This window comes from Ranitomeya variabilis, chromosome 8, assembly GCF_051348905.1.
Source record: "Ranitomeya variabilis isolate aRanVar5 chromosome 8, aRanVar5.hap1, whole genome shotgun sequence".
Taxonomy (NCBI): domain Eukaryota; kingdom Metazoa; phylum Chordata; class Amphibia; order Anura; family Dendrobatidae; genus Ranitomeya; species Ranitomeya variabilis.
In genome coordinates, this window is record NC_135239.1 from 158,531,760 (window position 1) to 158,603,848 (window position 72,089).

Consider the following 72,089-nt stretch of genomic DNA (forward strand, 5'->3'; position numbering starts at 1 on the left):
GTAGTCGTTTTCGCCTGTCAATCAGGCTGGTCTGGTCAAAAGGGCGTGGTGTCTTCCCCCAGATCTTGCTTAGTTTTCCGTTGGTGGCGTAGTGGTGTGCGCATGCCCAAGGACCCAAATCCACGTCACAGGGGAGTGAAAAGAGCGCGATGTGCTGTATTTCATTGGTGATCGGTGGGCGCGGCCATCTTCCATTGGCCGCGCGTGCGCAGAAGCGGCGCTCTGCTGGCCGCGGCTTCAGGAAAATGGCCGCGGGATGCCGCGCGTGCGCAGATGGAGATCGCGGTGGCCATTTTCCTGAAGCCCCGGGCAGCAGAGCTCCATCTGCGAACGCGCGGCCTCAGGAAGATGGCCGCGCCCACCGATATCAACAGGATTCACCCGGCTCTGCTGCATTACCGGGCTGCTGCAGCTGCATCACCTCACCGGGACTTTGGACTCTGTATACTCCATCCTTTTGCTTCCCAGGATGGGTGCAGCAAGGTTCAGGAAGGATCTCTTGGGCACATGGACTGGAGATGATGGAGGTAGTGGTGTACATTGTGAAGCGAGTATTCCACAGGCGCTCAGATGTCTGAGTCCTTGCCACTTCCCGGCGCTCCTCAGCACCGCATGGCACGGCCGGCTCTCCGCCTCCAGCAGGGCTCGCAGCAGTACAGAGGCGCTTTTCCCGCAGTGTCCGGTCATGGCCGCTGTGTCTCGGTAGCGGAGCTCCTCACTTATTACCGGCTTCTGAAATAATTATTGCGCTGAGGAGCGCCGGGAAGCGGCAAGGACTCAGACATATGAGCTCCTGTGGAATACTCGCTTCACAATGTACACCACTACCTCCATCATCTCCAGTCCATGTGCCCACGAGATCCTTCCATCACCTCACCGGGGAAAGGGACCCTGCCCACGCCATACCTCTCACTGTGCCTCCTCATCCCAGCTCCTGTCGGTAACCACTGCTGCCACCCTCCCATGGACACCAGGCCGTGGCGTCGCCCACCTAAGCAGGAAGGGACCCTGCTCAGGTGCACGCCGTACCGCATCACCCCACCTCTGCCGCCACCATGCCTCCTGTGACCCTGCTCTGCCACCACCAGCCCTCAGGTAAGATACTGTAAATTCGGACAATAAGACGGACCCCCATCTTATAAAAAATCTTTTTTTCTGCAATTTTCACCCCAAATTTGGGGTGCGCCTTATGGTCCGGTGCGTCTTATAGTCCGCGAAATACGGTAAATACTATATTAATAGACCCCAGAGAGTAAAAGCTTTAATATGTTGGGGATGTAAATTTTATATTGGCTGCAAGGTAGATGTACCCAATGTGTAAGTGTGCGTCCTTGTGCTTTACTTTGTTGGGCGTTCTGGTGGACTGTGTCACATAGCCCTTTAGGTTTTGTTATTATATAAGATGTGATATGTGTTAGTATTAGTTCTGCTTTATGCGAGGTGTTATAAACGTTTACAAAATTTGTTCAAATTTATTTCTTAAAATTGTAACACTTATACATTTTATATCACCGTTGTGCTTTACTTTTCCATACAGTACTAACTACATAACCACAGGTTCCTCTATTTTAGATGTTGACTTGACTTCAAATGCTTAAACATCCCAAAATATAGAAACTCAATTAATTCCAAAACCTGTAAAATGACCCCAAACACAGACACAGGTTTCGTATTTATCCTGTGGTGAATAACACAAGCTGGTGCTGATTTTATACACAGATTTTGGGAGAGCTGTGAGATCCTGCAGCGGTGAAACTGTTGGGTGTAAAAGGTGTAGTAAATGTGAATGCTGGTAAATGTTTCAGTGACCCAAGCGCTCTTCGCAGCTTTCAAATGGACTCTTTGTTGCTCCACCAAAAACGTCAACCTGACGATCATCCCACTGGACTAGGTTACCAGACAAAGGCATCGTGCAGTTGGCAATTCCCTCTATTTCACTCATGGTCAGGACACGATCCCACATGTTGAACTGCGCCACCTCTCCCACGAACGCCTGGGTTGCATCAAAGCGTCCACCTACAGCATCCTGTGGAAAGAGCAGTTCTCATTCAGAACAGGGTACAGTCTATAACTGGAGATCGCTACGAAACATGGAGAGGAGGCAAAAGGCAAATCTGGACACCATAAAACATATTTGCACAAAAGCGAAGCAAAAATGAGTGACCCCAAGGTAAGTAAATTACCAACAAAAACCTACCTGTTCCTGACCAAAGATGATGACACCATTGGGCTTGATTGGGTGCCAGGCCGATAGGTTATCCTTTGATCCTTTCTTTTTTCCATCCTGGAAGGCTGTCCACATTCCATCCCTTGTGGTCCAGGCCACACATATGTGGTGCCACATCCCATCTTTAAGACTGACTGGCAGTTGCGTAACCTGCCAAGACAACATTCACTTTACTGGAGGTGTTATGCACACAATATAAGTGGATACATAGTTATTTGCCTAATGCCGGTTAAAGGGAATCTGTCAGCAGGCTTTTGCTATGTAATCTGGGGACAGCATGAGGTAGGGTTTAAAATACTGAAATTAGGAATGTCTCACTTATCGGGCTGTGTGCTGTTGTTTACTTACAATGAAGGTTTTATCACTAGGACATTATCATTGCCCTTACTAGCACTCTTATGTTAAGTTGTCCAACCACGCCCCCTCCTGTGATAAGCAGCTCATTGTCAATATGCAATGTACATAAGAGCCTAGTGTGGGCGGGGGGAAGCTTTCTCAGCTCTGCTGTATTCTACATCTAAAAACTCTATCACAACTGGTGCATCCAGCAAACTAAATGATACATCACTGGTATCAGGGTCCCTTTTTTCCTACATCATGTTACTGTCAGATAAGGTAGCAAAAACCAGCTGACAGATGCCCTTTAACCAGACACTGAGCATAGATTCTTTTGTAAGAAAAAAAAGGATGCATCCCATATTGGGAGCCTGCGCAGCCAATAGTTTTTTTTCTATAAAATGACATTAAAAATAGAAATAATAAAACTGGGCTAGGGTTAGGGGTGGGGCTAAGGTTAGAGCTAGGGTTAGGGTTGGGCTATGGTTAGGGTTTCCACTGTTTAGGTACATCAGGGGATCTCCAAACGCAACTTGGCCCCCGCCGTTGATTTCGTTTTGTGCTCAAAAAGTCAAACGGTGCTCCCTCCCTTCTGAGCCCTGCCATGTGCCTAAACAGTGGCTTTCCCCCACATATGGAGTATTGGCATACTCTGGAGAAATTGAGCAACAAAGTTTGTGGTCCATTTTCTCCTGGTACCCTTGTGAAAATAAAAAAGTTTGGGTCTAAAGTAAATTTTTTGTGAAAAAAGTAAAATGTTCATTTTTTCCTTCCACAGTGCTTCAGTTCTAGTGAAGCACCTGAAGGGTTAATAAACTTCTTGAATGTGCTTTTGAGTACCTTGAGCGGTGCAGTTTTTAGAATGGTGTCACTTTTGGGGATTTTCTCTTATTTTCACCCCCCAAACTCACTTCAAATGTGAGGTGGTCCCTAAAAAAATGGTTCTGTAAATTTTGTTGGAAAAATGAGAAATCGCTGGTCAACTTTTAACCCTTACAACAGGAAAAAATTATGTTTCCAAAATTGTGTTGATGTAAAGTAGACATGTGGGAAATGCTATTGATTAACTATTTTGTGTGACATACAGTACAGACCAAAAGTTTGGACACACCTTCTCATTTAAAGATTTTTCTGTATTTTCATGATTATGAAAATTGTACATTCACACTGAAGGCATCAAAACTATGAATTAACACATGTGGAATTATATACTTAACAAAAAAGTGTGAAACAACTGAAATTATGTCTTATATTCTAGGTTCTTCAAAGTAGCCACCTTTTGCTTTGATGACTGTATTACACACTCTTGGCATTCTCTTGATGAGCTTCAAGAGGTAGTCACCGGGAATGGTTTTCACTTCACAGGTGTGCCCTGTCAGGTTTAATAAGTGGGATTTCTTGCCTAAATGGGTTTGGGACCATCAGTTGTGTTGTGCAGAAGTCTGGTGGATACATAGCTGATAGTCCTACTGAATAGACTGTTAGAATTTGTATTGTGGCAAGGAAAAAAAGCAGCTAAGTAAAGAAAAACTAGTGGCCATCATTACTTTAAGAAATGAAGGTGAGTCAGTCCGAAAAATTGGGCAAACTTTGAAAGTGTCCCCAAGTGCAGTGGCAAAAACCATCAAGTGCTACAAAGAAACTGGCTAACATGAGGACCGCCCCAAGAAAGGAAGACCAAGAGTCACCTCTGCTTCTGAGGATAAGTTTATCTGAGTCACCGGCCTCAGAAATCGCAGGTTAACAGCAGCTCAGATTAGAGACCAGGTCAATGCCACACAGAGTTCCAGCAGCAGACACATCTCTACATCAACTGTTAAGACAAGACTTTGTGCAGCAGGCCTTCATGGTAAAATAGCTGCTAGGAAACCACTGCTAAGGACAGGCAACAAGCAGAAGAGACTTGTTTGGGCTAAAGAACACAAGGAATGGACATTAGACCAGTGGAAATCTGTGCTTTGGTCTGATGAGTCCAAATTTGATAACTTTGGTTCCAACCACCGTGTCTTTGTGCGATGTAGAAAAGGTGAATGGATGGACTCTACATGCCTGGTTCCCACTGTGAAGCATGGAGGAGGAGGTGTGATGGTGTGGGGGTGCTTTGCTGGTGACACTGTTGGGGATTTATTCAAAATTGAAGGCATACTGAACCAGCATGGCTACCACAGCATCTTGCAGCGGCATGCTATTCCATCTGGTTTGCGTTTAGTTGGACCATCATTTATTTTTCAACAGGACAATAACCCCAAACACACCTCCAGGCTGTGTAAGGGCTATTTGACCAGGAAGGTGAGTGATGACCTGGCCTCCACAGTCACCAGACCTGAACCCAATCGAGATGTTTGGGGTGAGCTGGACCGCAGAGTGAAGGCAAAAGGGCCAACAAGTGCTAAGCATCTCTGGGAACTCCTTCAAGATTGTCGAAAGACCATTCCCGGTGACTACCTCTTGAAGCTCATCAAGAGAATGCCAAGAGTGTGCAAAGCAGTCATCAAAGCAAAAGGTGGCTACTTTGAAGAACCTAGAATATAAGACATAATTTCAGTTGTTTCACCCTTTTTTGTTAAGTATATAATTCCACATGTGCTAATTCATAGTTTTGATGCCTTCAGTGTGAATGTACAATTTTCATAGTCATGAGAATACAGAAAAGTAAGGCCACATGCACATTATCAGTATTTGGTCTGTATTTTACAGCAGTATTTGTAAACCAAAACCAGGTGTTGGTGAAAAATGCAGATCAAATGCACGTAAAAATACTGATCAAATACTTGATGTATGAACTAGGTGGATTGGAAAGTTTAAATAAACTAAAGATGAAATAAGCTAAGATTTATGTCTTGAGTGGTAAGGACTAGTTACTGGTTCTCCTTCATTACAAGTATTTCTGACTGAGAAGAATTATTTTCTTGGTCCTCACCTTATCATTAATGAGAAGTTCCATTGGATTATGACCCCATTCAATAAGGACAATCTCATTGGGTTGGCCATGAACAGAATAAGAGAATGGAGTCCCAGATCCTGAAACTGTTTTAGATTTCAGCCACAAACACATGGTGAATGCGTAGAGTTCTGGTAGAGTCTTCTTCATCCGTCCATACATGTAGTTAGTACGTACTGAAAAACTAAGCTTGAAGTTCTCAGGGTGGTATTCAGGGTGACCTGAAAAAAACATTTATTTTAACATTAATTTCTTAGCAAAAAGACAATATCAGTAGGATTACACAATTTTGTATGTGTGATACCCAGCAATTTAAAAATTTTAAAATGTTCAGTAATAAATTAAAATCTTGATATTGATTTCGCTGATATTTCCATAGACTGAAAAAATCCATATAAATAATATAAGGTAGCTTGATGGGAATCATTATTAAAGCTAGGGTTACCTTGGAAAAGTTGATTCACCCCTTAAAGACCAGGGAATGTTTTGCTTTTGTTTTTTTCTCCTCTTGATCCAAGAGTCATAACTTTTTATCTCCCTGCCGATCTAGTTGTATGAGGGCTTGTTTTTCTGTGAGACACTTTGAAGTTTTAAAAGACACAGTTCATTTTAACACACAATTATAGTGCAAAACAGAAAAAAAATCCAAGTATGGAATTCCAAGTATGGAAATAATCTGCCAGTATGATCATGGTGATACCAAACCTATACAGTTTTCTTATCATTTTAAATTAAGAAAATTGTATTCCCTTTTTTTGAGACATGTTGTTTTTTGCAACTTGAGCTAACCTTTTTATTGATACTATTTTGGAGTACATATATTTTATTGCATTGTTTTAGGTAGGTTGCGACAAACAAAAATGGAAATTTTGAATTTCCTATGTTTAATTTTTTTCCCCGAGTTTAACGTATTATTATTATTATTATTATTATTATTATTATTATTATTAATAGTAGTTTTATATTTTGATAGATCAGATTTTTTAGGACATGGTGATAACAAGTATTTTTATCTATTCATTTTCTTTTCACTTCTTTCTTATTATTGGAGGAAAAGTGAGTGATTTAAACCATTACACATTTTTAAAATATACCATATATACTAAGTGTGTGTATATGCAGTATATATATATATATATATATATATATATATATATATATATATATATATATATATATATATATACTCTACGGTTCCAAAGTTTAGGGTCACCCAGACAATTTTGTGTTTTCCATAAAAACTCATACTTTTATTAATCAAATGAGTTGCCAAATGAATTGAAAATCAAGTCCAGACATTGACAAGGTTCGAAAAATAGATTTTTATTTGAAATAATAATTTTCTCCTTCAAACTTTGCTTTCATCAAAAGAATGCTCCCTTTGCAGCAATTACAGCATTGCAGACCTTTGGCATTCTAGCAGTTAATTTGCTGAGGTAATCTGGAGAAATTTCACCCCATGCTTCCAGAAGCCCCTCCCACAAGTTGGTTTGGCTTGATGCGCACTTTTTGCACCATACGGCCAAGCTGCTCCCACAACAACTCAATGGGGTTGAGATCTGGTGACTGCGCTGGCCACTCGATTACAGATAGAATACCAGCTGCCTGCTTCTTCCCTAAATAGTTCTTGCATAATTTGGAGGTGTGCTTTGGGCCTTTGTCCTATTGTAGGATGAAATTGTCTCCAATCAAGTGCTGTCCACAGAGTATGGCATAGCATTGCAAAATGGAGTCATAGCCTTCCTTATTCAAAATCCCTTTTACCTTGTACAAATCTCCCACTTTACCAGCATCAAAGCAACCCCAGGCCATCACATTACCTACACCATACTTGACAGATGGCGTCAGGCACTCTTCCAGCATACTTTTCAGTTGTTCTGCGTCTCACAAATGGTCTTCGTGTGGTCCAAACACCTCAAACTTGGATTCGTCTGTCCATAACACTTTTTTCCAATCTTCCTCTGTCCAATGTGTGTGTTCTTTTGCCCATATTAATCTTTTCCTTTTATTAGCCAGTCTCAGATATGGCTTTTTCTTTGCCACTGTGCCATGAAGGCCAGCATCCCGGAGTTGCCTCTTCACTGTAGTCGTTGGCACTGCCGTTTTGTGTGTACTATTTAATGAAGCTGCCAGTTGAGGACCTGTGAGGTGTCGATTTCTCAAACTACAGACTCTAATGTACTTGTCTTGCTGCTCAGTTGTGCAGTGGGGCCTCCAACTTCTCTTTCTACTCTGGTTAGAGCCTGTTTGTAGTACACACAGTTGTAGGAAATCTTCAGTTTCTAGACAATTTCTCGCATGGAATAGCCTTCATTTCTAAGAACAAGAATAGCCTGTCGAGTTTCACATGAAATTTCTTTTTTTCTGACCACTTGCCGCGCTTCTACGGGCCGTCGTCTCTTGGAACCACTGTTCTCCCTGTTATGCCCTGCTATTGACTTGATGTCATAATAAAGACTGGACATTTGTATGGATGGTGAGTGCTCTTCTTCTTTACAGTTTTTACACATGTCTTTTTGCTAAGATTTGTAGCAAAAACTCTGAGGTTTTGAAATTTGGAAGAGAATTTTGAGAGTTTCTGCTCAATTTCAGCTGTAAAAAAAACCCCTGTGTCCGTGTACCTTTAAACAAAAAAAAAACCCTGAAGCAAATTTGGCAAATTTTGTGCCTTCTATGTACCACCAAAGTATCCCAGCTATGAGCATAGTTTTCCACCAAAATTTACGACAATTTCTGGCAACAATTATAGTAAATCTTCTAGGCAGCAGCCCTTCCCAGTAACTCCAGCCCACCTTTTAGAAAGGTAAGGTATTAAAAACGACATAAGACCTAGTACAGTTACAAAAATGTGAGAATTTTGCTGCATGTCTATTTTTCAATCTTTTCAGAATTCTGTCTCTCAGCCTTTGAAAAATTACCCTTGTTCCTACCAAAGATGGCATATTCTACATTGTATGAGCTGGCATTGACTTTTGCTAATTTCTGATGTCAATTATAGTAAATTTGCTGGAAAATACTCCCTCCCGCAAAGCCAAGACCACTTTTTAGAAAAGTGTTGAGAGAAGCCTGAAACAAAAAGTCAATATTTTAGGCAATAGAGGAGTGCGGCAAAATTTGCTATTTGTTTTCTGCCAGAATTTTGGAACAATATTCATAGTAATCTCCCCCTTGCTTGTCAAAGATAGCATTTTACATGTTGTAAATGGCCTCTTCTTTACGGAAGCTTGCTTTATATGCTAATGTGCTTATCTTGTATTCTTCATTGACCTAATTGTCTTTTACATCCTGATCCCGAGTGTCGATTGACTGGATCAAGACTCAGTACAAGAATTTCATGTGGACATACGGTAAATATTTGTTATTTTCTTCTAAAAAAAATAATAATCTAGCGCTTTGTTAGAGCAAGAGGTCCTGCTGTCACCTGCTCCTGAGGTAGACTATTCCACAGATTAATCATGCTCTTGATAAAGAAGCCTTGTCATCTTTGCAGATTGAACCTTTCTTTCTCGATGGAGGGAGTGTCCTACTGTTTTTTCAAATGGTTTTTCATTAAGCAGCTTTTGACCGTTTTTTTTTTTGTATGAGAGTAGTACAGGGTATTCATGTCCCTCCCTTTTAGTGTTTCCCCATAACTAATATCTTATATTCCCCTTATTAAGTTTTGTGGCTCATCTTTGCACTTTCACTTTCTCTAACTTCATAGCATCTTTTCTATGACCTCGTGCCCAGAACTGAACTGCATATTCCAGATGAGGTTGCACTTTACGCTTCGTAAAGTGGTAGTTTTATGTCCTTCTCCCGGGAGTCCATGCCTCTTTTAATACATGACAATATTCTGCTGGCCTTAGAAGCCTCTGACTTACATTGTGTGATCCACAAATACCTCAAGAACCTTCTCTACAAGTGACTCTTCTAGTTTTATTCCCTGTAGAAATATGATGCCTGCGTATTATTAGTGCCCCGACAAATTAACTTTACATTTCTACACATTGAGCCTCATATGCCAAGTGTGTGACCAAACACTCAATATGTCCATGTCAGTCTGGAACTTATGGACATCTTCCATAGACTGAACTATACTAAATAGTTCGGTGTCATCTGCAAAATAGAAACCTCATTTTATATGTTAATGGTCTCTTCTTTGCCTGTACTACAGTATTAGCGTTATATTCTAATGTAGTCGTCTTGTATTCCTCATCGGTTTTTACATGCAAATTAAGATAAAAAGTTGGAATTATTGAGGAAAAACATTTTTAACAACAATACACAATAATAGATGTCAGCAAATAACACTTTTTCTCTTAACTGATATACTTTGTGGATCAACTCTTTACAATAATTTCTATCAAACAGAAATCTTGACATCTACGTCACTCCTGATGGCAGAAAAGACAGGACAGTGCTCAGGATACAACCAAGTGTCAAGCTCAGTAGAACATTGGTGGGACTTAATATGTAATATTATCTCCATGGCGTTCACACTTTGAACTAAATCTCGATCATCTGACAGTTTTGCTAATAAATTCGACCACATTAATCTTACCTTGTTCCAACTCTGCAATCCGGTTTTGCAGGATACTCAGCTCCTTCTCTATGTCCTGCTTGTCTCTTTCCCCTGATGCTGTTGTTTGCTCTTTTTCTAGCTCTAATAATTTGGCTAGAAGTTGAGCCTCCAACTCCAGTAGCTTAGACTGTAAGGAGTCCCGTCCATGGAGAGGTGACGGAGATGTGGCTGTTGGGGCGGTCATATTATTCACTCGCTGCTGAATTTCCAACTAAAAAAATACAGCAATAAATAAAATTTTACTTATTAGTCATTATCCTTCATAAATAATGTATAATATTATTTATAATAACTTCATTGCAAATGTGTCCTTCCTTATTGTCCTCTTGACACAACATATCGGTACATGTGTTGCACCAGATTACTAGCTTTAAATAAATATTTCTCAATACTCTGTTAAAAATATCTATGCAATATGTCCTCAACCAAATTCTATATTCAGATAGGGTGGACACATCCATAGTTGCTTCCTAGTTACAGCAGTTCTGTTGGAAAGAAAGTAAAAAGTCCCCATTAAATTAATGACTTATTGCACTTATCTATATACTATGCTTGGTTATATAGCACCAGCATATTCCACCGCGCCTTACAGACATTATCATCACTGTCCCAATCGGGGCTCACAATCTAAATTCCCTATTAGTATGCATTTGGAGTATAGGAGAAACCCACGTAAACACAGTGAGAAAACACAAATGCATTCAAATGTTGTCCTTGGTGGGAAGTAAACCCAGGATCCCAGAGCCGCAAAGCAACAGTGCTAACCACTGAGCCACTGTAATGACCAGAGGTCCGAATAAGATCCAGTGAGTCACAAACCAAGACTAAGGCAGAAATCTCCAACCGTTGTTTACTCAAAGGCAAAATAACTAAGGTAGTATGGAGAATACCAAGGCAGATGCACCCCAAAGATACACCAATTCAGCATCAGCTGAAATCACTGTGCCACTCCAAGGTCTCCTGAGAAGTGTATGCTCCAACAGACTAATAATCAATTTACCTAACAGAACAACTCAATACAAGAACAAGTGTAAATTGATTGTAGTGCAATCAAGGGAGCCCCTGGAATGGCTCACTGAGTATAACTTATACACATCTAATATTCAATACACCTCTAAATTAACGATTAAACACTCTGAACAGGGATACCCGGGTATCTATGACTATGGTACCGTATCCTGAGATAGATCTCGTCTCAGGCAGGAATCTGCACAGGCTGCAGCCAGTCCAAATCTTCAGCGCCAATAAGTTACAGCAAGCTCCTCTGTCTTGTCGGCCGATGCCGAGCCCAAACGCCGGGGACTTAGTTTGGTGGTCTCACGATGTTGTCTCTGCTTCTGTAGCTCCTAGAAATGCTCCGACAACAACCCGTCCGTCTCTATATCAGCAGTCTGTCCAAACTTGTTTCTCCACTCAATGCACAGGGACTCCACAGACTCTCAAATACGTACTGAGTTTCCAGTGAAGTCTCAGTCTTCCAAAATAAAAGGTTAGCTCTTCTCCAGAAAAACGTTAGCAACAAAAAGTCTCTCACAGGGTTAAATAAAAGGTCAGCTCTTCTCCAGAAAAACGTTAGCAACAAAAAGTCTCTCAAAAGCTTTTTCTCCAACACACTCGCAGTAAATCCACACAGTCTCTTGCTATATCACTGCAGCTTCTTCTCTTCCCGCCTTTTTCTTCTCTCTCTTCCTTATCTGACACTTTTACACACAGGACACCAGACCCCACCCACCAGCACACATTGTCTCCGGGAGTCTGGCAGTGTCTGTCCCCTGCTGCAGCAGGCAAAAACCACAGGGTCCTAGTGCTCTCTCAGTGGGACTACAGTTCACCCTCTTACACCACCGTACTGCCTGTCCACAGGGCCGGCCCGAGAGATTACGGCGCCCTAGGCGAAAATATTTTGTTGCGCCCCTACTACTTTTAACATACCTCCCAACTTTTGAAGATGGGAAAGAGGGACAAAGTTTGCGGCGCGCAAAGCGCGCCGTGGCAACTTTTAGGCCACGCCTCTGACCACACCCATTCATAACTAGCCACAGCCATATCTGTTGTGAACTCTGTTTTTGGGCTCCCTCTTGTGGTCACAAGTGGTACTGTGTGAGTGCTGTCTTTGGGCTCCCTCTGGTGGCTCTTTGTGTCATTCTGCAGGTCTGAGGCTGGATCAGCTGTCTCGTTATCTGTTAGCTGGTTTCCTATTTAGCTCACCTGGACTATCAGTTGTTGCCTGCTGTCGATGTATTCAGTGCTATTTTGATCTCTCCTGAATTCCTTCGCTATCAGTCTCTCCAAGAGAAGCTAAGTTTTCTGTTTGGTTATTTTTTGCTCATTAGTGTTCAATATGTTTCTTGGTTATTTATTTGTCCTTGTCCAGCTTGCTAATATGTGATTTCCTTGCTTGCTGGTAGCTCTAGGGGGCTGAGTTTCTCCCCTCACACCATTAGTTGGTGTGGGGGTTCTTGAATTCTCAGCGTGGATATTTTGTATAGGGTTTTTTACTGACCGCACAGTTCCCTGCCTGTCTTCTGCTATCTAGTATTAGTGGGCCTCATTTGCTGAATCTGTTTTCATTTCTACGTTTTGTATTTTCCCCTTACCTCACCGTTATTATTTGTTGGGGGCTTCCTATATCTTTGGGGTCATTTCTCTGAGGCAAGTGAGGTCTTACTTTCTCTATAGGGGTAGCTAGTTTCTCAGGCTGCGTCGAGACGTCCAGGAATTTAGGCACGTTCACCGGCTACCTTCAGTGTGTTTGGTTAGGATCAGGTTTTGCGGTCAGTCCAGTTACCACCTCCCTAGAGCTCGTTCTATGTTCAGTAACTTAGCTAGTTTATTTTGTGATCCTCAGCCACTAAGGATCATAACACATATCTACGTCCCAACCACACCCATTTAGCACTGCTGATCACACTGTTTCATAAAGAATAATTATAAACAAAAAAATATGGCCACACAGTGCTCCATACTGTATAATGGCCACACATGATGCTCCATACTGTATAATGGCCACACATGATACTTCGTACTGTATAATGGCCACACATAGCTACTCCTACACACGCGGCTGCGCTCCGTACACACGCGCTCCGCTCCATACACCTCGTACACACGCGGCTCCGCTCCATACACCTCGTACACATTTAGCTCCGCTCCATACACCTCATACACGCACGACTCCGCTCCGTACACCTCATACACATGGCTCCGCTCCGTACACCTCATACACACATGGCTCCGCTCCATACACCTCATACACATTCAGCTCCGCTCCATACACCTTTTGCCTTCTGAAAAGATTTTTTGCAATTTTTTCTATTTTTTCTCTGGTGCCCCCTTAGGGTTGGCGCCCTAGGCGGCCGCCTAGTTCGCCTATACGATCGGGCCGGCCCTGCCTGTCCAGGAGTGTAAAAATATGGGCTGCACCACACCTGTCCTTAGATTGTGTCTAGTATTGCAGATCAGCTCCAAAGAAGTGAAAACGGTTTCAAGGGAAAATGACCAATTGTTTAAATCAGGTTTTTGTGTTACATGTATTCTTAAAAAAATAATTGGAGAATTGGCAATAAGATTTATATATACAGCCCTGGCAAAAATGAAGAGACCACTGCAAAATGTTCAGTTTGTCTGATTTTTCTTTTTATAGGTATATTTTTGAGTAAAATGTAATTTGTTCTTTTATTCTATAAACTACTGACAACATGTCTACGGAGACCCAAGCAATACATTATGTATTTATTTTCTGAAAATGAGAAATGGTCAAAATAACAAAAAAAAATGCATTGCTTGCAGACCTCAAATAATGCAAAAAAAAATAAATTAATAATCATTTAGAAACAACAATACTAATGTTTTAACTCAGGAAGTGTTCAGAAATCAATATTTTGTGGAATAACCATGATTTTTAGTCACAGCTTTCATGCGTCTTGGCATGCTTTCCGCCAGTCTTTCACCCTGCTTTTAGATGACCTTATGCCACTCCTGGTACAAAGATGTAAGCAGTTCTTCTTTGTTTGATGGCTTGTGACTATCCATCATCCTCTTGATTACATTCCAGAGGTTTTCAATGGGGTTCAGGTCTGGAGATTGGGCTGGCCATGACAGAGTTTTGATGTGGTGGTCCTTCATCCACACCTTGATTGACCTAGCTGTGTGGCATGGGTCATTGTCCTGCTGGAAAAAACAGTCCTCAGAGTTGGGGAACATTGCCTGAGCAGAAGGAATCAACTGTTTTTCCAGGATAACCTTGTATGCGGCTTGATTCATACGTTCTTCGCAAAGATTAACCTGCCCAATTCCAGCCTTGGTGAAGCATCCCCAGATCATCATCGATCCTCCACCAAATTTCACAGTGGGTGCAAGACACTGTGGCTTGTACGCCTCTCCAGGTCTCTGTCTAACCATTAGCCGACGAGGTGTTGATCAACCATAGTGATTGCAGTGGCTGCTCCTGTACCCGCGATGTTGGGCACTGAGTTGCCAATCATCAGTAAATTTACAGTCTGCAAAAAACATTTTTTTTAAATTCTGCTATCCATATTGTCCATATCTGCTATCCATACTGCTACTGATTTTTGAAAATATTTTCTCTAGTTTCTACTGGGAATTCACTTAAAAGGCTGACATGCGCATTCAAATTGAAAAGGGAGTACAGAGAAGAATTAGGAGAGACAACAGGTAGCACTGAAAGGTGACGCTTAAAGAGGCTGTCAAGGACTTAGTTTTTAGGCCAATAGTGAAATAAAACAACAAAAACAGGCAGGTTGCTAACTACCTGCCTGTGGTACCTGGTGCCAGCTCATGGTGGTCACCAACCATTCCTGCCAGGGGTCTAGCTGCTTCACATCAACAGAGCAGCTCTTCTTCTTCTGAAGGGGCTGCTCTGTCTGCACTTTCTTTAACAACTTGATTGCTGTTAGTAAAAAAAGAAAGTAAGTAATATTGACGTTTGTAGTTTATCCCAGATCTAATAAGAAAATAGAATAAAAGGTGATCATGAATGTATAAATGGAAACTACAAATCATCCTACAAAAAAAACAAACCTTCATGCAGTTAAATTGTGCAGTGGGAGACAAATGGCATGGGAGGGATAAATTACCAGTAAATACCGAAAGGCGAGAACCCCAATGAAAAATCCCTCCCTAACAGGACATAAAACTTAGCTTTTATTAGATTAGTAAAATGAGGGTGAGATTAAAATAGTCTGTGGTCTGCCTGAATTTGTGTTAGTATACGAGTAATTGCTTGAGTGAACAAATGATGGCACCCCATAGTGCCATCTCTATTAGGCGGAATAGGACATGAAAATTATACAGTGCCTTGCAAAAGTATTCACCCCAGAGGCGCAGCTGGGGTTTTGGTTAGGGAGGCCCAAACTTTTAAGTGGGTCCTTAACCATGTAACCCTCATTAAAACTGTGGTGGTGCACTCTAATAGTGGATGTAGGAGAACCTCAGCAGACCGCGCTGTTACTAATAAAAATCTTTATACAAAGACTATCACTGATATTACTGCCACATAGTGATCATATAGTGGTAGATAATAGTCCTGCAGAGCATATTTGGGACTACAGTACAGTTAAAGGTAATGTAACTGATGTTCTTTATGATGGAATCATTCACTATTCCCATCTTTTCCATCTGGCCCAGAACGACCCAACAACTTCCTCAGCCAGGACTCAGCTGCAGAGATTACAACAAATACACATCTGACTTCTAACATTTCCAGTATCGTCTATATCTACTGTGTTTCCAACCTGCACAAACTCCTCATCCTACTGCCACCACAATACTGAGCTGCTTCTGCCACATGTGTCCAATTTACTGCACCTGCTGTGTGGTACTGTGTGCCTCTAGATGGTAAAACATACCTCTATAATATATTAATGTCCTGTGCAAGTGCCCTAGAAAACAGTGCCCACATTTTGTCCCCTTAAAAGTAATAATGCCCTCTGTGTACCGCTTTGACATTCACAATAACCAGAGTGCCCCTATAACAATAAGTGCCCACTTAACATTTAATAACATTCCGAGTCTCCTCTCCTGTACAGCTCCCCTCTACACAGTATGATACTCTGTTATGATCTGGTGGCGTTGGAGCCGCATGAAAACTTTCTCTGGAGTCGGTGGAACCTGTACTGACCGCAAATCCTGAACTAACACCGCAACTAGAAGTAGCCGTGGGGTGTGCCTAACAAACCCTAGACACCTCGACACAGCCGGAGGACTAAATACCCCTATAGATGGAAATAGGAATGCTATCTTGCCTCAGAGCAGACCCCCAAAGGAAAGGCAGCCCCCCACGAATAATGACTGTGAGTAGGAGAAGAATAGACACACGCAGGTAGAAAACAGGATTTAGCAAAAGAGGCCACTCTAGCTAAATAGGAAAGGATAGGACAGATTACTAGGCGGTCAGTATTAAAACCCTTCCAAAAATATCCACAGCAGATAATACAAAAAGTTCCACAATCTAACTAAAGACATGGAATGTATATCTGCCACTCCAGAGAATCCAACAAGACTGAGAAAATACTGACACAGTCTAAGCTGGACAAGAAAACACACTATATCTGCCACTCCAGAGAATCCAACAAGACTGAGAAAATACTGACACAGTCTAAGCTGGACAAGAAAACACAAAGAAGAACACTGAATTGTGAAGCACACAGCATGTGTGCCACAGGAAAAAAAACCCAGACACTTATCTTTGCTGATTTGGCAGAAAGGCAGGAGGAACCAGGAAGAGGTCCAACACCTCCCAACAACAATTGACAACTGGCAAGGACTAATGAATCCTGCACACCTAAATACCCCAGTCAGAACTGCAATCAGCAGACACACCTGACCAGGACTGCAACCCAGGGACAACTGCATTACCACCTACTACCACCAGAGGGAACCCAAAAGCAGAATTCACAACAATACTCCCAAATACACAGTATACTGACCTCTTAGTAGACCCCAAACTGTTTGGCTCCAACACTGTATGATGGCCCCTACAATGTACACATACCTAACATTAGCTCCCACACTGTATGATGGCCCCCTAAATAGCTTTCATATAGCATAATGCACCCCATAGTCCTCCATATAGTATAATGCACTCCCCATTTGCCTCCATATAGAATGATGCACTCTCCATAGGCTTCTATATGGTATAATGCAGCCATTAAAGGCCTCTATATAGTATAATACACTCCACATAGGCCTCCATATAGTATAATGCACTCCCCACAGGCCTCCATGTAGTGTAATGCACTCCCCATATACCTCTATATAGTATAATGCACCCCCATAGGCCTCCATATAATATAATGCACTCCCCAAAGACCTCTATTTAGTATAGTGTAATCCTCAAAGGCTTCTATTTAGTATAATGCACTCCCCATATGCCTCCATATAGCATAATGCACTCCCCATAGGTCTCCATATACTATAATGCACTCCCCATAGACCTCATATAGTATATTGCACTCCCCATAGGCCTCCATATACTATAATACTCTCCCCATAGGCATCCATATAGTATAAAGTGTTATGGACCTGGCGGTTAGGAGCACCCGAAGTGACCTGATGGTTAAAACAGAAAACCTGGGACAAGCTCTGAGGAGGTGGTAACTCTACTGACCGCAATCCCTAATCCTATCACACACACTAGAAATAGCCGTGGAGCGTACCTAACTCTCCCTAGACGCCTCTTCACAGCCTAAGAGCTAACTACCCCTAAAGATAGAAATAGCAGCCTACCTTGCCTCAGAGAAATTCCCCAAAGTAAAGGTAGCCCCCCACAAATATTAACTGTGAGTTAAGAGGGGAGTGACAAACACAGGAATGAAACAGATTTTAGCAAAGGAGGCCGAATCTTCTCTAGATAGACAGAGGATAGGAAAGGGAACTATGCGGTCAGTATAAAAAACTACAAAAACCACGCAGAGTGTGCAAAAAGACCTCCACACCGACTCACGGTGTGGAGGCGCAGCTCTGCACCCCCAGAGCTTCCAGCTAGCAAGGAAATATCATAATAGCAGGCTGGACTGAAACATAGCATGTACTGAAAAATATATTCAAAAACCGATGAACAGCAAATGACTAGCAAGGAGTTAGCTTCTGCTGGAGTAGACAGGTCAACTGAGAAATCCAAGAGAGATCTGAACCAGTACTGAGACATTGACAGCTGGCATGAACTAACGACCTGGGCAGAGTTAAATAGGGAAGCCAGTAGCAGCAATAAACGAGGGCAGCTGAGAAAGCCAACCTCAAAGATCAGCAGTTCCACTCAAAGCCACCAGAGGGTGCCCAAGGACAGAACTCACCAAAGTACCATTCACGACCACAGGAGGGAGCCCGAGAACGGAATTCACAACAATAAAGCACTCACCATAGGCTCAATATAGTATAAAGCACTCCCCATAGACCTCTGTACAGTATGATGCACTTCCCATAAGCCTCCATATAGTGCAATGCACTCCCTATAGACCTCTATACAGTATAATGCACTTTCCATAAGCCACCATGTAGTACAACGCACTCCCCATAGACCTCTATACAGTATAATGCATTACCCATAGTCCTCCATATAGTATAATGCACTCCCCATAGGTCTCCATATAGTATAATGCCCTCCCCATAGTCCTCTATACAGTATAAATCACTCCCCAAAGGCCTCCATATAGTATATGCACTCCCAATAATGTCATCTCGCTCGCTGTCAGTGTCTGTGTCATTGGCGTCAGATGCAGAGGAGGATAGCGTCTGGGTCGCAGTGAAGAGAGATTGAGTCTCCCTGCTCTGCCTCAGAGTGTAACTGTATGGGCGTGTTAAATATGAATTACCGGTAATGGTTATTGATTTATTCCTATTTTCAGTTCTGTACTGAGCACATTGCCCCATTGAAGTTTTAGTTAACATTACATGTGTTATTCCTGTACACTTAGCTCAGGGTAGATGTTAACACCATATAGAGGAAACACGTGCTATGTGGGACATATATAACCATGTAACCCGCAGGAAGGGGGGACACACTTTACACAGACAGCAGATAGACAGCAGGCTGTACGACAATAGACAGCTAATATCCATGCTATTGACAAAGACAGACCATTCAGGATCCCAAGAAAGAGGGGGAACAAACTTTCATATGGACAAATGGACTATCTCTTTATAACTATTTCACCTATTTTATATTTTGCTACAATGCTAATTTGTGGTGAACAATCCAATAAACTACTACATTTTTTTTAATAAGAAATACCGTGACATTTTATTAAGAGTATTGCATCTGGTAAAGTTCTGAATAAATAAATATACAAAATAAGCATATTTAACAGGGCGCGCTGCGTACACCGATAGAGTTACAGTAGCGTAACTCCGGGTAGGCCCCTCAGAGCTGGGGCGACTGCCTTCTCTGCCCTCCGGTAGCTACACTACTGATTCACCCCATTGACTTTTAACATATTATGTTACATTAGAACCTGTGTTGACATTTTTTTGTAATTCGATTTGCATGTGATGCATCAGCACTAAATAGTCTAAGTTGGTGAAATGAAGTGAGAAAAATATAGGTATAAATTAAATTTATGGGATCAAATAACTAAAAATTGTCATGTGCATATGTATTCACCCCTTTTACTATGAAGCCCCTAAACATTTCTGGTTCAAGCAGTTACATTCACAAGTCCCATGCTTAGTGACAGAAAGTCCACCTGTGTGCAATCTAAGTGTCACATGTCAGTATATACACTTTACCTTTTCTTAAAGGCCACAGAGGCTGCAACACCATTAGCAAGAGACACCAGTAACCAAACACCACCATGAAGACAAAGAAGATCTCCAAACACCACCATGAAGACCAAGGAGATCTCCAAACAACACAGTGAAGACCACTGAGATCTCCAAACGAGTCAGGGACAAAGTTGTTGAGAAGTACAAGTCAGGGTTGGGTTATAAAAAATATCCCAATCTCTGATGATCCCCCGAAGCACCATCAAATCCATTATCATCAAATAGTAAGAACATGGTACCACAACAAAGCTGCCAAGAGAGGGCCGCCCACCAAAACTCTCAGCCTGGCCTAGGACATTAATCAGAGAGGCAGTTCACAAGCAGAGACTGGAGTATCTGTTCCATACGACCACTGTAAGCCGAGTACTCCATAGAGGTGGCAGTTATGGAAGAGTAGGCAGAAAAAAAGCCTTTACTTACACACAAAAATTGTAAGACTCATTTTGGATTTGCCAAAAGACGTGTGAGACTCCTCAAATGTATGTAGTAAGGTGCTGAGGTCAGATGAGACAAAAATATGAACTTTTTGGCCACCAAAGTAAACGCCAAATCAACACAGCTCATCACCCCAAAAACACGTTTTTCGACAGCAGGGACAGGGAAAATGGTCTGAGTTGAGGGGAAGATGGATGGTGCAAAATAGTTTGAGTTTGGAACTGAGGTTCACCAAGACATTCAACAAGACAATGACCCAAAGCATACTGCTAAAGCAACACTCTAGTTTAAGATAAAACATGTAAATGTTTTGGAGTGGCCTAATCAAATCCTAGACCTTAATCCAATTGCGAATCTGTGGTGAGACTTGAAGATTGCTGTTCACCAGAGGAAACCATCCAGAATCTGGATCAGTTTTGCCTTGAGAAATGGGCAAAAATCACAGTGGCAAGATGTGGAAATCTCATAGAGACTTATCAATCTGACTTGGAGCTGTAATTGAGGCAAAAAGAGGCTCTACAAAGTACTGACTTTAGGGGGTTGAATAGTTATGCACACTGAAGTTTTCAGTTATTTTGTCCTGTTAGTTGTTTACTTCATAATAAAAAACAATGTTCACAGTTGTAGGCATGTTCTTTACATGAACTGATGCAGACCCTAAAGAAACATTGAAATTCCAGGTTGTCAGGTTAATTATCCTGTGGTAGGGAAGAATGTGCTCTTGAATGTTTTGTATTCGTTTCTCTGATTTACTTCCTGCAGTTTGAACTGTGATTTTTACAACTACCCTGCACATTTGTATGGTCATCTACCTAAGGGTATGTTTCCACGGTACGTATTGGCAGCGCTTTGGATGCAGCTTCGTCCAAAGGCTGCCGGCTTTTGTACGCGTGGTGATATCGAATGTGTTCATTGAACACATGTGGAAACACCGCATCCTATACATAGACTGAGAGCATCTCCGCAAGATAAATAGACATGCTGCAGTCTATAAAGACGCGCCGCATGTGCGTATACGCAGGTCTGCCACCTGTGTCTTTGAATGCATAGTGGAGATGGGATTTCATAAAATCCCATCCACTATGCTGTAACATCTGGACGCTGCGGCTGTATGCAGTGTCCAATCCACAGCGTTTCCTGACCGTGGAGACATACCCTTACCTGTCCTGCTTACTCATTAAAGCGAGATGTGAAGAACTGCAGTTGAGTGTTCCTACAGTAGCTTTTTCATAGATTTCAGGATATTGATACTTCACTGAATTCTGTCTTTAGTGTTTGATGTTTCCAGAGTTTACTTTTTACTTCGTTGCATTGTGCATTTGACAACTCATCTACAAAGGACGTCTCTTCTGGTTTTATAAGAGAATTCCAGGAGGATTGAAGAAAGATTTCAAGAAACTAAAAGAGCATTGCAGTTGAGTACAAGCAACAAGTTCATACATTGTGCCCATGAGTAAAGTAACATTCTGATGCTAATAGCCAACAGTGATTTATAGGTAGTGTGGTTTTAGGTGTAGGTTATGTGTAAAAATGTATTTGGTAGAGTGCCAAAGGTAAATTTTTTCCACAAGGCTAAAAAGATTGTGAAATCCTTGTGTATGATAATGCAGGTAGGTGGCATGTGTTAAAGTAACATCCTCGTGAATGACAGGACCCAAGTCTTTCCCAACTAAACATGCCTAGAGTATTGCACTAATTTGCAACCCTGCCTTCTTCCCATAGTACATCATGGTGCATCTCTTCTCCAGGTAAGTACCACACAAGCAAGGAACCATCCAAAAAATGTAATCAGAGCATTTACCTTTGGTCATTGCGCTATGGTGGAATTTTGATGCTCCACTGCCTATTGTAGTGGACAATGGTCAGGATGGGCATACTGACCAGTCCTGGCTACAACGCCCCATATGCAGCATGCTGTGATGCACTATGTATTCTACCAACTTTATATGATAGTGAAAATTAAGTTAAAAAAATTGAGCTACAGTAGTTCTTCATCAGGCTTGTTGGGCTAGCCTTTGTTCTCAGTGAGCACTAGGCACCTGTGATCTTGCCATCAGCTCACCAATTATCCTTCCTTGGACTACTTTTGGTAGGCACTAATTACTGCATATTGGCAGGGCTGCATTTAGAGTTTATGTTGCCCTAGACATTTGCAAAGCAATTTTCATCTCCATCGTACATGTTGCACATACAGGCTCGGACTGGCCCACAGGAGAACAGGTGAATTCCCTGGTGGGCCCAATCACCCTAAGTGAGCAGTAGTTATCACAGGATTCACTATGTACAGACCAAACTAGTATCTCTGCATTCATTCATTCATTCATTCATTCATTCATTCATTCAACAGTCTACCCAGTTTATTATTATATCGAAAACAAAACTGTAGGTACATTTGTGCATGACAGTAACGTAATATTCACATGTAGCTGAACAGACTGCCCCTAGAGTTCATGTTACTGGTATTCCCTTAACTTTCCAGTCCGACACTGTGCACATATGTGTTCTATCCATGTTTTTCACTACATGGACCCATTATAGTCTATGGAGCTGGTCACAAGTTGTTTTTTCCGCAGCACAAATGACAACTACCAATACAAGTCTATCCATCTATGTAAAACACGTAAAGCACATGGATAGCGATCGTATGCCAGCCTTGTGCGGTCCATGTTTAACATTGCAAAGTGTGGGAGAAGATTTATCCATCTGCGAAAAACACTGATGACACACTTATGAGACACGGATCCAAAACACTGATGACACCGGTACCACTTTTTTAGTGTATGTGAAAAACACAGACATCTGAATGAGGCCTAAAAAGCAGTCCTTACCCACAAGCCTCTCCGGATGTCCAGTTCTCAGTGGTCTGCATATTTGTGAACCCCCATAAGACCTGCTGTTTTAGAAGGGTTGTGACCCAGTCATATCGCCATTACAATTTGACCTTTGTCAAATCTTTAAACCATCATCAACAATTTGCACTTGAAAAGGAAATCAATATTCATAATTTTCATGGATGTCATTCACTAACCCTGACAAATTGATTTATTGTTTCCTTTGCATCTATTGGTAAACAAATCTAAGTAAGCAGCGAGGCTGATGTCACTTATTCATGGACGTTGGACATTTATCCATCAACACTATTAATTGATTTTCTGCTAAGCGTCTCTGACCTTATGCATTTCTGAGCGCCCCCTGTCTACACTGAGAGCGTAACAGCCAAACAAATTCTTAAATCAAGTCAATAGCAGCATGTGTTGCAATGACTAAGTGGTTTAGCAAGAACTGTGATGAATATATCTCTGGCTAAAACATTAAATATTAATGAATCCTTCCATTAAAAGAAGGTTTTGTTCAGGTAAGGTATGTATTCATTCCAGTATCCTTGAGTTTTTTCAGCATTTTTTCACCACCCATTGAAGTCAATGGTTGAAAAACGCTGAAAAAACACTGAAAGAAGTGACATGCTCTATGTCCAAAAAAACATGCAAAGCACAAAATACTGATGACGAAAAAATGTGTGTGCATAAGATTTCTGAAATGTCATAGGCTTTGCTGGTACTGTATAAAACAGCTGAAAATTAGCATAAAATGCAGCAAAAATGCACAGTGTGAACTTAGCCTTATAGGGGTTTTCTTGCTAATTGCCTATTATTTCTACCTGTTGTCTGTTCCATTTGCACAACAGCAGGAGAAATTGATTCACGATCAGTGTTGCTTCATAACTGGACATGTTGATTTCACAGTAGTAGTGTGATTGACTTGGAGTTACATTGTGTTGTTTAAGTGTTCCCTTTATTTTTTTGAGCAGTCTACAAAAGTACAAAGCACCCCCTTTTGTCCCATTTAAAATAAAATAATAAAAAAAATACATACCGTATATATTGGTGTATAAGCCGAGATTTTCAGCACTTTTTTGTGCTGAAAACGCCCCCCCTCGACTTATACACGAGTCAGACATCAATACTCACCCTCCATCGCTGGATCTCCATCTCTGTATCTCTGTTGTAAAGGCGCCAGCAGCTTCTTCCTGCATAGACCGATCACGTGGTACCGCTCATTAAGGTAATGAATATGTACGCGTCTCCACTCCCATAGGCATGGAGCGCATATTCATTACTTTAATGAGCGGTACCATGTGACCGCTCTGCACAGGAAGAATCTGCCATCCCCGGGACATCGGAGAAGCAGGGAAGTGCAGAGACCACGCCAGGAGGGGGTGAGTATGACGGGGGTGGGCAGGGGAGCCGAGCGAAGCAATGCCATGCATATTAGGGGGAGGACGGGAGAACCATGCATACATGAGGGAGTAAGGGGTAGCCATGCATACACGGGGGAGTACGGGGGAGCCATGCATATACGGGGAGTATGGGGGAGCCATGCATACACAGGGCAGTACGGGGGAGCCATGCATACTTGGGGGAGTTCAGGGGAGCCATGCATACAAGGGGGAGTACGGGGGAGCCATGCATACACGGGGAGTATGGGGGAGCCATGCATACACGGGGGAGTACGGGGGAGCCATGCATACTCGGGGGAGTACGGGGGAGCCATGCATACACAGGGGAGTATGGGGGAGCCATGCATACAAGGGGGAGTACGGGGGAGCCATGCATACATGGGGAGTATGGGGGAGCCATGCATACATGGGGGAGTACGGGGGAGCCATGCATACATGGGGAGTTCAGGGGAGCCATGCATGCAAGGGGGAGTACGGGGGAGCCATGCATATATGGGGGAGTACAGGGGAGCCATGCGTACACAGGGGGAGTACAGGGCAGCTATGCATACACGGGGGAGTTTGGGGGACCCATGCATACATGGGGAGCACGGGGGAGCCATGCATACATGGGAGAGTACGGGGGAGCCATGCATACATGGGGGAGTATGGAGGAGCCATGCATACACGGGGGAGTATGGGGGAGCCATGCATACACGGAGGAGTATGGGGGAGCCATGCATACATGGGGGAGTACGGGGGAGCCATGCATACACAGGGGAGTACGGGGGAGCCATGCATACATTGGGGAGTATGGGGGAGCCATGCATATGCAGCGCCCCAGGGTCCTGGTTGTTGCAGTAATGTCATTTTCCTCTAGGGGGAGAGTGATGTTATGTTTGGAGGCAATAAAGGAGATCTCTTTACCAGGTACCACAAACATACAACACATTTCATACTCCAGTGCACCAGGGGGAGCTATGCTCCTATTTATTAGGGCACTCTTCACACTTAGGTAAAACTGGTGGCCTGGAGAGGAAGTAAGGCAGTTGCTGGCTGAGCTTTGCTCAGTTAGTTGGTCCCTGACAGGGGTGGGAGCCTGTCAGAGGCCTGGACAGAGGGTCACAGAGCTGCGCCTGCCCTAAGTGCGGCAGTTCCTAAGAAAGGACACGAAAAGAGAACTGTATTGTAGAGAGTGAGAAGAAGTCATAGCAAAGGAGTGGATACCAGAAGGAGTTCTGCCCTGCACCGGCTGCCTCCTTCTGAGGCGCAGGATCCCGGTAGCTGGAACACCGAGGGAGCAACAGTCCTTTATGCCTTGCTCCAGAGACCGACAGGACAGCTAATTGCAAGTTACTGATCCGCCCTACACCCAGGAGGCAAGGTGGCATCCACGAGAGGCCGGGGAATCATAGAGTCCCTGTAAAAAGCCTCAAGCCACCGGTCATACGGGTTGTCCTATCCTATATGGGGGGCAGAGAGAGAGACATAACATCTACAACATCTGTGAGGGCCTTATGAGACGCTCAGCAGGGAGGTACTACAACACCAAGACGCTAGAGGAAGGCTACTGATTTCCACCTGGATAAGGGGACTCTGGATTTGCCTCCAAACCGGCTGGACTCTGCCTGCCCTGTGATCTGGTGCTCAGGACTGTGGATGCTGAAGCCTTCAGTAAAAAGGTAAAGAGACTGCAACCTTGTGTCCTCATTCTTTACTGCGCCTCTCACCATCCACCATCTACACACTGGGAAGCCCTGGGGACATACTTCACCTGTGCGAAGGTATACCATCTAGCTGCCATAACATCACCCCAGCGGACCCCTTAAAGCAGCATCGGTCACCCTGACCGAATACCACAGGTGGCGTCACGAACATTACCTTTAAAGACCTTTCCCTTTAACACGGATGTCCCACGGGCCACGGGCTGGGTCAGCCACCGTGACGTCCCCCTGAGAACCGAAGGACCCGGTACCGAGTACCCCACTGCCCATGGGGGCGTCCACATACACGGGGGGAGTACAGGGTAGCCATGCATACATGGGAGTTCAAGGGACCCATGCATACATGGGGAAGTACGGGGGAGACATGCATATAAGGGGGAGGATGGGGGAGCCATGCATACACGGGGAGTACGGGGAGCCATGCATACACGGGGGAGTACAGGGGAGCCATGCATACACGGGGGGGGGTACAGGGGAGCCATGCATACACGGGGGAGTACATTGGAGCCATGCATATACGGGGGAGTTCGGGGGACCCATGCATACACGGGGAAGTATGGGGGAGCCATGCATACGGGGGGGGGTACTGGGGAGCCATGCCTACATGGGAGAGTACGGGGGAGCCATGCATAAGAGGGGGAGTATGGGGGAGCCAAGCATACTCGGGGGAGTATGGGGGAGCCATGCATACACGGGGTTGTACGGGGGAGCCATACATACACGGGGGAGTACAGGGGAGCCATGAATATGTGGCGCCCCAGGGTCCTGGTCGTCACAGTAGCATTGCTTTCCTCACGGGGAGAGTGATGTTATGTTTGGAAGCAATGAAGGATATCTTTTATCAGGTAACCACCATGCATACAACATGTTCACACTCCAGGCCAGAGGGGGGAGCTCTAAGCCTAGTTTAGGGTGAACTCCCCTATAAATACATTCTGATCTGGAGGAAAAGGAGTTCAGTTCAGAAAGTTACAGACAGAAGAGAGCAGACCGACATAGAGTGTCAGAAGGTCTGAAGGGGCCATGTAGTCTGAAGTACTACAGCTCCTGGAAAGAGACATACAAAAAGCCGAACATTGTTCAGTGAGCATGAAGGAGAGCGAAGCACAGGAGAGTAACATCAGGGGAGACCAGCTAAGAGCAGGCTGCCTCCCTCTGAGGCGCAGATAACCGGTAGCCGGACCACCGAGGTTGTAAAGGGACTCTACAACTTACATCAGAGACCGGCAGGACAGCTGAACTGCAAGCTACCTGTCCGCCACACACACCTGAGACACAGTAACACATAGAGCCCAAGGCGTACTAGAGTCCCTGTAAAAAGGCTCAAGTTACCTGTCATGCAGGTATTGTCCTATCCTATATGGGGGACAGAGAGAAGAACTGGGAGAACCTTATCTGAAGCCATAGGCAGTAAGGGACTACAACACCACTGCGCTATAGGAAGGCTTTTAACTCTACCTGGTAAAAGGGACTCTGGATTCACTTCCAAGCCTGCCGGACTCTGCCTGCCCTGTGATCTGGTGCCCTGGACTGTGGCTGCCTGAAGTCTTCAGTAAACCAGGTAAAGAGACTGCAAATCTGTGTCCTCTTTCTTTACTGCGCCATTCACCATCTTCCATCTACACACCGGGAGCCCTGGGGATGCACTTCACCTGTGGGAAGTTATACCATCTAGCTGCCATAACATCACCCCAGAGGACCCCTTAAAGCAGCATCGGTCCACACTGACCGAATACCACAGGTGGCGTCACGAACATAAACTCCATTCACCAAATCCCTTCTAAAGACTTTCCCCTTTTATATGGGTGCCCAGGGCCATGGACCCGGTCGCCACCGTGACATCCCCCTGTGAGCACCGGACCTGGTACTGAGTACCCCATGGCCCTGGATGGGCGACTCACATACAAGGGGGAGGATGCTGAGCCATGTATACAACAGGGGGAGCTACACATACCAGATCAGGGATGAGGGGACAATGCATACCTGGCTTATACTCGAGTCAATAAGCTTACCCAGTTTTCCATGGCAAAATTAGGTGCCTTGGCTTATACTCGAGTATATACGGTATTTGGTATTGCTGTGTTCAGAAACAACCGATTTATCAAAATATAGAAAGAATGAATCCGATTGGTAAACAGCGTAACAAGAAAAAAAATCAAAGCCACAGAATTAGTTTTTTTGGTCGCCTCAATATTGCAATAATATGCAATAACGGACAATAAAAACATCATATATAACTCAAAATGGTATGAATAAAAACATCAGCTCGGCGCACAAAATAATAAGCCCTTACCCAGTTCCAGATCCCAAAAAACGGAGACTCTACGGATCTCAAAGAATGGTGCCATTTTTTGTGTTCAAACTTTGGATTTTTTTTTTTCACTACTTAAATAAAAAAGAACCAATACATGTTTAGTATCTGAAAACTCGTAATGACCTGGAGAATCATATTGGCAGGTTAGTTTTAGCATTTAGTGCAGTTTCTTTGCAATTTCACAACAATTTGAATTTTTTTCCATTTTCCAGTGCACAAAATGGTAAAACCTATGGTGTTGCTCAAAAGTACAACTCGTCCCACAGAAAACAAGCAATCATATAGCCATATTGACCAAAAATAAAAAAAGTTATGACTCTGGGAAAAAAGGGTGCTAAAATGGAAATGCAAAAACAGAAAACCCCAAGGTCATGAAGGGGTTAAAGAGGACCTTTCATGAGTTTTAGGGTATGTGTCCACGTTCAGGATTGCATCAGGATTTGGTCAGGATTTTACGCAGGTAAAATCTGCACCAAATCTGCACCTGAGGTCACTGGCAGGTCACCTACGTTGTTCATGCGTTGTTTGAGCACTGTAAGGACATGCTGCGTTCTGAAAAGACGCGCCGCATGTCCGTTTCCGCGGGTCTGCCGCATGCGTCTTTTAACGCATAGTGGAGACAGGATTTCATGAAATCCCCTCCACTATGCTGTAACATCTGGACGCTGCGTGTTTGACGCTGCCGCTCTACGCAGCGTCAAACACTCAGCGTTTCCTGAACGTGGACACATACCCTTAGCATGTTAAATTGGCCACATTATGGAATAATGTCTGCAGAGCTGAGCAAAACAGTTTTCAATTTTTTTTATTTATCTTAATTGCAGAGATATTGGCTTATAAAGTTTAGGTTATAATTTATGTAGTAGTTCAACTGTCTGCTAACAGAGATTCTTCTCTGGGAGTGTTTATTTTTCCCTGCTTGACATTGACCAATCATAAGCAGGTTGCGTCATGCACGGGGGAAAAACCCTCCCCCCAGAAGGCTAGAAGAACATGCTTTCTCCTGGAAACTGTAATGTTAGACAGCTTTGATCCCTGCAGCTACTGTGTATTATAGATCAGAGCTGAGTGCCATTACAAATACCTCCAGATCCCTCCTTAACACCGCATTGGTGTGGAGGAAGAGAAAATATAGCAGAACTGTGAGAAGAGCTGTAGTTTCAGACATGTTTGTAACAACAATTCTGCTGTATTTTCTATCCCTCCACACTGACTGCTGTGAGATGAAAGCTGGAGGTGTTTGTAATCACACTCAGCTTTGATGTACAAGACACAGTAGCTGCAGCTATCAGGACAGAGAGGTCTGATTACAGCTATAGGAGAAGGCATGTTCTTCTGACCTTTTTAGGGGTGTGTTTTGTTCCCTCTGTATGAAGTCTCTTGTTTATTATAGCTTATTGTTATGTAGGGGACAAAGTACACACCCCAAAGAACAATCTGTGGTATCGCTCAGTTGGGCGTAAAATAAATTAAAACCTACATTTTTTCAAGCTAATATCTCTGCAACTGAGAGGAGAAGTCACTATTCTAGGATATGGCAAATTTATGGCAAATTTAACATGCCCAAACTGGTGATAGCCTCATTGACATACATGTAGACACTCACTGTATTTACGGTTCTTTCACTTGTATTTGTAATTCTTTACCATAGGCAGATAGGTTTTAACATTACTGTTACTGTCATTGTTATATACCTTGGGGGAATAATTATGGAAATTAGAGAAAGCTGGAGCATGCCTTTAGTCATCAGTCACATTTCAGCTCTCATTTTGATGAATGCAAAAACCTGATTGGTTGCACAGTGAAATTTGCATTGATTTTAAAGGGACCGTGTCATCAGAAAATGACTTATTGTTTAACCCTGTAAGGCCGGTTTCACACGTCAGTGGCTCCGGTACGTGAGGTGACAGTTTCCTCACGTACCGGAGCCACTGACACACGTAGACCCATAAAAATCAATGCATCTGTGCAGATGTCATTGAGTTTTTGCGGACCGTGTCTCCGTGTGCCAAACACGGAAACATGTCAGTGTTCGTGGGAGCGCACGTATTACACGGACCCATTAAATTCAATGGGTCCGTGTAAAACACGGAACACACACGGACGGTCTCCGTGTGCAGTCCCTGTGGCGTGCAGGAGACAGCGCTACAGTAAGCGCTGTCCCCCCCATATGGTGCTGAAGCCGCAATTCATATCTTCTGTGCAGCACCGTTTGCTGCATAGAAGATATGAATAATAGTGTTTAAATGAAAGATCTACCTGTCCGCCGCCCCCCACCCCCTGTGCGCCCCCCCGCTGTTCAGAAAATACTCACCCGCTCCCACGTTGGCTGTCGCTGCTTCCTGGTCTGGCCGCGGCTTCTACTGTATGCGGTCACGTGGGCCGCTCATTTAGAATCATGAATAGTCGGCTCCGCCCCTATGGGAGGTGGAGCCGCCTATTCATGACTGTAAATGAGCGGCCCCACGTGACCGCATACAGTGGAAGCCGCGGCCAGACCAGGAAGGAGCGACAGCCAACAAGGGATGCGGGTGAGTATTTTCTGAACAGCGGGGGGGCGCACAGGGGGTGGGGGGGCGGCGGACACATCGATCTTTCATTTAAACACTATTATTCATATCTTCTATGCAGCAAACACTGCTGCACAGAAGATATGAATCGCGGCTTCAGCACGATGCAGGGGACAGCGCTAAACTTTAGCGCTGTCTCCTGCACGCTCCGTGTGGTACCCACTCGCCACACGGGCGGCACACGTGTGCCGCACTTATGGCCTACGTGAGCTCACGGGCACACGGACACGGATAACTCCGGTACCGATTTTTTCCGGTACCGGAATTATCTGGACGTGTGGGACAGCCCTAATGATGCAGTCCATTTTAATTTTTGCAATTTCGTTTTTCCTCCCCTTCTTCTAAAAACAACTTTTTTTTCTTTACTTTAATGTAGCTGTATGAGGACTTTCTTAATGTAGGACAAGTTATAGTTTTTAATGAGACCATTCACTTTGCAAAATAATATACTGAAAATAGGAAATAAATTGCAAGGTGAAATGGTTAAAAAAACCTGTAAATCTGCTATTGTTTTTTGTGGCTCGTTTTACAGCATTTATTGTGCAGTAAAAATGGCCTGGCAAGATGACCAAATTTGTATATTCTATTTTATTATTTTTGTGGCCTAAAAAATTCCGAAAATAAATATTTGACTTGTCGCAATTTTCAGTTACTTTTTTGTATGCTGAGCTTTAGTTTTTAATGCTACCATTTTGGTGTATATACGTTGTTTTAATATTGATTTTTATTACCTATTTTGGAGGAGGTGCAGGACCCCAAAAATGGAAATTTAGTAATTTTGATTTATTTTCTTTATAGCGTTTTACCTTATTGGTTAAAAAAATATATATTTAGTTAGATCAGACTTTTGCAGATGCCGAAATACCAAATATGTTTATTTTTTCATTGATTTTTGGACGGAAAAAAAAGGTTTCTAATTATTATATTTATTTTTGTTAACTTTTCAGTGCATTTTGTAATCCCCATAAGGCCACGTTCACACATTCAGTATTTGGTCAGTATTTTACATCAATATTTGTAAGCCAAAACCAGGAGAGCAACAATCAGAGGAAAAGTATAATAGAAACACATCAGCACTTCTGTATTTATCACCCACTCCTGGTTTTATCTTACAAATACTGATGTCAAATACTGAATGTCTGAACTGTCCTAAGGCCGGTTTCACATGTCAGTGGCTCCGGTACGTGTGGTGACAGTTTCCTCACGTACCGGAGACACTGACTCACGTAGACACATTAAAATAAATGTGTCTCTGCACATGTCAGTGTGTTTTCACGGACTGTGTGTCCGTGTGCAAAACACGGAGACATGACCGCTTTTCTCCAGCAGCACAGTCCGCAAAGCGTCCCGCACACGTGCACACGGAGAACAGTGTGCACTCTCCTCCGTGTGCACGTACTGCCACAGGAGAAACAGCGCTACAGTTAAGCACTGTCCCCTGCTTTTGGTGCTGAAGCCGGCATTCATTCCTTCTCCCCAGCAGCATTCGCTGGACAGAAGGAATGAAAAATCAAGGTTTTTTTTAAAATTTTTTTTGTCAAAATAAAGTTTGGGCTCACCTTTCGCGTTTCGGAAACAGACGTGTTCCTTCATCAGGGATGATGATGAAGGAACACGTCTGTTTCCGAAACGCGTAGGAATTGGTCCATTACGCTCCCCTTAGCCAGTCACGTGAGTAATCACGTGACCGTGACATCACGTAAGGTCCTGCACTGACAGAGAACCTTACGGCTTAACTCAGCAGCGCTGATACATTCCACGGAGGAAGCGAGTGCAGGACATTCTGCCGCTGGCCGGGGCGGCGCCTGTAGCTCACCTATTAGAAGGCAACATGCAGCATTCACTGGAGTTTACCTCTTTCTGGCAACACACAAGGACTTAGCGGCGGAAGAGTTTTCACCACAGCGGTAGTCTCATCAGGTAAATCCCATTGAAAAATATTATTTTCTTCTTTGCATGTGGGCTGCATTAGTTTTAGTCTCTGGGTCATCAGTTTGTTAATCGTTACCACATTAGTAGCCCACTATATATAAGAAACGCCTATTTGCCATTCCATTCTGAGCTACATTTTTACATATTGTGGTCCCCCCTTTTTTTGGCAGTTGCAACCATCACCTCCCAACAGTTTCGGTCCTCAGAGGGGGTTAAAACTTGGATTCCAGCGCAAATAGCATTTTTATTTATTAGTTTTTTATGTTAAATGAAGTTTTTAAAAATGTTTGTTTTTTCCCCCAATTTTCAATATCACTATGTGTGTAAAAAAAAATCAGAAATGTTTCAATTTGTACACTCGTCACTAGGTCTTATACAAGACTTATCTTTTCTGTTCTGGTGTCTTTTCAGTAAAGGTGAGCTAATCATTTCACAGGACCTTGCGGATTCTGGCAGATAGGAGGTGAGGTGATCAACAGTTTTCCTGTCCAGAAGCCAAGGAATACTGACCTAGCAGCTAGCCCAGAGACCAGTGAATTAATTTGCTTATCTCTACTTTTCAGCAGTCTCATTATCGTCACAGACAGAACTACAATTTTTATTTATAGATAACAAACGATCTACCTATTGCAATAGATGATGTTACAGCTCATCTCCTCCTCCCTTCAAAATAATCTGTACCCAGATTAGAACGTACTCACTTTATACTTCTATACAAATAGAGCCTGAGACAATTTATTGGTGCTATTGTCCTTATGAAGAACAGAAAGTCGGAGTTTAATTTTAGGCTTAGTGACCAGTGTGAAATTTGCAAATTTTTCAATTTGATTTTACATAGATAGGGATATGAATAATAATTAAAAGAAAAAATACAAAAATACATTTAACACATATAAACCCAATAGATCATTTTCTGATGATTCACTTTCAGACGTCGCTTCCTTTGATAGATCTGATAATAATGGAGCAGCAGAATAAAACATATTTATCACTATCAAAACTCAGGACATTTATTAACAACAGTGGGACACATATACGAGATATATACATCAAAGACATTGTGCCTATATTTAATGTCCACCATCTGCTGAGGCCAAACGGCAATGCAGTGGCCTGTAAATCCCTCCCTATAACTTATAAATGATGAAGATAACAGGCGATTTCCATGGCAGTCACCGCATGTCTTCATGTGAAAGATCCAGCTAGATATATATAATTCATGGCCTCTCAAATAGCAGATAACATTTTTAATGTTGAAAGGAATGTGCCAGCAGAAAAAGACCTATTGTTAAAATATTTAGCACGTTATACACTTGCTACCAGACCTAATATTAAACTCCAACTTTCTGTTTTTTTTTCCAACAGATGCATGAACATTAGCAGCAGTGAACTAACTAAACCCCTAAATGCTTGTATTGAAGCATTATCTGGCTATGCTCTAATCTGGGCAACTGGTAAGGTAGGGAGTGAAAGTAGGGTAAACTGGTAAAGTAGGGGGTGAAAATGATCTGTGACATCATCTATTATGAATAGTAGATCCTATGTTTGCTAATTATATAGGGATTATTTGTCATTGAACTCCTGTCTGTGATGATAATGAGACTGCTGAAACGTCTTCCACAAAGAACTAGAAAGATGACCTAATGACCAGCGAAAAAGTAATGTTATTTTTTGGTCAACAAACAAACATTATCAAACATTTTTAAAAACAACATTTAACATAAAAACATAATATAAATTATAAGTCATTTCCACATGACACATTTCCTTTAATCATATATCATGTTCTATTTTCTGCATATTGTGTAACCTTTAGTTACGCACCGATAAAAATAATACCCACCTTCCAAATTTAAAGCATAACCCTCATCAGATTTTTATTTAACAAATCAGTGGCACATATGAAAATAAGCAACGTTGTAATATATCTTGTCAGAGAAATCTGCTTGATGAGGTATTCCCATTTCCAAGATCCTATCCCAATATATAGTAGGTATAATAATAATATTGACAAATACCTCTAATTAGATATGTAGTATAGTTCTTCAGATTTGCCATGTAGCTTACCTCATGTAGGGCAGTGCAGTAGCTTAGATATCAATGGTTACTACCACTAAGCGCTGTCTAACTGTCACTTTATGAGTGGTCATAACCATGGAAACCAAAGCTACTGCAATGCCCTGCACATGGGGTAAGTGACATAGCCAATCTGAAGAACTATACTGAATTTCTAATTGAAGGTATTTGCTAATATTATTTATATTGCACCTGCTACATATTGGGATTGGATCTTGGAGATGGGAATATCCTTTTAAGGATTAATCTTTCACTATAAACTCATGGGTAAAATGTGTATTCAAAGAAGAATTGAGATAAGAGTTGACAGTGGGTGCATTTAAAATTCTATGGAGGAAAGGATGAGAAGGGACTAGAGGCACAAACAGACTTTCTGCTTCAAGTACTGGTGAAATAACAGTTACATTTCTCCATAGAACTTTATGAGCACCAACTGTCATCTCCTATCTCAGTAATGAGAAAGTCTGTATTCATTGAAGACACATTTTACCCATGAATTGAGAATTTTCAGAATAAAGCAACAATGCAGGAGGAAAAAGAAGCAGGTTTCCCTAATGACCTATAATAAAAATTCTTAGTTATTATCATGTGTACTATTAATTTAAGAAAAAAAAATATTAAAAAGACCGTCTTTAAGGACTTTCCTTGACGTTTCTTCAGAAACCTTACAAGAAGACCCTTTAATTATATCTGAGACCCATGTGAGAATCCAGCAGTTTATACCTAAACTATCTGTAGTCTTCCACATGAGAATACTAGGAGGTAAGCCATGAAGAGTATGTCACGTTTTTCTTGTTTCTACCAGAGGCTGTAATAAAGGTTCAGCTGTGCTTTCATCATAAGGTTGGTAGAAATGACACAGCTATAATGACAAGTGATGAGCGAACGTGCTGGGATAAGGTGTTATCTGAGCATGCTCGGATGCTAACTCGACGTGCTCTAAAAATATGTTCGAGTCCCCGCGGCTGCATGTCTTGTGGCTGTTCGACGCAGGGATTTCCTAACAAATAGACAGTCCCAGCATGAGTTGTGGTTGTCGGCCAGCCCCATGGACTCAAACATATTATTCGAGCGTGTCGAGGACTCTCAGTTAGCACATGAGCATGCTCAGATAACACCTTATCCCAGCACGTTCGCACATCACTAATAATAACCATGATTTATAATGGATTTTAGACATCACTGAATGGATTTGCTGGACATTTTCCCAGTGGCCAGGTCAGGGATCCATGGATGCCGGACAGGAGCCCCCCAAACTGCCATTTACCCTCCAGCATTCCCAGCCCCTATTCTGATTATCTGGCGTGGCGTTAAATCATGCATGCATCATACTGCAACAATGATGTCACGCTGGTCCTACAAATCAGAAGAGGATTTGATTCGCTCATCTGTAATCAATTTACTTTTTTTTTTTTTTTTAACAAAAACGATTCCATAAAAAAACTACAGAAATTAAAAAAAACAAAAACTTAAAAACCCCAATCTCTCCTGACAGTATAAATAAGTGGATGTAGAGAACAATTGGATTTCTAAGAGACATTACCCTGGTGAAATGACGAGTTGTTAGAGAACACTGTGAAATATTGTGCTGCCAAGAGCTGTGATGTTATTCCCTTAGCTGCTCCAATGGTTATTACCCTGCAACAGCTAGAAGATCTGCGATGAATCAGGAGTCAGGACAGAAGGAATGGCGGACTGATGTAAAAACTAGTGATGAGCGAATATACTTGTTACTTGAGATTTCCCGAGCATGCTCTGGTCTTCTCCGAGTATTTCGGCGTGCTCGGAGCTTTAGTTTGTGTCGCCGCAGCTGCATGATTTGCGGCTGCTAGCCAGCCTGAATACATGTGGGGATTCCTAACAAACAGGCAACCCCCACATGTATTCAGGCTGTCTAGCAGCCGCAAATCATGCAGCTGCGGCGACACAAACTAAAGCTCCGAGCACGCCGAAATACTCGGAGAAGACCAGAGCATGCTCGGGAAATCTCAAGTAACAAGTATATTCGCTCATCACTAGTAAAAACCATACAGAGGTGAGATGCTGTTGACAGGACCTCGTACACTGATGACGTCCTATTGAAGGGAGTCGGTCACAGATTCTTGCTTCGCCATCTGTGATCTGTATGATGTACGGGCACAAACCTGATTATAACGATGTGTCACTAAGGCAGGTTTCACACTAGCGTTTGCCAGGGCTGTGGATGTATGCATGCGGATGTATGCGGATGCCTCGCCGACCGCAACAAAATGCAACATGTTGCGCTCGACGCAGTTCAGTGCAGCGTCAAAATGACACATGCGGAGGCATCCGCATACATCCGCATGGCCTGCGTACCCAATGTTAAAGATAGGGTACGCAGGACGCATGCAGACGTAGGCGGAGCTTAAGGAAGAGGTGCAGCAGTGGGCGGGGCTTAACGGAGGAAGAAGGCTGCCATCCGCAGCCCTGCCAAGCGCCAGTGTGAAACCAGCCTTACTGGGCTGTTTGCTGCAGTTTTGATAAAATCACAGTTTTTTTTTTTTCTGTTTCACATCTATTAGTTCTCTGACTGCTGAGCTCTTGTCAGATTAGCAACTTTCTGTGTACACTGTGCATAGGCAGAAAGTCAATCAGTGGAGGGGGTGGGTTTATACAATGCTAATGAATATGGAGGACTACATGGCAACAGGTTTACTAGTCCTCTAGTGATAATGTTCTGCTGATCAGACAGTGATTGTATGAAAACTACACCAATCAGTCAAGTAAGTGGCACATCACTGGAATCGGGGCCTCTGCCCCTAGGTCATTTTACTCTGATTACGTGTACAAATTCTGGTGATAGATTCCTTTCCACCAACATTGACTTGGCCTCAGCTGAAGGTGAAGCAGACAAGAAAAATCTGGACTACTTTGTTTAATGCATATAGATAATGTTTTGAAGACACAAAAAGGTTTTTTTTTTCAATTAAAGAAGACTTCCTAAAACTGTTTTTTTTTTCAGTGAAATCCCTGCTCGTTCTGGACTAAGCAGTCTAATCAATGAATGACAACCATCCCCCTGCAAATGTACATACAAAAATAGCTGTCAATCACTGATTAGGACAGCCCCTTTGACTGCTAAGCCTAGGAATAGCAGGGATTTTAATAAAGAAAATATATTATAATAAATTACAAATAAATAAATCACATATGAATACGGACAAGACCTCCCCGAATAATCCACCCGATAGTAGCCCGTAATGCAAGCGTGCTTATTACTGTAAACACATGTACTCACTAGGTGTAGAAGCAGGAGTGAACACAGCGTGGAAGGTAACCGTCGTCCTGCTTGAGAGCGGTGTTATATTGGGCTTGATAAGTGCGGGCTGCACCGTGGGGCTGCGGGGTAATGTCGGGGCCGGCTAAGCTGAAAGAATGTCCGCTCACTCAGCAATGTGTGTGAGCGGGGACCGCGAACTCCTAGCGTGCCCCGGCCGGAAGCAACGCCGGAGCCGTAGCGGTGTTTGTTGGGGGCGTGGTACCTGATGTGACGTCACAGGGTAGGAGGGCAGGCTTTGGACAGGGCAACCAATCCGACGCGTTTCGAAGGTTACACACCTTCTTCGTCAGGGATGGAGTTCCCTGTCTGGCCCAGCCTTATATGGACTACGCCCTCATTGGTTCTAGCCTGCCCGAATAGCCCGCATATTGATTCACCCACGTATTACCCTTTGCCGCACTACATTGTAGTATAAACTAAATATGGCATGTATATTCTGCCCTTACATCAAGCTTAAATGGTAATAAATAGGACCGCTTGATTCCTCCTTAAATGGAACCATAAAAGTCTGTACCAGAATTAACTGTTTAAAAGTGCACCATTTTGCCCCATATTACTAAAAATATATGTAGGGACATAGTAAAAAAAAGGGGGGGGGGAGGGAAAGAAGGAGGGGGGGAAACAGGATAGAAAAGGGGATTAGGAGTTGTAATATTATGGCGATTAAAAATTCGAAGTTTATTGAGGTAAAACTAAAACTAAAAACCTTACATATTAAAAAACCCCTATGTGGGTTAACCAAATACAATCATAAATTGCACATTTATATAAGAATTAATAAAAACATAAAATTATTACGCATATATAAAAAAAAAATAATGCTGTAGCTTATTAATGGTCATAGGCTGTATGATCACCAGAGAATACCCCCACATACGCCTATGGTCACCTGAATAATAAATTATTGATAAAAACTCGTATTAAACTATTTGGGTAGCATGCACACTTAAGGTTACCCTCTAGTATTTAAAACGCATACAGCTCAATTTCTTGATTTAAACCTTTGGGGGCCAGGGTGTCCAGTGTAAAAATCCACTTGGATTCAATCCTAGACATTAATTTAATAAAATCACCCCCCCCCCCCCTAGGGTTTTGCTGAACTGTTTGAATCCCACAGAACGTGATATTGGTGCATGATCGGCTGTGCTTTTCCACAAAGTGGCGGGATAAAGGGTGCCCTGTAAAACCCTTTTGGATGTTATCCAAATGCTCTTTTATTCTCACTTTTAGTGGTCTTTTTGTGCGGCCCACATAAATTTTATTACACGGACATATGAGTGTATATATAACCCCTGCTGCTTCGCAATAAATTTTGCTTTTAATGAGGAAACTCTTTGTACCACTTGAATCCTTAAATGTGGTCTGAATATGCCTCTTATGGGATGTCCGTTTACAGCATAAACACCAACCACATGACATAAATCCCTGATTACGGTGATTTACTGATTTGTTAGATGTATCTTTCCTTAACATAATTGGTTTTGTGGTTGGTGCCAAAAGAAGACCCAGATATTGCGCCTTTGTATAGACAAATCTGGGGTTCTTGGGTAAAAGGTCCCCAATGCACTTATCACTTTGTAGAATCGGCCAATGTTTCCTAACTATGCTTGTAAATTTGTTATACCCTGAGTGGAATTGGGTTACTATAGGTAATTTGTTTATTTGTTGGTGAATGTCTAGGGAAGGATTGTTCGTACTAGCTTTATGAACCAAACTTTCCCTAGAAACTTGGCTTACTGTATGCCTAGCTAGATCCAAGGTTTGTGGATTATACCCCTTGGCTTCAAATTGTTCAGTAATATATGCCGATTCTTCAATATAATCATTTAAATCTGTACAGTTCCTCCTAATTCGGGTAAATTGGCCTTTAGGGATGTTTGTCAACCATACTTTAGTATCTACTTCAGACGCGGTGCAGCACAGACTCCGTCACCTCACCAGCTGCTAACTATTCCTTGTTCCCTTTCTCCCGCTGTTTGCTATACACTAATCCCCCTTTTTTCTGGTCAAGTGCAGCGCCAGTGTATATATTATTTTTATATTATAATAAATCTTTCCCACAAATCTGTTCATCTTCTCCTGTTCTATATGATGATATCAGCAGACCAGTCAGAATGTTCAATTGGACCACAGTATACTGGGAAATTATTGTATACGTGCTGCCCTCGCGTTATTCGGCTCCTCAGCGGCAGGTCAGGGATTTATATTTTTTTTGTTCAGATGATGTTACAGTATAAAAAAAGATTGCGAAAATGTTTGCAGCAACACAGTCCGTTCTCTCTCTTTTGTCGCATTGTTGGCCAATCCTATGATTATGTGTCATGTTTCCCCCTGATTGTAAAGTCTTGCAGTATATATTGTCCTATAGGAGATTGTTACTGTTTTCTCTCCTCCAACATAACAATGTAGCCGGGGTCTTCTGATAGGACCCTGACTTCAGGTAACCTCAATTTTAATGTTATGGTGATGAGAGTATCCCTGGCCAAATTATGAGCTAAGTATATTTGTTTTTTCTTATTTTCTAGAGTAGTAATGCAATTCTAGTTTCATATATTTCATGTTTGCATGCTATAGCGCTACAGAGTGCATCTTTATTTGTTGGTTATGTATGAAGATGGCTAATTTTAGTATGCACCTGTTTAGACCAGTATTCTGTTTGGAAGTGACGGACAGTCTTTTGATATTTGCAGGTTCTCTTATTGAGGACTCCACCTATCAGCCCATGGTAGTTTTAACCCCTTCATGACCTTGGGATTTTTCGTTTTTCCGTTTTCGTTTTTCACTCCCCTCCTTCACAGAGCCATAACTTTTTTATTTTTCCGTCAATTTGGCCATGTGAGGGCTTATTTTTTGCGGGACGAGTTGTACTTTTGAACGACATCATTGGTTTTACCATGTGGTGTACTAGAAAACGGGAAAAAAATTCCAAGTGCAGTGAAATTGCAAAAAAAGTGCAATCCCACACTTGTTTTTTGCTTGCCTATTTTGCTAGGTTCACTAAATGCTAAAACTGACCTGCCATTATGATTCTCCAGGTCAGTACGAGTTCATAGACACCTCACATGTCTAGGTTATGTTTTACCTAAGTGGTGAAAAAAAATTCCAAACTTTGCAAAAAAAAAAAAAAAAAAAATTGCGCCATTTTCCGATACTCGTAGCGTCTCCATTTTTCGTTATCTGGGGTCAGGTGAGGGCTTATTTTTTGTGTGCTGAGCTGGCGTTTTTAATGATACCATTTTGGTGCAGATACGTTCTTTTGATCGCCCGTTATTGCATTTTAATGCAATGTCGCGGCGACCAAAAAAACGTATTTCTGGCGTTTCGATTTTTTTTCTCATTACGCCATTTAGCGATCAGGTTAATGCTTTTTTTTATTGATAGATCGGGCGATTCTGAATGCGGCGATACCAAATATGTGTAGGTTTGATTTTTTTTTTATTGATTTATTTTGATTGGGGCGAAAGGGGGGTGATTTAAACTTTTATGTTTTTTTTATTTTTTTCACATTTTTAAAAACTTTTTTTTTTCACTTTTGCCATGCTTCAATAGCCTCCATGGGAGGCTAGAAGCAGGCACAGCCCGATCGGCTCTGCTACATAACAGCGATCATCAGATCGCTGTTATGTAGCAGAAATACAGGTGTGCTGTGAGCGCCGACCACAGGGTGGCGCTCACAGCCACCGGCGATCAGTAACCATAGAGGTCTCAAGGACCTCTATGGTTACCATTCAGAAGCATCGCCGACCCCCGATCATGTGACGGGGGTCGGCGATGACGTCATATCCGGCCGCCCGGCCGGATGCGGTAGTTAAATGCCGCTGTCTGCGATTGACAGCGGCATTTAACTAGTTAATAGGCGCGGGCAGATCGCGATTCTGCCCGCGCCTATTGCGGGCACATGTCAGCTGTTCAAAACAGCTGACATGTCCCGGCTTTGATGCGGGCTCACCGCGGAGCCCTGCATCAAAGCAGGGGAGCTGACCTCGGACGGTATAGTACGTCCGAGGTCAGTAAGGGGTTAATCACAGCAAGATCCTACCCATATAAATGTAGGCCATCAGCCCAGGAGAGGAAACACATTAGGGCAGGGTCCCAGCAAAGAAGATCACCTTGTCGTTGGCTCCTGGGTATATATGAATTGGCCAAGTTATGTGCTAGGTATGTTCATTCTTTCTTATTTTTTAGAGTAGTAATGCAATTCTAATTTCATATATTTCATGTTTGCATGCTATAGCGCTACAGAGTGCTTCTTTATTTGTTGGATATGTATGGAGATGAATACTTAGAATACACCTGTTTTGTTTGGAAGTGATGGTCAGTCTTTTGATATTTGTATACACAGAGTGCATCTTTATTTGTTGGTTATGTATGAAGATGGCTAATTTTAGTATGCACCTGTTTAGACCAGTATTCTGTTTGGAAGTGACGCACAGTCTTTTGATATTTGCAGGTTCTCTGACTGAGCATTCCACCCATCAGCCCATGGTAGTTTTAATCACAGCAAGATCCTACCTACCCATATAAATGTAGGCCATCAGCCCAGGAGAGGATTCACAGTAGGGTAGGTTCCCAGCAAAGAAGATCACCTTGTCGTTGGCTGCTGGGTATATATGAATTGGCCAATTTATGTACTATCTTCATTTTTTCCTATTTTCTAGACCAATAATGTAATTGAAATTTGATATATTTCATATTTACATGCTATAGCGTTACAGAGTGCAGCTTTAATTGTTAGCTCTGTGCAAATCATGATGAATTACTCTGTGCTGATAAATAAATCTATAAATCAATAAATCTGTTTGAAGCCTGTACACAAATCATCCATAAAATACATAAAAATTAAACATTTGCTCCCTTCTCCAAAGAGAAGCATGAACTAGTGTATCCATGCAAGACAAACAGATAAATGTTATAAAAAAGCACTATTTCATACGGTATTACATTTTCATGTATCAGATGGTTAATAAACCCTTGCTATTACAGTCAAGGAAAGGAGTTTCTTTTTTTATTTCTTTGAAAACAGGGGCTCTAAGTCTTCTAGATGGTCTTCCCTATACGTTAAGTGTTTGGCATTCTGCAGTCCTGGACCTTTATGTGGACATATAAGGTCTATTCATAAATACTCCAACTCACACTAATGAGACAGAAAGGCACCACAAGGCTGGCAGCTCCGCCGAGCTTTACACACCAGTGATAAACCACACACAGGAACGCAGTGACTGGTGACTCCAGCGATGCCTAATTATTGAACGAAGAAGAAGGCCGAGAGGAGAGGAGATGTAGAGCGTAAATACATCAGAGGAAATCTCTGGGAATTATTGTGTAAGCATAGACTAGCCCCTTATAGTGTGTGCAGGAAGGATGGTAAGATAATACGTACATAGAAATATATACTGTATATATATGTGTTACAAAAAATAATTGGAACACTTAAACAATAGAATGTAACTCCAAGTCAATCACACTTCAACGCTCACATTTCAACATTAACACCCTGTGCTCTTCATGGATGAGAGCAAGTTCACACTGAGCACGGGACAGACATGACAGTCTGGAGACGACATGGAGAATGTTCTGCAACATCCTTCAGCATGACCAGTTTGGCAGTGGGTCAGTAATAGTGTGGGGAGTCATTCCTTTGGAGAGCTGCACAGCCCTCCATGTGCTCGCCAGAAGTACCCTTGCTGCCATTAGGTAATGGAATGACATCCTCAGACCCATTGTGAGACCAGATGCATGGTGCGGGTGGCCTTGGGTTCCTTCTGATGCATGACAATGCTATGTCTCATGTGGCTGAAGTGTGTCAGTAGTTCCTGCATGATGAAGGCATTGATGCTATGGACTGTTCCGCCCATTCCCCAGACCTGAATCCAATCGAGCACATTTGGGACATCGTGTCTTGTTCCATCCTCCAACGCCACGTTGCACCACAGACTGTCCAGGAATTGACTGATGCTTTAGTTCAGGTTTGGGAGGTGATCCCTCAGGAGAAGATCCGGGCGCTCAGGCACGTGGAGGCCACACACACCTCTGAGCATCATTTCCTTGTCTTGAGGCATTTCCACTGAAGTTGGATCAGCCTGCAATTTTATTTTCGACATCCAGACCTTCATGAAATATTAATTTTGATTTACATTGATCATTTTTATGGTTTATTGTTCTCAACGCATTCCACTAAGTAATGAATAAAGATTTGCAACTGTAATATCTCATTCAGTGATGTCTAGGATGTGGTATTTTAGTGTTCCTTTTATTTTTTTTGAGCAGTATATATGTATATATATGCTCCTTTTCTAATCTTTTATTCAAACTTTGCTTTTGCATGCTTTGCATAAATCATTTAGATAACACTATTCATGATCTGCCTGTATTGTCTTCTGAATTTATATACTGCTGATCTTCTGTAATATTCATTAGGTGTTCTGATTTGCCATTCTCCTGCTATCAAAAATACATAATTTACCATCACTGGCATGTGGGAAAAGTATTACATACATTGCATACTAACAATGATCATGAAGCACCACAATAGGGAGTGAAAGGCCAGCATTCCTGTCGGAGCCCTTGTGCCATACACGACACAAAAGCCTTACAGCCGCTACTATCATACATACACGGTATTTTGGACTATAGCATGCACCTTACTATAAGATGTTTTCACGCTTCAGACAGCAGAAAATAGGAAAAATATATTTACAGCAAATTAAAACCTCTCTAGTTTTATGAGGAAATAAAGGGGTTAAAATCACTAATTTTAATGCAATATGGCAGAATAAGGAGGTAATAGATCTATAGTGTTTCCCAGCAGCATGTGAATTATATACACATAGTTTTTCAGTAGGCACAATAAGTACACTCTCTGTAGTGCACCCCTACACAACACTGCTGCCTGCACGGCACAAGAACTCTTAGCTTTGCTGTATGTACGTACACACAGCTCTGCTACACACATCTTTGCTACATGTGCACACAAAGCTCTGCTATATACACACAGTGTTCTACACACACACACCTATGTATGCTACATCGATACACACAGCTCTGCTACATTGACACACGATTCTGCTACATCAATTTTACACAGCTGTGCTACATCAACACACATTTCTGCGGCATCAATACACACACACCCTGCTATATGAACACACATCTCTCATGCATGCTGCGTGTACATTCTCACCTTTGTCCCTTCCAGACATGTGACTTTCAGCTAGTCTGGACCAGCAGCATGTGAGCAGCTTTATCTTCATCTGCTGCCCATCACCGATCAGTCTCATCAGTGTGGGGCAGGAGGTGAGAAAGCTGTGCCAAGGCATGCCTTCTCCCATTGATCAGGAAGATGAAAAGAACTATAAGATGCACACTTTTTTAGCAACGTTTTATCGTATTAAATTGTGAGTCTTATTGTCCAAAAAATACTGTGTCTGAACTTTTGAGAAAACATGCCTGTATATGTGCACAGCTTATGACATATTGTGTAATTAGGCTTAATTCCATCTTGTTCCTACAATGCGGTCACATGGGCCAACCCACAGCCATTAAGACCCAAATGTCAGTCAGAGGTTATTTAATAACCTGTGCACTTCCATGTGCACAGAACGATTGTTAAAGAGTAATTTTTATTTCATAAATCAATAGTACACATGAAAATAAGCAACTTTGTAATAGATCTTATCAGAGAAATCTGCTTCTTTCTCTGCCAGAATTGATCAGTCATTATCAAAATTCTTAATTCTATGGTAAAATCTGTCTTCAGTAGTGTTGAGCGATACCTTCCGATATTCGAAAGTATCGGTATCGGATTGGATCGGTCGATACCGGCAAAATATCGGATCTCGCCGATACCGATACCCGATACCAATACAAGTCAATGGGACACAAATATCGGAAGGTATCCTGGATGGTTCCCAGGGTCTGAAGGAGAGGAAACTCTCCTTCAGGCCCTGGGATCCATATTCATGTAAAAAATAAAGAATAAAAATAAAAAATATGGATATACTCACCCCTCCGGCGGACCCTGGACGTTAGCGGTGTAACCGGCAGCCTCCGTTCCTAAGAACGCAGAGTGAAGGACCTTCGATGACGTCGCGGCTTGTGATTGGTCGCGTGACCGCTCATGTGACCGCTCACGCGACCAATCACAAGCCGCGACGTCATCGCAGGTCCTACACTCACTGCATTCTTAGGAACGGAGGCTGCCGGTTACACCGCTAAGGTCCAGGGTCCGCCGGAGGTGTGAGTATATCCATATTTTTTATTTTTATTCTTTATTTTTTACATGAATATGGATCCCAGGGCCTGAAGGAGAGTCTCCTCTCCTCCAGACCCTGGGAACCATACACTGGGAACTTCCGATTCCGATTTCCGATATCACAAAAATATCGGAACTCAGTATCGGAATTCCGATACAGCGAATTCCGGCCGATACCCGATACTTGCAGTATCGGAATGCTCAACACTAGTCTTCAGTGAAGACAAACTGTTGCATTACTGAGATAGAAGATGGCGGATGCTACTGATGGGATTCTATGTAGATAGGATGAGGGAGGAGCTAAAGGCAGAGCTCCTCCCACCTCCTATCCCACCTATCTAGATAGAATCCCACCAGAAGCAGCTGTCATCTTCTATCTCAGTAATGGGACTGTCGGTCTTCACTGAATACAGATTTTACCTCACAATCGAACATTTTGGTAATGACTGATGAATTCTGGCAAAGAAAGAAGCAGATTTCTCTGATAAGATATATTACAAAGTTGCTTATTTTCATGTGTACTATTGATTTATGAAATAACAATTAAAATGACGGATACTCTTTAACCCCTTTCTGACCTCGGACGGGATAGTACGTCTGAGGTTGGATCCCCTGCTTTGATGTGGGCTCCGGCGGTGAGCGCGCATCAAAGCCGGGACATGTCAGCTGTTTTGTACAGCTGACATATGTCCGCAATAGCGGCGGCTGATTCACCCACCGCTATAAACTAGTTAAATACCGTTGTCAAACACTGACAGCGGCATTTAACTAGCGCTTCCAGCCATCGGGCCGGAAATGAGCACATCGCCGACCCCCGTCACATCAGTTACGTGTCGGCATGACAACAAGAGGTCTACTGAAGACACCTATGGTTGTTGATGCTGGATTGCTGTGAGCGCCACCCTGTGGTCGGCACTCATTGCAATGCAGCAATTCTACTACATAGGAGCGATCTGAGCATCGCCTCTATGTAGCTGAGCCGATCGAGTTGTGCCAGCTTCTAGCCTCCCATGGAGACTATTGAGGCATGGCAAAAGTAAAAAAAAATGTTTTAAACAATATAAAAAAATAAGAAAAATATAAAATTTTAAATCACCCCCCCCTTTCGCTCCATTCAAAATAAAACAATAAAAAAATTAAATATACACATATTTGGTATCGCCGTGTTCAGAATCCCCTGATCTATCAATAAAAAAAAGATTAACCTGATTGCTAAACGATGTAGCGAGAAAGAAATTTGAAACGCCAGAATTACTTTTTTTGGGCGCCGCGACATTGCAGTAAAATGCAATAACGGGCGATCAAAAGAACGTATCTGCACTAAAATGGTATCATTAAAAATGCCAGCTCGGCACACAAAAAATTAGCCCTCACTCAACCCCAGATCACAAAAAATGGAGACGCTACGGGTATCGGAAAATTGCGCATTATTTTTTTTTTTTAGCTAGCAAAGTTTGGAATTTGTTTTTACCACTTAGATAAAAAATAACCTAGACATGTTTGGTGTCTATGAACTCGTAATGACCTGGAGAATCAAACTGGCAGGTCAGGTTTAGCATTTAGTGAACAAACAAAAAACAAGTGTGGGATTGCACTTTTTATTGCTATTTCACTGCACTTGGATTTTTTTTCCTGTTTTCTTGTACATGACATGCTAAAACCAATGATGTTGTTCAAAAACACAACTTGTCTCGCAAAAAATAAGTCCTCACATGGCCATATTGACAGAAAAATAAAAAAGTTAAGGCTCTGGGAAGGAGGGGAGCGAAAAACGAAAACGTAAAACCGAAAAAAGCTGGGGTCATGAAGGGGTTAATATGATCGCTGTGTGTGAACATTGAATATAATTTTTCTGAGCTGCACCCGTCCTGTTTAACAAGAGGAAATGATACTGCGTATGATGATTTTTAATCAAGCTTAAAGGGAACCTGTCACCCCGTTTTTTTCGGTATGAGATAAAAATACTGTTAAATAGGGCCTGAGCTGTGCATTACAATAGTGTAGTTTGTGGACCCCGATTCCCCACCTATGCTGCCGAAATACGTTACCAAAGTAGTCGTTTTCGCCTGTCAATCAGGCTGGTCAGGTCAGATGGGCGTGGTGTCTTCCCCCAGATATTGCGTAGTTTTCCGTTGGTGGCGTAGTGGTGTGCGCATGTCCAAGGTCCCGAATCCTGCACAGGGGTGTGAAAATAGCAGCGATGTCCGTTATTCCATTGGTGGTCGGTGGGCGCGGCCATCTTGCTTTGACCGCGCGTGCGCAGAAGCGGCGCTCTGCTGGCCGCGGCTTCAGGAAAATGGCCGCCGCGATAGCCATCTGCGCACGCGCGGATGCCCGCGGCCATTTTCCTGAAGCCGCGGCCAGCAGAGCGCCGCTTCTGCGCATGCGCGGTCAAAGCAAGATGGCCGCGCCCACCGACCACCAATGGAATAACGGACATCGCTGCTATTTTCACACCCTTGTGCAGGATTCGGGACCTTGGACATGCGCACACCACTACGCCACCAACGGAAAACTACGCAATATCTGGGGGAAGACACCACGCCCATCTGACCTGACCAGCCTGATTGACAGGCGAAAACGACTACTTTGGTAACGTATTTCGGCAGCATAGGTGGGGAATCGGGGTCCACAAACTACACTATTGTAATGCACAGCTCAGGCCATATTTAACAGTATTTTTATCTCATACCGAAAAAAACGGGGTGATAGGTTCCCTTTAAAAAACGTCTCCCTTGATGAACAAGCGTTTTGCTCATTCGTTGGGTGATTGTCAGACTATTTAAATGATTCTTCCGAAACACGCATTCCCGATGACTGGTCAGTGGAAACATACCCTAAATATAAGTGTTTAGTACTTTGCCTCTCATTGGAATTCCTTTCTGGCTTTGGCTCAAAAACAGCATTAAACTTTGCCAAGAATCTCCCCTTATTGGTAATTGATTACGCAAATCTGTGGCTGTGTATGTTATATGTTATACGACTGTACAATCAGCAGCTCACTTACCGTACATACTGTTATTGATGGAAAGACTACTGTTTGCATGGGAAGCAATAAAATAAAAATCAGTGGGGAATCCATGAAACTCATTATCAACCGATACAACACAGCCTTCTGCAGTCTGCAATGTTTGCCTGCAATATGGGCTATACAGTGGTGTAAGCAATCTATACGTTACTAATGCACTGCTATAAAAATGGTTGCTCTAGGGGCGATCATAGTATATTACCAACAATTTACTAAACTTTTAATACACTGTAATATAACCATTAGAATACATGTATAGTAGGAAAACACCAACATTCTCCTGCATATTAATAAAAGCCAGAGGAAGTCATGTGTAAAGCTACAGAGAACAGCAGATGTTCGATATATTCCTCCACTGAACACAGTACGCTTGATATATTCCTCATTTGAACAGAGGAAGTTCAATATATTCTTTCATTTAATAGAGGGTGTTCGATATATTCCTCCATTGAACAGCGGGTGTTCGATATATTCCTCCATTGCACAGCGGGTGTTCGATATATTCCTCCATTTAATAGAAGATGTTCGATATATAACTCCATTGAACAGAGTACGCTCGATATAGTCCTTCATTGAACAGAAGGTGTTCAATATATTCCTCCATTGAATAGAGGGTGTTCAATATATTCCTCCATTGAATAGAGGGTGTTCAATATATTCCTCCATTGAGTAGAGGGTGTTCAATATATTCATCCATTGAAAAGAGGACATTTGATATATTCATCTATTGAACAGAGTATGTTCGATATATCACTCCATTTAATAGAAGTTGTTCGATATATTCCTCCATTGAATAGAGGGTGTGCAATATATTCCTCCATTGAATAGAGGGTGTTCAATATATTCCTCCATTGAATAGAGGGTGTTCAATATATTCCTCCATTGAATAGAGGGTGTTCAATATATTCCTCCATTGAGTAGAGGGTGTTCGATATATTCCTCCATTGAAAAGAGGACATTTGATATATTCATCTATTGAACAGAGTATGTTCGATATATCACTCCATTTAATAGAAGTTGTTCGATATATTCCTCCATTGAATAGAGGGTGTGCAATATATTCCTCCATTGAATAGAGGGTGTTCAATATATTCCTCCATTGAATAGAGGGTGTTCAATATATTCCTCCATTGAATAGAGGGTGTTCAATATATTCCTCCATTGAATAGAGGGTGTTCAATATATTCCTCCATTGAGTAGAGGGTGTTCGATATATTCCTCCATTGAAAAGAGGACATTTGATATATTCATCTATTGAACAAAGTATGTTCGATATATCACTCCATTTAATAGAAGTTGTTCGATATATTCCTCCATTGAATAGAGGGTGTGCAATATATTCCTCCATTGAAAAGAGGACGTTTGATATATTCCTCTTGAACAGAGGATGTTCGATATATTCCTCCATTTAATAGAGGTTGTTCGATATATTCCTCCATTGAGCAGAGGACTTTCGATATATCCCTCCATTGAACAGAGGGTTTTTGACGTATTCCTCCATTAAACATAGGACTTTGATATATTCCTCCCTTGAACAGAGGACATTCGATATATATTCCTCCATTGATCAGAGGATTTCGATATATTCCTCTATTGAACAGAGGAAGTTTGATATATTTCTCCATTGAACCGAGGACTTCAATACATTCCTCCATTGTACAGAGGGTGTTCAATATATCCCTCCATTCAACAGAGGAGGTTTGACATATTCTTCCATTGAACAGAGGATGTTTGATATATTCCTCTATTGAACAGAGTACGTTCGATATATCCCTCCATTTAATAGAGGGTGTTCGATAGATTCCTCCATTGAATAGAGGATGTTCGATATATTCCTCCGTTGTACAGAGGGTGTTCAATATATCCCTCGATTGAACAGAGGAGGTTTGACATATTCTTCCATTGAACAGAGGATGTTTGATATATTCCTTCATTGAACAGAGGGCATTCAATATATTCCTCCATTGAACAGAGGATTTTGATATTTTCCTCCATTGTACAGAGGGTATTTGATATATTCCTCCATTAAACATGGGACGTTCCATATATTCCTCATTGAGCAGAATACTTCGCTATACTCCAGTGTTGAACCAAGAAAGTTCAAAATATTCCTACACTGAACAGGGTACTTTGGATATATTCCTCCATTGAACAGAGGACGTTGGATATATTCCTCCATTGAACAGAGGACGTTGGATATATTCCTCCATTAAGCAGGAGACATTCAATATATTCCTGCACTGAACAGAGAACTTTCTATATAACCCTGAATTGAGCAGAAAACATTCGCTATATTCCTGCATTAAACAGAGGACTTTCGATATAATCATCCAATCAACACAGGATGCTTGATATATTCCTCCATTGTACAGAGGATCTTTGATATATTCCCTCATTGTGTTTCCAATCAACTAGAATCTCGGAGTTAAGTTTCAATGTATGATGGAAAATACTTTGCCACAGTCACAATCTCAGCAATTATTTCTATAGAAAGGTTTGATAATAATACTTTTGCATGTGGTAATAATTCTGCTATCTAAAATTTCTGTTTTTTGAAACATACATTACTCCAGGGTTTCATTAATTCCTCAGATTGTTGGAGACCATGTAATACAATATCTTGTGTTAGTGTAATGTGATTTTGACTAGTTGAAGCTGTCCTCTGATATGCTTACCGTATCATATACCAATCCGGTGGCCATGGTTGATAAATATTGTCAGCACCATTGGATCACCATAATATATGGCCGTGTTAGTGTTCATCACTATGTATACAAGATGATCTTGTTGAATGGAAGAACACCTTAATATTATCAACTATATGAGATATTCTTTGACAATGTGCTTACATCGGACTGCTGAGCAATGTTCATTGTCCACAGTACTATAAATGTTGAGAAATGAGAACCGCATGTTTCTCTCTGTTTTTCTCTCTGAATAGGTTATACAGTCTCTTCTTCATTTTTCTTAACGGCATATTAGAAAGATTCTGGTCAGCATCATTTCACTCAATTGATTCTCCAGGTTGTAATGAGTAGACTATTGGGTTCCTATGACAAAGGAAGTCTTCTCGGTAGGAAAATCAAAATTGAGGAGAGGTGCTAATGAGACGACATAGAGAGTGTGCTGGAGGGTGGCCGGAAAAGGATGTGCAATTCATTATATTGATTGAAGCATAATGCACAGAGGCCCAACAGATAATGCTGGCTAGGAATTGTTAGATGGGAGCCAACAGATACTAATACAATTGTACACTCTTAAGTATAAGGAAATAATACATTAGGTGAGAAGAGAAGCATCCAGTGAATATTAGATGGATGGCAGGAGAAAAGCATAATTTCTCTCTTTACATTTATCACATTATAATGTTTAACACAACGTCTATAATGCATCATTTCAGCAATGTTGTCTGATCAGATTATCTTTAATTGAGTCAGTCTGTCCATGTAATAAAATGAATTAGAAGACGGCTCCCCAAAAAGTCCAAATAATTGTAGATTGCTTTATGCATTCTTGCAACGTTTTTGCTCTGTCTAGACATATCTATCTATCTATCTATCTATCTATCTATCTATCTATCTATCTATCTATCTATCTATCTATCTATCTAATCTATCTATCTATCTATCTACGGTATGTATCTATTATCTATTTTCTATCTTTCTATCTATCTATCTATCTATCTATCTATCTATCTATCTATTATCTATCTATCTATCATCTATCTACAGTATCTATCTATCTATTATCTATCTACAGTATCTATCTATCTATTATCTATCTATCTACAGTATCTATCTATCTATCTATCTACGGTACCTATCTATTATCTATTTATCTATCTATTATCTATCTATTATCTATTATCTATCTATTATCTATCTATCTACAGTATCTATCTATCTACGGTACCTATCTATTATCTATTTATCTATCTATTATCTATCATCTATTATCTATCTATTATCTATCTATCTACAATATCTATCTACGGTACCTATCTATCTATCTATAGTATCTATCTCCGTCTATCTATATCATATCATATCCATCTATCCTATCAATCATATCTGTTGCATCTCCTTACACTGGTGTGGTTATTACATACTCTTCTCTCTGGCTTCTGAGGTTCTTTTTTTTCCTCTGTGATTGAGATCCCTTATTGTGTTTCATAAATTATCAGTGGATGTGTGGAATTATTTATCTTCCGACAAATATTTCTAGTAGTGGAGATGATAATTATATTTTAATTATATTCTGAATATATTTTTATGCAAATGGTACCACCAGAAATAAATACTAAATTAAATGAACATGTCTATTGCTGAAATTTCAAAATAGTATAGAGCTGATGGATAAGCGTTCACTGATGTCATCTATCATCTATCTTTCTATCTATCTCTAACTTTACCATATCTATCTCTATATATAATGACAAACTCAGACACTAAATTATCCCATTTAATGAGAACTCCATCCATGCTACATTATAATGAGAAGATACTACAGACAACTTAGTGATTATAGACGACAACCATTGCAAATAACACAATGTTGTGTATATTTTACAAGCACATATTTCCCCCTATAGCAAAGGACTCCATTGATAACATCGGTTTAAACAAGTTTCCGCCCAACTCAGGCCAATCACACAGTCATTGAGGATTTTTCGCAGTAGTGTTGTACAATGTGGAGGTGTAATAAGACAGGACTATGGGATCTGTATAAAATATACATACGACCTGTCAAAGCAAGTGAGAAGCTAGAATGGTCATATAATATGCAGAATGGCAGTGTGAGTCGCCTATTAGACATGTCAATATTTAGTGTAATATATCAATACAGTATTGTCACTATTGACTTATCTCGGCATGATGTGAATGGTTTATTATTAAGCACCTTATTATTATATTTAGGGCAGAAGAGGAGATGGAGACATTGTCCACAAATCAATAGATCTGTCTACATGGCCTTTGTGTCTTCCTGTCTAGCAGAATACTGAACATTTGTTATTCTATCAAGTATGTGGAGCAAACGTATTGCCATTTAGGAATAAAATGTCTCCTCTTTCAGGACTGTCTTGATATAGTATATTTCCATCTCATCCCTGTACATGTAGATGAATGTATATTTATTCCTTCTTACCTCTATCTTTTCTATTCGATCCTTCAGTGTCCTGACTGCCTCCTCCAGTTCCTGTACTGCTTGGGGGGGATCAAGAGGCAGGTCTCCCATGGCTCCTTCCTTGGCCCCCCATCCATCAGCTCCTTCCTGGTAGCCCTTATCCAGCCCATTCTCACAACGATTCAGCTTTCCAGTGAGCTCCCTGATTGCTTCTTGGTCAGTGAGGATCTGCTTTTTCTGCTGCAGCACTGTCTGCCTCAGCTGTTCTGCTGTGTTCTGCAAGGAGAGCACCTCTTCCCCTGCAGGTTGAGGGGAATCTCTCTGCACATCAGAGGGGCACTCCATGGCCAGAGGTGTACAAAGCAGCCTGCTGAAGCTTGGGCCACCCTGGGACTTGGAGCCGGAGAGCTCAAGGAAGGCATCCTTTGATCCATACAGTGTCTTAACACCATGGAGAGCTCCTAGGCTCTTCTCCATTGGAGCAGCTGGAGCAGACTCATTTTCAGCACCGAGGACAGGTCCCTTGGCTGCTGGGTGGACACTGGCAATAATGCATATGATGGCCCCAAGGAATGCAAGCATTCCTGCCACCAGTAATACAGCCAGAAACTTCAGGGTGACAGCTAAAGTGGGACCCCTGTGCAGAGAAAGAGACCAACACCTCCTGAGTTAAAAGAGCTGTGTGTGTAAGAAAAGGAGCCCTTAGTCTGGCTGCAGAGGATCTGTCTAAGCAGATGGATGAGGAGCAAGCCCTACTCTCTCTGGTGCACAGTCGTTGCTTGGTCTCTGACTTAGGAAGGGAGGAGAAGCTTGGACGTCATTGCTCCCTCCTCCTCCTCTTCATTTTTTATTCCCCCTGTGAGTAAGCACTGCTCCATTTAACTCTTCGCTCTTCGGTATACTACCATTTGGACAAATTAATACAAAGCCTGGCAGATCCTTGTTGCCCAGAAAAAATTTCAGTTTGTATCCCATTTCAAAAATTAGATGATACAATTGTGTACAATATACGTAGCCGAGTATATAAAACACTTCCTAATAGTAGAAGTAGTGTAACCGCCCGGCATGTGAATATATGCACGTTCATTAATAAAACGCACCATATTGAAAATATATACCCATTTTCTCAGATGCATCGACGTTATACAGCAGCACATTGTGCTCAGCCCTTAATGACATTTTTATGCCCAGTAGGAAAACTAATATTAAAGTGTGATATGCAGTTTGGGTAAAATATTTGCTTTTTATAAAGAAAACTACTAACATTTTCTGATTCTTTTAGTAAATGAAAATATTTTTATTTGTAACCAGTGACTACCCCGCCCTCCATACCAATCATAGATAAGTCATATCAGCCTTACAATTTTGTCGGGGAAATGTCAGACCTTACTCTACTCCCCCCTTTGGAAACAAACGCACACTCTTCCAATTTGAGAGTGGGTTGGTGATAGTTAACAGCCATAAGAGTGTTTAGGCTAACAGTTATCTAAGATGTAAGGGAACCTTTAGATTCCAGGCTGATTTTATCTCTGCCGGTTCACGGTGCAAACCGATAAGGAAAGCAAGACATTTATATTTTGGCCAATATAATTATTACACAGTGGATAGCCTACAGGTTGTACCATTCACAACTCCCATCCCCTTGTATGTTTTTTAATGTACTTAATCTATTTTATCTGTCAAAAAGCCTGGATTTACTCTATGTGACTGCAACACACACAACACACACAGTGCACACTGTTAGGATTCTCTGGTGGCTGGAGTGGGCGCTCATGTGCCCACAAATATGTGATATGCATACTCCTAGCCACAATTTAAATAGACATGGGACCTCATTCAATAAAAGTGAATTGATTAAGACCACGCAAGTCTAGTCAGAATGTGTCCGGAAGAATGGATATGCACATGACCGCTTGGTCTCTCTGCTGCCAATGGAGAATCGTGACAGTGCATGCGATGTGAGAATTTGCAAGTCTGGAGTCACTTAGAGCAACAGCAGACTTTTGTGCCAAACCTGGACAACCCCTCTTAAGCTTTTTAATGCAAAGACAACCAAAAAAATGATATCAACATGTATGGTTATGGATAAGCAAATGGTAACCGGAGGTTAGAAACATCCTATTTAATAACACACTCCATAGTTGGAATTTTTATGTGCTTAAGAATTACAAAAGGTCCCAAATTATTCCTTTTTACGGAAGAAGCCAGTAAGTGTTGATAAACATATGGTGGTATTAGAAGAAACAATGATTTTTTAAAAACTGGTCCAAAAATTATCCCTTTTTGGGGTGTAGCAACTGAAATGTCCGAGGTAGTGGAATGACCGTGCCATGGACTGAGAAGAGCTTTTTGAGGTGTGACTAGGCAAACACCTGACTTTTCGCTAGAGCCCCTGAAGGTGTGTTTAGACTTAGCTCCATATGGATGCCAGGTGCTACTCCAGGTTGGACCTAGAACACATGGCAGAGCTGACCCCCCAAAGGGGCAGGAAACTGGAATGGCCAGAAATGGGAAGGCTTGGCTGGTACAGGAAGGCTCAGCAGGTATACTGGAAGGCAAGGCAGGTGCTGGCAGGGGAAAGGCTGATGTACAACTAGGCATGGCAGGTGCAGGCAGGTATGGCTGGTGTAGGGGCTGACATCGCAAGTATACAGGCAGGCATGGCAGGTACTGACAGGTACAACTGGTATACTAGAACAGGTGCCCTGAGAACTAGCAAGCATGCAAATAAGCAGAAAAAAACACATATTGCTGTGGCAACTCCCAACAGGTGGAGGTGCCTTAAATAATAAGCGTCTCCCATCCATTGGCTGGTGACACATTAGGACAGTGTGCGCCAGTCATGCACAGACCCCAGGAGGCAGGTGCAGGAAGAGGAAGCGAGGGCCAAAGCAGTGAGTGAGTTGGCATCCCTGGCGGAGGAGAGGAGGATGGGAAGCATACAGGGACACCAACGCTACAGTACACCCCTTTAGGCCCCCTCTTCTTCAAGACTGCAAGAAATCTCTCCAAGAGAAGAGGGGCATGGATGGGTCTTTGGGGCTCTCACGAACTCTACTCAGGATCGAACCCTTTCACAGGAGCTCAGCTGTCAGTTAAGATGAGCTCCCGGCTGTGCTTATAAGACCATAGCTCCAGTACCCGCATAATCACCATGACGTAACAGTACAGGAACACAGTACCAATCATGATATACATATACCTCATATGTCAGGAAGGGATTACATATTCATAATTATCAGAGCAAAGTGGTTTGCTTTATTGGAATGAGAACCCATATTAATTCTTGCATCTGATGGGGGTAGAGCAATTTGTCTGCTAGAACTTTCACACACCACTGTCTGATGCCAATGATTAGATCTGCCATTGTTGACAATAGAGACTGGTTATTTATGACCGGCCCAATGATGCCATTGCTGCTGCCTTCTTGCCCATCATGTTTGATTCTATCCTGCTGCCTCTGGGAGGGAACTCTACCCTACACAATGTAATTATTAAAACAAACCTGAAACTGCTCCCAAAAAAAGGAAAACTTTATTAGCAACTAAAAGACTAATTGATTGTCACGATCCATGTTGTCCTGATACTGTGTAGCATACAGGACACCTGTCAGGAATGTCTGAGCCTTGAACATCTAGGGTGGACCACCTGCCCCACCAAACATATTGATGGAAGCCACATAAAGTGGCGGTAACTGGTAGAATAACCCATGGAAAATAAACTAATATTACATAATTGATTCAATCTTTAGTCCAGACCCTCCTAAATAGTTTCAAACATGAGACCAGAATGGGGAATGCAGCTGTTCATGCAATGTTTTATCGCATTCTTATTTGAAATGATCTTTTGTAGATTGAGACTGAAAGCAGCAAAACCACAAATGAATACATATGGGAACAAGGAGTAAAGAAACGTGTTAAACAAATCAGAATGTGTGTTACACCTTACATTCCTCAAAATACTCCCCTTTTACTCTGATGACAACTTTACACACCTTTGGTACCCTCTAAAACAACCTCATCAGGTAATCACCTAGAATGCATAGCACAGTCATTATTTCCAGAGGTACTGAGCACTTGTTGGCTGTTTTGCCATCACTCTGCAAGCAATGCACCCCAAACCATTCTATTTGGGTTAAGGTTTGGTGATTGTGACATATCATATGACACTATTTCCATACCATGTCTGTTTTCAGACAGCTGAATTGTTACATTAACATTGATCATAACATTTTTGGATCATCATGTATTCTATTACTGATCTTGATGGGCAGCTGCAGCAGCTCGGCCTGGAGGTGGTAGATCTTGACTATGCTGTTATACAACACTCAAGCATGGCTGGTTTAAAGATCACTACTCCCAGGCAGCCCCAGGTGGAGCTCAAGATCGCTTTGCCTGATAGGATCTCTGGGGGTGTGAGACAAGTTTATCATGTTCAGGGAGCCCTGAAAGCTATATTTTAAGTTACGTCCTCACTCCTCTGGAACTGAGGATCAACGGGTGGGTATCGAATTTCGCTCCTCCAGGGTGACCCTCAGGCCTGGGCATATTCTCTCAGTCGCTTCGGACAGTTGGGGAATTTTTTCAGGAGCTGGATCAGATATATGATGACCCCGACCGTATCTCCCTGTCCAAGTTTACATTGCGTCAGCTTTGGCAGAGACACAGACTAGCGGAGGAGTATTGCTTCGAGTTTCAGAGGTGGTCCACCGATATGAAGTGGAATGACCCCTCACTCCGTAGTCAGTTCTATCAAGAATTATCAGCAATGGTTAAGGATGCATTTGCCCTGCATAGGACTCCAGTCTCACTTGAGGCGGCCATGTCTCTGGCCATCTTTGTTCACTGCCGTCTTCGTCAGAGACGTAAGGAGACACTCCAGTCTGCGGGAGGCCCGGAGTCAAGGGAATCAGCATCAGAGGGGAAGTGTGTTTCTTGTGTGGCGGAAAGGGTCATTTTGTGGGTGCTTGTCCTTCAATATCTCACTGTAAACATTTCCCACCAGAAAACTAAGGAGCCCAGGTTGCAGGGAGGTTGGCAACTCAAGTGTACTATTTTCCTCCATTGGAAATCTAAATTTTTTTGTACCGGCCGAGATCCAGCTTGGCAAAGATAGGGTGGTCGTTTCTGCCTTTCTGGACAGTGGGATGGGATTTAATTTGATTGATGCTAGGTTCGTCCATGCTCGTGACCTCAAACCACACATATTGTCTAGATCAATACGCATTGTCACTTTTGAGCCATGGGTATTTTACTCAGATCATTCGTAAATTGCATTTACAGGTAAGGGCCATGCACTCTGAAATTATAGACTGTTCTGTGCTAGAGGGCTTGCCATCTCTTGTGGTTCTTGGACTACTTTGGCTTACGCTGCACAACCCTGTGGTAGGCTGTCATACTTGGGAGATGGTAAAATGATGCGAGTATTGACAAGAACATTGCTTGCGCCAGGGTGGGTACCCAATCTCTGCCTGAATACCTGTTTGAGTTCAGGGATGTGTTTTCAGAACATGGGTTACCAGAACTTCCTCCACATCGGCTTTATGATTGTGTCGTTAATCTGATTCCTGTGGCTAGGCTGCCAAAGAGAAGGTTATACAATATATCTGGTCCAGAGAAGCAGGCCATGAAGGACTATATCACTGAATGTATGGCAAAGGGTCATATCAGACCTTTTTCATTTCCCATTGCTGCAGGGCTTTTCTTTGTCAAGAAAAAAGATGGTGGGGTTACGCCCTCGCCTAGACCTTCATGAACTTAATCGGATCATGGTCCAGGATCCATACCCTCTCCCTCTTATCCTGGACCTCTTTAATCAGATTGTGGGAGCCAAATGGTTTTCTAAATTGGATCTCAGTGGGGCTTATAATCTCATTTGCATCAAGGAGGAGGATGAGTGGAAGACACCCTTCAATATGTCTGAGAGACACTATGAAAACCTTGTGATGCCATTTGGGTTGACTAATGCTGCAGCCATCTTTCAACACTTTGTTCATTACATTTTTAGTCACCTGGCAAGAAGGTTTGTTGTCATCTACCTTGATGACATTTTGATTTATTCGCCTGACCTTGAGTCACATCAGGTACATGTCATGCAGATACTTCAGAGACAAAAAAATATTTGTCAAACCAGAGAAATGCATGTTATTGGTTCAGGACATCCCTTTCCTCAGTTATCTTTTATTGTCCACTGATTTTTGCATGGATCCGGTGAAAGTCCAAATGATACTGGATTGGGATCATCCTGAGTATCTAAAGGCCTTATAAAGGTTTTGGGGTTTTGCCAACTACTACCGAAAGTACATCAAAAACTTTTTGGTAATGGCCAAACCCCTGATGGATATGACCAGGAAAGGGATGGACTTTTCCAAATGATCCAGTTCACCCCGGGAGGCTTTTGATACCTTAAAAAGATGTCTTACAACTGTGCCAATCCTTATATAGCGTGACGTCACTCAGCCATTTGTAATAGAAGTTGATGCGCCTAAAGTAGGGATGGGGGCTGTATTATCGCAGGGTTCATCTCCTAATAAATGGCATCTGTGTGCATAGTTTTCTAGGAAACTATCGTCCACTGAGAAAGAACTGGCAGTTCATCTGGTCATGGTAATCACTATCATAAAAGTGTTTTATATTTAGAATCTGATAAGCATCTGATTAGTGATGAGCGAGCATGGTCATCACCACTTCTCATTACTCGCCCGAGCATCTCACTGCTCGAGATGCTTGGAGCTCGCTGAGTATTTCCGGGGTTGCTTTGCGGAAGCTCGGGTCCCCGCCCTGCATGTTTGGTGCTTTTTAGAGAGCCAACGAACATGCAGGGATTGTCTGCCACACACTGTAATGCCGCAGCCATGTTGTGTGATGACACCAATGATGTCACTGGTGCTGCCTAGGGGGCGCTATCAGGGGGCAAGGGAAAGAGCACAGGGAGTGCAGGAAAAAGGCACACTGTGCGCAAGGACCTGACACTAAGCAGTGAGCACAGGACCTGGCCCTGAGCAGTCAAGTGTTAGGGCTAGCGGAACGCACCGAGTAAATATAGATGTTTATTATTATTGGTGCGTTCGCAGCCCGGGGTCCACCGTGCAGGAGGAACCTGCTGCGAGTGAATGGTGGCACTATATGGCGGTATAGGCTAGCTCTGTTACTTCACCGAGTAGCCGTGAAAGGAAAGCACTGCGCCCTGTTAGACTCACAGGAGCACAAGCTAACTGCCGAACTCATAGCAGTCAGTGGTCATGCAAGCACACAATCTCCTCACCGGAGGTGCCGGTATTCTAGGGGCTTATTTCAGCCGGGTCCCTGAATACAATCACACATAACCACACTGGCACAAAGCACATAACTTGGATTGATACTAGCGCATGGCCGTGCGGTCATGCGAACGTTTTATAGCTGCAGCAAGTACAGGACCTTCCAAGAAGGACCAATGGGAGGCTGCCACAGAAGTTGAGCACCTTCAGGACCTTCCTAGAGGACCAATGGGATTAGCTGCAGTATCTAAGCATGTGACCCTTGAGCTCCAATGAGAGATCTTACCCTGGGCATACTCAGAAGGGGAAAAGCAGGACTTAGTCCCAAAAACGTCTGCTCGCCGCTGCCCAGTACTGGCTACAATGGCAGAAGCTGGAAAGGCAGTAGTAACCCTTTGCACAGAGTCAGACTGAGCGAGACGCTGGGACCGACGTCTCCGCTGAGCAGGCTCCACTGCGGCTGGAGAAGAATGGGAGACCACAGTGGAGATGGCCCGAGATTCCCCCTGTGCAGAGGCGGGAACTCGACCCCTAACATCAAGTGACCAGGGGAGCAGAGTCACCACGTGTGAGTGCAGGGAAAGTAACGAGTGCACGGAGTGCAAGGCACAGACAGTAAAACGTGGTCAAGGAAAGCCGAGGGTCAAAACCCAGATGAGAGTGTATTACCTAGGGATAAGACAAAGAGTAAACGGAGACAAGCCAAGGGGTCAGATAACCGGAAAGGACAGAGCAGTACAAAGCAGGATACAAAGGCAAAAGTCAGGGGACAAACCGGGTCATACACAGCAAAGTACAAAAGTACAGAGGAACAACATTTATGGATGAGTAACCTGGGTCAGCAACCCAAACCAAGAATATGGAGGTATGACCGACACCAAATCCAGGAACTGCCAACATTAAATAGCCGCTCCAGAACCAAAGAGAGGCAAGCTAAAATTAACCCTGACCTGACCAGGATGGAGGCAGAATCATAATGTCCAGGGTCATAACATGTTGGCTGTGGCATCACAGTGATTGGCTGTCCGCATCATCAGGTCTATATCAGACCTGGCGCCACCATGCTTGTCACAGTCTACTACGGAATCAGGCAGTGTAGGGAGAGTTGCTGCTCAGCTAGGGAGAGATTTGCTTGTTTTTTACTTAGTGTGGGTATACCATATATGATACACATATCTATCTATCTAGCAGTCCTTCTGAGGACTAATAAAGCTGCATAGATATAGCAAGAGGGTCCATTCCAGTTCTGTCTGCTGCTGCTGCTATTACAGATATTTGTAGACATAGCCCCAGGTATCAGGGGCCAGGAATTTTTTTTTTCAGGCCAGCTATTTAAAACTGTGGTTTGTTCATGACATGAATCAGAGATAAAAAGTGCGTTCCGAATTCTGCCATTTCTGGCCTCCCTTTAAATTTTGTTGCAATAACTCTCGAACGCTTCAACAAATCTGAGTGATTTTGGGCTTGTTTTTCCGTGACGCATTGTACTTTATGATAATGGTAAATTTAGGTCAATATGTTTTGTGTTTATTTATAAAAAATATCAAAAATTTGAGAAAAATGTAAAAAAATTAGCAATTTTCAAACTTTGAATGATTATCCCTTTAATCCAGATAGTCATATCACAGAAAAACATTAATAAATAACATTTCCCTCTTGTCTGCTTTACATCAGCACCATGTGTAAAATGTTCTTTTATTATTTTTAGCATTTTAGGAGGTTTAAAAATGTAGCAGCAATTTTTCATTTTTTCAAGGAAATTTACAAAATTAATTTTTTTAGTGACCTATCCATGTTTGAAGTGCCTTTAGGGGCCCCATATATTGGAAAACCCCCAAAAGTTATACCATTTTAAAAACATCACCCCCTGACATATTGAAAACTTCAGTTAGGTAATGTATTAACCCTTCAGGTGATTTTCAGGAATTAATGCACAATGACAAGACAGAAATGAAAATGTGTATTTTTACCACCTAAATGCCGCAAACTTCTGAACAGGTTACAACAGCCGTCAGACTCTAAGGCCACTATTTGGTCATGAATTGCCATCGCAAACATCAGGACCACAAAATCATGATCTGAGGGCAACAATTGGGATAAAGAGGAAGCCCCCAGACTCTGTTAACCATTTAAATTATGTAGTCACTATTGAGAGCAGCATCTAAGGGGTTAAACAGATATGGACGGTGCAAACACTGATCGAGGCTGATGCAGCAAGTTGTCAGCTATAGTGTACTGCCGACAGCTCCTGGATTGTCACCTGTATAGGGATGCTATTCTCTTATATCTCAGGTCAGTTAAAAGACGTATTGGCTGTCATTAAGGGGCTGCAGTTTGTCCATCACACACGGATCAGAGATAAAAAGTGCGCTCCAAATTCTGCTATTTCTGGCCTCCCTTTAAATTTAGTTGCAGTGTGTTAGCGAAGTTATTATAACCAGTTTGCTGGTAAAAATAGTTACCTACAGGCCAGCTATTTAAAACTCTGGTTTGTCCGTCACACGGATCACATATAAGTTTGCTCCAAATTCAGGCATTTGTAGTGAATGTTTAAATTATTGTCCTCCATTTAAAGTGGGCAAGGCGCATGGCAAGGGATGGGGAACTGGACATGATGGTGATGGTGCATGCAGAGGCCAAGGCCGTGACCGTGGGCAAGCTGAAATTTTGCCATAACGAACACCTTCTCGCCCTGCCTTCCTGTACAAATTACTAGGGGACTGCAGCACACCACTATTGAACCCAGAGCAATGTCAAAAGGTTGTTGGTTGGATAGCAGATAATGCTTCCAGTCACTTTGCCACCACCACCACCCTGTCTTCCACATGGTCAAGTCTCAGTAGCCGTGAATCCAGACCGCATATTCCTCACCCTGATTCTCCTTCCTCCCACCATGCCGAGTGCCCGGAGACAACTGATCCCACAGGTGGACACTCCGAAGAACTGTTCACTTTTCCATTTAAAGATTTGGGCCTCTCGCCCATTGCACTTGAAGCGGGGCAAGAGGAGATCGCATGTAGCAATACCCAAATATTTGAGCAGCCACGGTCACACGAGGGCAACGGTGGGAAAGTGTCACAAGAGATGGATGAAGATGAGACACAACTGCCAGAAAGTCAGGAGGAAGACCAGGGTGGGGAAGTGGAAGATGAGGTGGTGGATGATATAGTAACTGTCCCAACCTGGCAGGAGGACATGCAGAGCGAGGACAGCAGCACACAGGGGGAGGAAGGCGTAGCACCCCACCAGGCAGGAAGAAGCAGTGTGGTGGCCACAGACAGAAGGTGGGCAACGTTTCACTGTAACACCAACATGACAGAAGTTGCCAATTCAACTGTTAGGTCTTCCTGAGTCTGGTTGCTTTCTAAAGACTCTGCCGATAACTCCAAAAAGGCCATTTGCACCATCTGCCAGGACAGCATCAGCGGGGGTAGCAAAACTACCAGCCTGACCACCACCAGCATCATCAGGCACATGGCAGCAAAGCACCCGACTTTGTGGGCCGAACCCCAGGTTCCAGGAACAGTGTCTGTGGGTGACACCACTGCTTCTTCCGCTGTTGAGCATGCAAGACAATCCCCTGTCCATTGTGCATGCAAAGATGCCTCCTGCCCTGCATCTGTCGTTACATCCACTCAACTAGCACCATCAGCAAGCACGCCCACGTCCTTGTCCCAGCGCAGCCTTCAGTTGTCTAAACCCCAGTCCTTGGAACGCAAGTGCAAATACGCAGCCAACGCCCCACAGGCAACACTACTAAATTCAAACATTTTGCGACTGCTTGCACTCAAAATGTTGCCTTTTAGGCTCGTGGAGGTGGAAGCTTTCCGCAACCTGATGGCAGTCGCCGTCCCAAGGTACTCGGTCCCCAACCACCATTATTTCTCCTGGTGTGCCATCCCCACTTTACACAAGCATGTGTCAACATTAGCCATGCCCTCAACAATGCAGTTACTGGGAAAGTCCACTTAACCACGGACACGTGGACAAATGCTTGTGGGCAGGGATGGTACATCTTGCTGATGGCACACTGGGTTAACATAGTGGAAGCCGGGACCCAGTCAGATCTTGGGATGGAACACGTCCTCCCGACGCTGAGGATTGCGAGCCCTAGGTCAATCAGGGTTGCCCCCACAGTCTACAGCTCCTGCACCTCATCCTCCTCCTCTTCAGCCTCCATCTCTGAAATGACCACATCAGTCACAAGCTGGAAGGACTGCAGCACTGCTTCAGCCAAGCGGCAACAAGCTGTGCTGAAGCTAATATGCTTAGGTGACAAACCGCACAATGCTGAAGAGTTGTGGACAACTCTGAAAGGGAAGGCAGATCTGTGGCTGACACTGCTGAATCTACAGCCAGGCATGGTCATGTGTGACAATTGCCGGAACCTGGTGGCGGCTCTGAGGCTAGGCGAGCTCACACACATACCATGCCTGGCCCATGTGGTTAACCTCATGGTTCAGCAGTTTCTCAAAACCTACCCGGAGCTTTTAGATCTGCTTGTCAAAGTACGCCGCCTGTGTGCCCATTTTAGAAAGTCAGCTACAGCTTCCGCCACTCTTGCCGTGCTTCAGCAACATTTGCAGCTTCCGGCTCACCGACTGGTTGTGATGTCCCCACGCATTGGAACTCTACACTGCAGATGTTGGAAGGGTTTTGTGAGCAGAAGAGGGCAGTTGTTGACTACCAGCATCAACAAGGCCGTCGGTATTCAGTTCAGACTCCACACCTAAGACCTCAGGAATGGACATTGATGTCAGACATATGTTTGTTTCATACAACAGAATCCGCTACCCCGGATTCAGATTTTTCGGTATTTTGTACAGAGCTTACTAGGGTCCACAGATCCGGCATTAAACTTTGGTGGGACATGAGAAGCCTTGAGGAGTACTCTAAGGCGGGCCTCGTACCTAGAGGGCTCCGTATTTCTATCTTTCCAGCTTGGGAGCCATCCACCTCATTTCAACAGACCTGGGAACAGGGCCTCACACGCTGCTCCAATATACTCATTGCTTTACTAATTGAACATGATAGGGAGTTGTTCTCCGCTACTAAAATACGTATTAAGGAGCTAGAAAGCAAATATAACCAATTTGATGAGGCGCAGGTGGGGACTTTCAAGACTAAGCTTAAGGACACGCTAGACAAGCACGAGGCAGAGATAATTGCAGGCAAACGAAAGAAGTTTCAGAGAGACAAAATGGATTACGAGCAGCAACAAGTCTATAGATGGAAACATAGGGGTAACACCAGAGCTGGCACCTCTCACAACAATAGGAGCACTACTCTCCCCACAAGTACTGAGCCTTCACTTAGGGGAGCAAGTTCCAGTGATTTTTTATCCTCAACGGGGAGCAAACTCGATCACGGACCAGACGCGGCAGACGAAAGAAGAAGGCCGGGAAGAAAACGTCCGCCACAATATCGAGGGAAGACATCGCCATATCGACACAAATATCCCACCAGACGCAAATAGAAGACTCGAGCATTCAGGATATTCCAGCATCGGATCTAGAGGTTCTGAGTGACACTCTACAGGTTATAAACCTGTCTTCTTATTCTTTATCAGAAGTGGAGCTTTCGGTTCTTCGTAGGGGCTTGACATTTGTCCATACACATAAACTGGACAAATTCACACTCATTAAAGATTTGTACCTCTTTTGCAGGAATATCGTTTTCCAAGTCATGTATAAGAAACCGGATATCCTGCAGAGCATTCCCCACGATGAATGCCAGGTTTTTCAGGATTTGGTGGACTTATTGGAGGAAAACCAAGCAGTGACCCCCAATAGCAGATTTCAGCACAGGAAAAAAATCTTCTAGGGTGCCCTCCTTCACGCTGGTCCCCGCTGTCAAGATGTTTTACGAACTGGTGAAGAGGGACATAGTGGCCATGGTCCCTAAGGTTAGTACATCTCCTAATCTATCAGCTGCGGAGAGTCGGGCTATTTTTGAGTTAAAAAACAATGGGGCCTTTATTATTAAGGAAGCAGACAAGGGGGCAATGTCGTCCTTTGGCCCACCCACATGTACCAGGAGGAGGCTACCAGGCAACTCAACAATAGGCGGTTCTACAGCAAGTTACCATCGGACCCCACACAAGTATTTGTGTCCAAATTGCAGACTCTATTGAGTAAGGCCAATCAACTTGGCATCATTACCCCCAATGAAAAACGTTACATGTGGGTGGAGGATCCCATCACTGCAACATTTTACATGCTGCCTAAAATACATAAGGACGACAAACAGCCCCCTGGTCGCCCCATAGTCTCAAGTATGGATAGTTTATGTGAAAAAGCCTGCCACTATATTGATTTCTTCTTGCAGCCTGTTGCTACAACATTACCCTCATATGTGAGGGACTCTGCTCATTTTATTGAGATCATTCGTGATATCAATTTACCTGCTGAATTCCATCTTGTTACATGCGATGTGGAATTGCTGTATTCCAATATCAGCCATGAGGACGGCATCAATGCTTTGTCCTTTTTCCTCAATTTAAGACAACATGAGGATTCCAGACACCACATGTTTTTGTTGGAGCTTCTTAAGTTTGTCCTATATCATAATTTCTTTTTATTTGATAGGACCTTCTACCTCCAGGTGTCTGGCGTGGCCATGGGGGCTAAATGCGCGCCAGCTTACGCTAATATCTTTTTAGGCTGGTGGGAGGAGACCGTGGTATACCCGTCTGTTATGTTTCAAGAGAAGGTGCGCCATTGGCATCGATATATCGATGATGTGTTCTTTCTATAGCTGGGCACCGAAACTGAGTGTGTACAATTCTTACAGGATTTGAACACCAACACTTATAACATCTTGCTTACACACTCGATGTCGACCACCTCCGTTACCTACTTGGATTTGAAAATCACGGTAGCAGGACATCAACTGGTCACGGATCTTTTCCACAAGCCCACAGCTACCAACTCTCTACTTGAGTACAGTAGTTTTCATCCTACTCATACCAAGGTGGGTGTTCCCATTAGCCAGTTTTTGTGAGTAAGATGCAATTGTACGCATGATGTTGATTTTCTATCGCAGGCCCAGGAACTAACAAAACGTTTCAGGCACAGAGGTTACCCCAAACGAGTGATATCGTCAGCTTTTCAGAGAGCACGACGAGAGGACCAAGCATCATTGTTGGCCTCTAGACCACGCGAGTCGGAAAAAGTCACCAGATTTGTCACGGACTTCAACAGTAGTTGGCACCAGGTAAAGACCATTATCAATAGACATTGGTCTATTCTAAGAACTGACTCCCAAACAGCGGAAGTAACAAGTGACAGACCACTGCTTGCAACGAGACGGGCCCCAAATCTACGGGATCTTTTAACAAATAGTCATTTCTCAAGACCCACAGTTAGACTCAATAGAGGTATTAATCTCAAGGGGTCTTTTCCATGTGGGAATTGTAGTGTATGTCCCTTTATGGTACCCACTAGGAATGTTTTTTCTAATCCAGTAGACCTTTCCACTCATCGGCTCAAACATTACATCCACTGCAAGACGAGGGACGTCATTTATGTTATCATCTGTCCGTGTGGTAAACCGTACGTTGGACAAACTTCCCAGGAGCTAAGAAAGAGAATACAGAAGCATATGTCTACTATTCACCTGGCGGCCGCTGAACAATGCAAGGGTAAGCCCCTCACCCCAGTGGCTGCACATTTTTTGGCAGCACATAGGGGTTCCACCACTAACATCATAGTTGTGGGTCTGCAGAAAATACCCTATGGAGGGAGGGGTGGTAACTCTCATAATCAGCTCCTCCGAACGGAATTCAGATGGATTTTTAATCTTCGGTCTGTAGCCCCACAGGAATTAAATGAAGAACTCTTATTTACGGGGTTCTTGGGCTGAAGTATGCATAGTATATCTTGCCCGGACCTTGATTGTATATCGTTTATTTCGTTGTTTCCCCTTCCTTTCTTCTGCTCTGTGAATCCGTTATAACTATAGTGATTGTATCCATTTTGTATACACTTGTGTTCTGTTTCCCTAGAGTGTCATCTTGTTCATTGTGTTGGGTGGCCTCATCAGTCTGGGTTTGGACATTATTATCTGGAACTTGGACCTGAATATGGAGGAACATGGCCTCGCTATGAGGAGCTTTGTGCTCCTATCGTCATGAAGATTGCACATAACGTGCGGATACCAGCGACACTTACAATTATGTGCCCATATTCTATGAATTACAGACTGGGCGTATGGCGATGCAGTGATGGAGGCCCACATGCTCTATGACTATCTTCCATCTTTTTTCACTTTTTATTATACATTTTTGTTTTGTTTATTTATTTTTTCTTCACTATTTGGGCCACAGGATTGAGAAAAGTTGGAGACTTATATCGACGGGGATCTGTCTGGACTTGTAACAGATATGGATTTTGCCATTGTGAAGTGTAACACGATTCTGTTCAACCTAAGTACTCACATGAACTGACCCATAGGATTTAGCACGTGTCACTTACCGACCAGGAACTATGATATTTATGGGTCCCGTTGCTAACAAGTTATGTGGATGTATACTAATAATTGTATTCCTTGTTATGGGCTATGTAGCGAGCTATGTACCTACTATGATGCGAGTTTTTGTGGTTGTATATAAGGTCGGACACCCGTTCCATGGGTGCTCCACTATAGCCCTATTTATATTGATAAATGGTTGTGCATATACTTTTTTGGCTATCACTATCCATTGACCTGACAGTCCATCTGGAGATATTATCACAACACGCTTTTCCGTGGATATTCGGTTATCAACTTAGTAGTGGTCTATTCCACCTTATCTGGCTTGATACCTCTGTGGCTCTAAGAGTCTTTACTCTACCCCGAACGGCATCCTAATCTTCCTGCTGCATATGGGTACTTTTGGGTCTGCTATGATGGCTGCCCCTCTGTGACTGATTCCTCCGTTGGTGTCATCCTTCTGAGTATGCGCTTGTATTGGCCTTACTCATAGTGCTAATATAGCATCACTGATTTTTCTAATATAACATTTCGTTTATTTGTTGCGCCCGGATGCATTTGTAACCTATAGGGTCTCCTGTTTGTATGCATTGACCGGCACTCAGGCTCTGCTCTTCAGTAAATGCCGCTCACCATGTTGTAATGACTCTGCGCATGTGTGAACTTCTCCCCCTAGTGTTGCCATTTTGCATGTGCATCAGCACTATCACAATGGCACACATGCGGCGGCAAAGATGCTGGAGGTTCCCATAGAAATACATTGGGCTAATTGCTTGGGTCGAGCACCAGAGCATTCCAATTTGCTCGACTCGAGCAACAAGCACCCGAGCATTTTAGTGCTCGCCCATCACTACATCTGATGCCTAGACAAGCAAGGTCTTTGTTCTTTAATAGATTCATCTTTTTTGTGATATATAGGCAGGGGATTGAGAATGTGCCTTTTCCATTTGTTTTCCTGGGGGTGGAGATAATTGTGAACCGGTTCCTATACTACAGAAAGGAGTACCGTAGTTATTGCTGCTATAAGTTCAGACACCCTTGCTGCCTGTCCTTTAGGTAAACTGTACCTGTGAACCTCCATCTTAGTTATAAGTGAACATCATGATTCAGTCTTGGTCGTACACCCTGGTAGTAAAGACACCATGGATCTACTTACCTGGCGTTTTTTGTAATCTGGGGTGCATCAGGATGTTTGGGAGTATGTAGCGGCCTGTAGTGTGTGCATTTGGAGCGCCCCCAGACGCAGGGCCGCGGGATACTCGGCATCGGGCCTCTCTGTCTCGGTTCTGGGGTTGTCACGGTGGCTAGACCCGGTCCGTGACCCTGCTAAGGGGCGCCCAATGAAAGGTGTAGGTGATGGTGCGTAGTGCAGTTCGCGGTGAATAACGAGGACACAGGGTTGCAGTCTCTTTACCTCTTTACTGAAGGCTTCAAGGTCCTCAATCCAGAGTAACAGGGCTGTAAGAGACCAGCCGGTCCGATGGCACTTCCAGAGTTCCCTTTGCAGGTGGAAATCTGTGCCTACCTTCTAGCGCCTGTGTGT

General features: G+C 42.9%; 1 protein-coding gene across 1 annotated transcript; it reads right to left on the reverse strand.

Annotated features, from left to right (window-relative positions):
- Window positions 1-1,452: 1,452 nt before the first annotated feature.
- On the reverse strand, window positions 1,453-55,615 carry NPTXR (neuronal pentraxin receptor). The gene is made up of 5 exons (XM_077277783.1): window positions 54,841-55,615; window positions 10,048-10,279; window positions 5,484-5,725; window positions 2,198-2,377; window positions 1,453-2,026 (listed from the first exon to the last, which is right to left on the reverse strand). Exons 1-5 carry the CDS (start codon window positions 55,399-55,401, stop codon window positions 1,802-1,804), a joined length of 1,440 nt encoding a protein of 479 aa, XP_077133898.1. The 5' UTR covers window positions 55,402-55,615; the 3' UTR covers window positions 1,453-1,801.
- Window positions 55,616-72,089: the final 16,474 nt, after the last annotated feature.

Bases quoted from the DNA above. Each gene is read 5' to 3' on its own strand.
- NPTXR (XM_077277783.1), bottom strand. From the start codon at position 55,401: ATGCTTGCATTCCTTGGGGCCATCATATGCATTATTGCCAGTGTCCAC. The intron at 5,726-10,047 runs GTAAGATTAATG...TGTTTTTTTCAG, and splicing joins GATTGCAGAGTTGGAACAAG to GTCACCCTGAATACCACCCT. The intron at 2,027-2,197 runs GTAGGTTTTTGT...CTCTTTCCACAG, and splicing joins TCATCTTTGGTCAGGAACAG to GATGCTGTAGGTGGACGCTT.